This window comes from Macaca thibetana, chromosome 4 (genome assembly GCF_024542745.1).
Source record: "Macaca thibetana thibetana isolate TM-01 chromosome 4, ASM2454274v1, whole genome shotgun sequence".
Taxonomy (NCBI): Eukaryota; Metazoa; Chordata; class Mammalia; order Primates; family Cercopithecidae; genus Macaca; species Macaca thibetana.
In genome coordinates, this window is record NC_065581.1 from 29,141,747 (window position 1) to 29,213,835 (window position 72,089).

Sequence of the window (72,089 nt, forward strand, 5' to 3'; positions counted from 1 at the left end):
TGTTGCAAAATGGTGACTTTATAAGTCTACCATCTCTTCCACATTTATTAGTTGATGTTCTACTTAAATATGTTAAATCCTCTGCTATTAAATAATTTTTTAATTTATTTTTTGTTTCAATAGGTTTTTGGAAACAGATGGTGTTTGGCTACATGAATAAGGTCTTTAGTGGTGATTTCTGAGATTTTGGTGCACTCATTACCCAAGCAGTGTACACTGTATCCAATGTGTAGTCTTTTATCCCTCACCCTGATCCCACCCTTTCCCCTGAGTTCTCAAAATCCATTGTGTCATTCTTAGGCCTTTGCATCTTCATAGCTTAGCTCCCACTTATGAATGAGAACATGAGATGTTTGGTTTTCCATTCCTGAGTTACTGCACTTAGAATAATGGTCTCCAATTCCATCTAGGTTGCTGTGAATGCCATTATTTTGTTCCTTTTAATGGCTGAAAAGTACTTCATGGTGTGTATGTATACATCTCCCACATGTTCTTTATCCACTCATTGATTGATGGGCATTTGGACCGGTTATATATTTTTGCAGTTGCAAATTGTGCTGCTATAAACATGTGTGTGCAAGGAATCTTTTTCACATAATGACTTCTTTTCCTCTGGGAAGATACCTAGTAGTGGGATTGCTGGATCAACTGGTAGATCTACCTTTAGTTCGTTAAGGAATTTCCACATTGTTTTCCATAAGGGTTGTACAAAGTTTACATTCTCACCAACAGTGTAAAAGTGTTCCCTTTTCACCACATCCATGCCAACATCTATTATTTTTTGAATTTTTGATTATGGCCATTCTTGCAGGAGTAGCATCATATCACACTGTGGTTTTGATTTACATTTCCCTGATCATTAGGGATGTTGAGCATTTTTCCATATGCTTGTCGGCCATTTGTATATCTTCTTTTGAGAATTGTCTATTCATATCCTCAGCCCACTTTTTGATAGGATTCTTTGTTTCCTTCTTGCTGATTTGTTTGGGTTCTTTGTAGATTCTGGATATTAGTCCCTTGTCAGATGTACAGATTGTGAATATTTTCTCCCACTCTGTAGGTTGTCTGTTAACTCTGCTGATTATTTCGTTTGCTGTGCAGAAGCTTTTTAGTCCTATTTATCCTTGTTTTTGTTGCATTTGCTTTTGGGTTCTTGGTCATGAAATCTTTGCCTAAGCCAATATCTAGAAAGGTTTTTCTGATGTCATGTTCTAGAGTTGTTATGATTTCAGGTCTTAGATTTAAGTATTTGACTCATTTTCAGTTGATTTTTGTATAAGGTGAGAGATGAGGGTCCAGTTTCATTCTCCTACATGTGGCCTGCCAATTATCCCAGCACCATTTGTTGAACAGGGTGTCCTTTCCCCACTTCATGTTTTTCTTTGCTTTGTCGAAGATCAGTTGGCTGTAAGCATTTGGTTTTATTTTGGAGTTCTCTATTCTGTTCCATTAGTCTATGTGCCTATTTTTATACCAGCACTGTGCTGTTTTGGTGACTATGGCCTTACAGTATGAAGGCCATAGTCACCAAAACAGCTTGAAGTTTGGGTAATGTGATGTTTCCAAATTTGTTCTGTTTGCTTGGTCTTGCTTTTGACTATGCAGGCTCTTTTTTGGTACCATATCAGTTTTAGAATTGTTTTTCTAATTCTGTGAAGAACGGTGGGGGTATTTTGATGGGAATTGCATTGAATTTGTAAATTGCTTTTGGCAGTATTGTCATTTTCAAAATATTGATTCTACCCATCCATGGGCATAGGATGTGTTTCCATTTGTTTGTGTTGTCTATGATTTCTTTGTAATAAAATTTTAAATAAAACATTAATGGACATAATATGTAGCACCATTAAGTGTCTATTTTTGAGTCACTTTGCTAAGCACTTTACAGAATTATTTATTCAATATGCTCATTTTACAGAGGCAGAACAATTAAGCGACTAAAGTTACCTCACAAAGGATAAATGGTAGCACTAGAATTAAACCCGAGGAAATTGACTGTAATTGTTATGTACTTATATATGATACAGTATGCCTTCTATTATTAAGTATAAAAAATAACAAATGATAACAATACTGGAAGCAATATAATATTTTACAATAATTTTAGAAAGGAATTTATCAATATTTAAATGCATACAGTTTTAGAAATAAACTGAATAATCTTATATTCTTTAATTTTATTTTAAGGAAAAAATCAACTGCAGAAAATGCAATGTTGATAAAGATGATTATGCTATCACTTTGTTGTTATTTTATTCATAACCCAGAAAAAATATTAATAGAGCTATTTAACCTGTTTTGGTGAATGTGATAATGATTACAGAAAACATTGACTAATGCTGCTTATAACAATGAAAAACCACCCAAGGTAATTTATAGATTCAATGCCATCCCCATCAAGCTACCAATGACTTTCTTCACAGAATTGGAAAAAACTGCTTTAAAGTTCATATGGAACCAAAAAGAGCCCGCATCTCCAAGACAATCCTAAGTCAAAAGAACAAAGCTGGAGGCATCACGCTACCTGACTTCAAACTATACTACAAGGCTACAGTAACCAAAACACCATGGTACTGGTACCAAAACAGAGATATAGACCAATGGAACAGAACAGAGTCCTCAGAAATAATACCACACATCTACAGCCATCTGATCTTTGACAAACCTGACAAAAACAAGAAATGGTGAAAGGATCTCCTATTCAATAAATGGTGCTGGGAAAATTGGCTAGCCATAAGTAGAAAGCTGAAACTGGATCCTTTCCTTACTCCTTATACGAAAATTAATTCAAGATGGATTAGAGACTTAAATGTTAGACCTAATACCATAAAAACCCTAGAGGAAAACCTAGGTAGTACCATTCAGGACATAGGCATGGGCAAAGACTTCATGTCTAAAACACCAAAAGCAACGGCAGCAAAGCCAAAATTGACAAATGGGATCTAATTAAACTAAAAAGCTTCTGCACAGCAAAAGAAACTACCATCAGAGTGAACAGGCAACCTACAGAATGGGAGAAAATTTTTGCAATCTACTCATCTGACAAAGGGCTAATATCCAGAACCTACAAAGAACTCAAACAAATTTACAAGAAAAAAAACAAACAACCCCATCAAAAAGTGGGCAAAGGATATGAACAGACATTTCTCAAAAGAAGACATTCATACAGCCAACAGACACGTGAAAAAAATGCTCATCATCACTGGCCATCAGAGAAATGCAAATCAAAACCACAATGAGATACCATCTCACACCAGTTAGAATGGTGATCATTAAAAAGTCAGGAAACAACAGGTGCTGGAGAGGATGTGGAGAAATAGGAACACTTTTGCACTGTTGGTGGGATTGTAAACTAGTTCAACCATTATGGAAAACAGTATGGCGATTCCTCAAGGATCTAGAACTAGATGTACCATATGACCCAGCCATCCCATTACTGGGTATATACCCAAAGGATTATAAATCATGCTGCTATAAAGACACATGCACACGTATGTTCATTGTGGCACTATTCACAATAGCAAAGACTTGGAATCAACCCAAATGTCCATCAGTGACAGACTGGATTAAGAAAATGTGGCACATATACACCATGGAATACTATGCAGCCATAAAAAAGGATGAGTTTGTGTCCTTTGTAGGGACATGGATGCAGCTGGAAACCATCATTCTTAGCAAACTATCACAAGAACAGAAAACCAAACACCACATGTTCTCACTCATAGGTGGGAACTGAACAATGAGATCACCTGGACTCGGGAAGGGGAACATCATACACCGGGGCCTATCCTGGGGAGGAGGGAGGGGGGACGGATTGCACTGGGAGTTATACCTGATGTAAATGACGAGTTGTTGGGTGCTGACGAGTTAATGGGTGCAGCACAGCAACATGGCACAAGTATACATATGTAACAAACCTGCACATTATGCACATGTACCCTAGAACTTAAAGTATAATAATAATGAAAAAAAAAAAAAGAAAGAAAAAGCAGAGGACTTGGAGGGAGAGAATAACAGTCACTAATTTGACTGTACCTGTATTAGTCCATTCTCACACTGCTATGAAGAAAAATACCCCAGACTGGATAATTTATAAAGAAAAGAGGTCTAATGAATGCACAGTTCTGCATTGCTGGAGAGGCCTCAGGAAAATTACAATCATGGCAGAAGGTGAAGGAGAAGCAAAGACACATCTTACAGAGTGGCAGGCAAGAGAGCTTGTGCAAGTACAGAAAAAACTACCAGTTATAAAAGCATCAGATCTTGTGAGAATCCACACCCTGTCATGAGAACAGAATGGGTAAACCACCCCCATAATCCAATCACTTCCCACCAGGTCTCTTCCACAACACCTGGGGATTACAATTCAATGTGGATTTGAGTGGGGACACAAAGCCTAACAATATTAGTGCCAAATGCAATCCTAGATGAATTCTAGGAAATTTCTAGAGCAGGAAATTTTAAATATAAGTTTTGAATGGAAAGATTCAGCTATAGAGGAAGAATATGATTTCTCAAAGAACTATTATAAGTATCCTGTTCTTGTCTAAAAAAATTCTTCCCTAGCACAGAATCTCACTTCCTATAGGTTCTTAAGCATGATGATACATGTTTTATGGCTGAAATAACCTAATGAAATATTCCAATACACAATTTTATTACATGTATATATGCTAGTAATTTGTACATAGCTTTATAAGTACATATACAAGTATACATAAGTTTATAATATGCATCTAGCTTTTCAAAGCTACATGAAAAGAATCTATGAATGATATAGTAACAAAGATCAAACATAAGGCTATATATACAACAGTAAATTGAATTCATAGATAATAAACTTATACTATAATTCACAAACAGCAATAAATTGTAGAAAAGCATGATCTTATAAAACTGAACAAAATTAATTTTAAATGCTACAACATAAATATCAAGTGGAAAAAAGCTTCCATTTTACAAGATGAGGCACATTCTTTACAGTTGTATGTTACTTGTATTATTATTTTAATATGTAATTTAAATAGAACTTTCAATATGGTAGACTACTACAATAGTGATCCAGTATATCAAAATAGTGAATTAAATAAAACAAGAGACTAAGTAAATGGGTGGCTATGTGAATATATACTGTACATACATAGTCCCCAGGGTGAATGAGAACTGGAACTTTGCTAATACCAACTCTCTCCCTTGCTCTCTCCCTCTACCCTCTCTCTATGTATATATATTTGTATTAACAAGAACCCAGTTCTCATTAATTCTGGGGTAAGGGGCTTTCAGAGAAAAAGTAAACACCCTTGAGGTTTTCTGAAATGTCTTTCTTTTTTAATAGTAATGACCCTTTCTACTTTACAGTTGAGTGTGGTGCTTTGCTTGCAGTCACCCATTTCTTTCCCTAAGGAGGTCAACTTTGAAGGATAGACTTTGAACAAAGTTTATCTCAATGCTGTTTGTTAAGTGGCTTACCCCAAGAGGCCTTTTGCAGAAGTAATTGTTAAAACCATGATGCACAACTGAGAGAAAGGCGCCAGGGACTACCTAACAAAGCTGGCACCTCTGGAGACACTTTGGAAGTATTTAATACATATGCCCTGATGGATCATGTTGCTCTTCAAAGAAAACAGTTTTGAGGCACCTAAGCAATTATGTACTTACTGACTTTGTGAAAACATTTATAACATCTTAATAATACAATTATCGGTAAGCTTTCTAATGAGCCCCCAAGTGACCTGCTAGTAGAACAAAAACTTTCTTGATAAGAGCCAGTTTTCAAGAGACCATTTTTAATTGTATGAAAACTGAAAAATGATGGTGTTAAGAAGCTGCTGTTAGCTCTCTGTAAACTGTATGGACTCTTTGCTAGTATGGCCCTCAGTGAACACACATCTTTAGTACAAACTAACAATTGCTATAACTTGTAGTCTTAGAAGAAAACAAATACTGTGGAGGCCTCCAAAGTTATTCTAGTTACCAATATTCTATATTGGGAGACAGAATTCAAACTCCAAAATTTCAAATTCTTCTTTGTTTTATGTTTAAGTGGGTTAGAATAATCTAATAAAATACTGCCCATAAACAAATCAATCCTGCATTTTAAAAAAATGTTCTGTGAAAGCAATAAACCTTGTTGCCAACTTTCAATATGGCATATACACCAGTTAACAATACATCTTTTAGAATCAGATGGTATGAGTTTGAACAATGAACCACCAATTATTAGGTATGTGACTTAAGGAAAACTAGTTAATTTGGTGGCTCAATTGTAAAAAAGATGGTAATAGTATGTCTCGCATGTGGCATGTTAAATGGGTTAATATATATTAACTACATTAAATAATATAACATTTAAGCATGGAAGAGATGTTAGCGCTCATCATTCAGTCACCCTAGTAACAATGTATTGTTTTTGATAGTTACTTCAAAAAACACTTTTGTATTTTTGTTTTTAAAAATTATTTTTATTTTATAGAAAAGAAAATTCAGATTAAAGAAACCATAATTATCTTGACTAAGGTTACACTGGTATGCATCAGTAGTGTCCAACTGCAAACGCACGTCTTCTGATTACGAGTATGATGGTTCTTCCATCAACTTGTAGCTATTTCCACATCCATTTACAATTCGACCTCTTCCAATACTGGAAGAGTTAAAAATGGGATGGAAAACTACATTTGGAAGAAATAAACACTGACTGTTTTGTTTCACTTAAGGTTAATCAAATTTCAAAATACACATTCTTGCTCCCATTATGGTGGTGTAAGTACACTCATTCTGTCTTTCCCCCTGAGAAAGTTAAAATTGTCCCTGATTGCATATGATATATTATCATACATAAAAACTATAAAGAATTTATCCAAAAGCTGTTAGAAATAATAAATGAATTCAATAAACTTGCAGGATACAAATCAACATATAAAAATTATTTCCATACACTAACAACAAACTATCCAAAAAAGAAATCAAGAAAGCAACCCCACTTACAATAGCTACAAAAAAAAGAAAAATAACATACTTAGGAATTAACATAGCCAAGGAGGTTAAAGATCTGTATCCAAAAAAAGCTATGCAGCATTGATTAAAGTAATTGAAAAGACACAAATAATTGGAAAAAATCCTATAAATATATCCTATGACTTTGAAGGATTAATATCAACAAAATTTTCATGCTATTCAAAGTAATCTACAGAGTCAGCATAAGCTCATCAAAATATCGATGGCATGTTTCACAGAAATAGGAAAAAATCCTATAATTCTATGGAACTAAAAAATAACCCAAGTAGCCAAAGCAATCTTGCAAAAAATGAACAGAGCTGCAAGTAATATACTACCTGATTTGAAAATATACTCCAAAGCTAGAGTGATTAAGACAGCATGGTACTGGCATAAAAACAGACACAAAGACTGATGGAAAAAAATAAAGAACTAAGAAATAAATATATGCATTTACAGTCCATTGATTTTTGACAAAAGTGCCAATAACACACTATGGAGAAAAGACAGTTCCTTCAACAACTAATGTTGGAACAATTGGGTATTCGCATGCCAGTAGAATGAAATTGGACCCTTATCTCACAGTATATTAAAAAAAACTGAAAATGGATTAAAGAAGTTTGGATTAAATGTGTAACCCGAAATTGTAAAAATACTAGAAGAAAATATTGGGGAAAAAGTTCCACGACACTGATCTGGGAAGGACTTTTTGGATATGACCTTGAAAATACTGGCAATAAAACCAAAAAGAGACAATTTGACTACATCAAACAAAAATGCTTTAACACAGTCAAGTGAACAATTAACAGAGTGAAGAGACAACCTTTGTAATCAGCCAAGCACACATCTGTTAAGAGGTTACTATTCAAAATATACATTACAAATAACCCAATTAAAGAAAACAAATAACCTAGTTAAAAAATGATGAAATGACCTTCAAAAGAAGACATGCAAATGGCCAACAGGTATATGAAAAAATACTAAATTAATAGCAGAGAAATGCAAATGAAAACCACAATGAGATATAATCTTATATCTGTTAGAATAATTAATATTAAAAGACAAAAGATAACACATGCTGGTGAGGATGTCAAGAAAACGGAACTCTTCCACACTGTTGGTGGGAATGTGAATAAGTATAGCCATTATAGAAAAGTAGTATGAAAGTTCTTCAAAAAATTAAAAATAAAACCACCATATGGTCAAGGAATCCCATTACTTAGTATATATCCAAGGAAATGAAATCAACGTATCAAAGAAATATCTGCACTCCAATGTCTATTGCAGCACCATTCATAATAGCCAAGGCATGGAATCAACCTAAGTGTTCATCAATGGATGAATGGATAAATAATATATGGCATATGTGCACAATAGAATACTATTCAATTTTTAAAAAAGCAAATTCTGTCATTTGTGACAACATGGATGAACCTGGAGAACATTATTTTAAGTGAAATAAGCTAGGAACAGAAAGACAAATGCTACATGACCTCACATATATGCAGAATTTTTAAAAGTTGAAGTCGTAGAAATAGAGAGTAGAATTGTGGGTACTAGGGGCTGGGAGGGGATGTGGTGGGGAGATGTTGGTAAATGGATACAATATTTCAGTTATATAGGAGAAATAAGTTCAAGAGATCTATTGTACAACGTGGTGACTGTAGTTAATAACGTTTTGTATTCTTAAAAACTGCTAAAAGAATAGATGAGTCTTCTCACCACAAAAAAGTATGTGAGGTATTGCATATGTTGATTAGCTTGGTTTAGCTATTTCACAAGGTATACGTATTTCAAGGCATCATGTGGTACATGATAAATATAATTTTTATTTGCCATCTATAACAATAAACAAATAATAGTGTACGACAGGTAAAAAAAGATTACAAGCAAATTATTTTCTTATATTACAAAGAAAAACAAGCCTTTGATTTAAAACCTCATCAGTTTTTAGCTTCCAAATCCACAGGAGTACCTACCATTTCTGCCTTCATTCCTCTAACTGTGGTGAACTCCTCCGGCTATGCTCAGTATGGTAACTGTTGCTGCTTTCTCAGGTGTATAATGCCAATGACTATTGGCTCCCTTTTCTGTTTCTTTATCCACACTTCGCACAGTTCTGACTGTCCTTCCTTTTCTGTTATGAGAAAACAGGGCTCAAATTGTCTATGAACCTCTCTAGTGGTATTGAAATGGGAAAAGTTTGCTTGTCCCCCTCGCAGGGCATGCGATGGGGATGTGGCTCGCTTTTTCAGGGCCCCACTGCTCAAACATCCAGGGAAGCTTACAGGCAGGCAGGTTGTAGAACTCCGACCCCATGGCAGTGTCTAGGGGTGAACGTTTGCAGCTTCTGAAGCCCCAGTGGGCGTGTGTTACAGGATGCTCTTAGTTTGCTGTCTATAGGTGGCTTGTGTTAGCTCAATTAGACCTTCTACCTTGTCGCAAGGACAGAGGGCTTTCTGTATCTCAGGGTTTCTTGCCTTGGTGTACCGGAAGAATTAGAACACACGTGGGCTTGGAGAATTCGTGTAAAACTTTATTGAGTAGAAGTAGCTCTCAGCTGATGGGGGAGCCAGAAGGGAGATGGTCTTCCCCTGAAGTTGGGCCACTTGGGCCTTGCTCTCCTCTGCCAGGGCCAAACTCCACCTCCTCCCACCACTTGGGCCTGCCGGCATGCTGGTGCATATCCATGCGCTCTTCTGTCTGCGCTCTTCTGCCTGCGTTCTCCTATCGACATCCTCTCGAGGACCGGCCGCTTGCATCTTCTTCCGCCAACGTGCTCCTCTGGACATCTGGACACCTGTGTGTCTGCCTGCTGGGGCCTCGGGTTTTTATAGGCCAAGGATGGGGGCATGGTGGGTCAGGGTGGTCTTTTCAAATGCAATATTTGGGCGAAAAAGCAGGAGTGCCTGTCCTCACCTAGGTCTATGGGGGTGGAACCCTAGTCAGGCACCACACCTTCCTCTACCCAGCACTTCTCTTCTCCCCTTTTGTATCATTTAAAGGGACCACGTTCTTCCCTTCCCAGCATTCCCTTATCAGTATGCTAGCAGATTGCTTTTGGGATTCACTTCTCTAGGCTTTATTATGTGTGTTTTGCTTTTTTTTGTTTTTAACATTTCTTTATTTTCTCTAGTATATTGAAACTGAACAGCCTTAGATTTAACAAAATGCTATATTTATTCAGAGCTGTGAATTAATCATTGGAAGAGCATCAGAAAGTAAAGAAAATGAATGGGATATAAACAGAATGTGAGAATTGCGGTGGTATTGATAAAACAGATGGCAACTGATTTTGATTAAAGGGTTATGAGTTTGAATTAAAACAAAATATGGCATTATGAGATTTGGTTGAATTTAGAATGGAAGTAAAAGCTGCAGATATACAAAGTGAAAGTCAGTGGTATACGGTTAATATTTAAAGCAAAAAAAAAGTGGAAGAGGTAGACTACATTGAGACAGAAGAGCAAGTTGTCAAAGTATGAGGCTTGGATGTTTCCCACTTTGGAAATATTTGATGAGAAATACGTGTTGACCAAAAATTTTTTTATCATCTAATAAGCAAATGTGTCAGAAAATTTTGACTTAAAATAATATTTACAACCAACTAAATTACATCATTTATTATCTCTGCTTATTCATCTATTCTGTGAACACAATATCCTGGAATAATATTCTATGGCAAATGAAATAAACTATGGGATGTGAGAAATACCAAAATGTGTACTTCCTACAAGATGTGTGTTAACTGGGAGCATAAAAAGTAGCAAGAAAGCAAAAACTTTCATGCACAAACCCTCTAGGATGTTCAGTGTCATGGTAGTTTTATGGTATGTTTATACATATATTTTAAATTTTATTTTATTTTAGGTTCCGGGATACATGTGCAGACGTACAGGTTTGTTACATAGGTAAACGTGTACCATGGTGATTTGCTGCATCTAACCACTCATCACCTAGGTATTAAGCCCTGCATGCATTAGCCATTTGTCCTGATGCTCTCCCACCCTCCACCCCCCTGACAGGCCCTGGTGTGTGTTGTTCCCTCCCTGTGTCCATGTGTTCTCACTGTTCTACTCCCACTTATTAGTGAGAACATGCGGTGTTTGGTTTTCTGTTTCTGTTAGTGTGTTGAGGATGATGGCTTCCAGCTTCGTCCATGTCCCTGCAAAGGACGTGATCCCATTCCTTTTTATGGCTGCATAGTATTCCATGGTATATATGTACTACATTTTATCTGTTCTATCATTGGTGGGTATTTGGATTGATTCCAAGTCTTTGCTCTTGGGAATAGTGCTGCAATAAACATATGTGTGTGTATATCTTTATAATAGAATAATTTATATTCCTTTGGGTATATACCCAGTAATGAGATTGCTGGGTTAAATGGTATTTCTGGTTCCAGATCCTTGAGGAATTGCCACACTGTCTTCCACAATGGTTGAACTAATTTACATTCCCTCCAACAGTGTAAAAGTGTTCCTATTTCTCCACAGCCTCACCAGCATCTATTGTTTCTTGACTTTTTGATAATTGCCCTTCTGACTTGTGTGAGATGGTAGTTCATTGCGGTTTTAATTTGTGTTTCTCTAACGATCAGTGATGTTGAGCTTTTCTTCATAAGTTTGTTGGCTGTGTAAATATCTTCTGAGAAGTGTCTGTTCATATCCTTTGTCCACTTTTTGGTGGGGTTACTTATTTTATTATTGTAAATTTGTTTAAGTTCCTTGTAAATTCTGGATATTAGACCTTTATCAGATGGGTAGATTGCAAAAATTTTCTCCAATTCTTCAGGTTGCCTGTTCACTCTGATGATAGTTTCTTTTGGTGTGCAGAAGCTGTTTAGTTAATTAGATCCCATTTGTCAATTTTAGCTTTTGCTGCAATTACTTTTGACAATTTCATCATAAAATTTTTGCCCTTGCCTATTTCCTGAATGGTATTGCCTAGATTTTCTTCTAGGATTTTTATGGTTTTGGGTTTTACATTTAAGTGTTTAATACATCTTGAGTTAACTTTTGTATAAGGTGTTAGGAACGGGTCCAATTTCAGTTTGCTGCATATGGCTAGCCCATTTTCCCAGCACCATTTATTAAATAGGGAATCATTTCCCCATTGCTTGTTTTTGTCAGGTTTGTTGAAATTCAGATGGTTGTAGATGTGCTGTCTTATTTCTGATCTATTGGTCTATGTGTCTGCTTTGGTACCAGTACCATGCTGTTTTGGTTACTGTAGCCTTGTATTATAGTTTGAAGTCAGGTGTCTTTATGCTTCCAGCTATGTTCTTTTTGCTTAGGATTGTCTTGGCTATACAGGTTCCTTCTTGGTTCCATATGAGTTTTAAAGTAGCTTTTTAAAAAAATTCTGTGAAGAATGTCAATGGTAGTTTGATGGGAATAGCATCAAATCTGTAAATTACTTTGGGAAGCATGGCTATTTTCACAATATTCATTCTTCATATCCAAAGGATGAAATGTTTTTCCATTTGTTTGTGTCCTCTTCTAATTCCTTGAGAAGTGGTTTGTAGTTCTCTTTGAAGAAGTCCTTCACATCCCTTGTTAGCTGTATTCCTAGGTATTTTATTGTCTTTGTAGCAATTATGAATGGAGGTTCATTCATGATTTGGTTCTCTGCTTGTCTGTTGTTGGTGTATAGGAATGCTTGTGATTTTTGCACATTGATTTTGTATCCTGAGACTTTGCTGAATTTATCAGCTTAAGGAAATTTTGGGCTGAGACAATGGGGTTTTCTAAATATACAATGTCATCTGCAAACAAAGACAATTTGATTTCCTCTCTTTTTATTCAAATACGCTTTATTTCTTTCTCTTGCCTGATTGCCCTGGCCAGAACTTCCAATACGATGTTGAATAGGAGTGGTGAAAGAGGGTTTCCTTGTCTTGTGACAGTTTTCAGAGGGAATGCTTCCAGCTTTTGCCCATTCAGTATGATATTGACTGTGGGTTTGTCATAAATAGCTCTTATTATTTTGAGATACGTTCCATCAATATCTAGTTTATTGAAAGTTTTTAGTATAAAGGGATGTTGAAATTTATTGGAGGCCTTTTCTGCATCTATTGAGATAATCATGTGGTTTTTGTTATTGGTTCTGTTTATGTGACGAATTGCATTTATTGATTTGTTTATGTTGAACCAGTCTTCTTCCCAGGGATGAAGCTGACTTGATCATGGCAGATAAGCTTTTTGATGTGCTGCTGGATTTGGTTTGCCAGTATTTTATTGAGGATTTTCACATTGATGTTCATCAGAGATATTGGCCAGAAGTTTTCTTATTTTGTTCTGTCTCTGTCAGGTTTTAGTATCAGGATGATGCTGGGCTCATAAAATTAGTTAGGGAGAAGTCCCTCCTTTTGAATTGTTTGAAATAGTTCCAGAAGGAGTGGTACCAGCTCCTTTTTGTACCTCTGGTGGAATTTGACTGTGAGTCCATCTGGTGCTGGGCTTTTTTTGGTTGTTAGGCTATTTATTACTGCTTCAATTTTAGAACTTGTTATTGGTCTATTCAAGGATTTGACTTCTTCCTGGTTTAGTCTTGGAAGGGTGTATGTGTCCAGGAATTTATTCATTTCTTCTAGATTTTCTAGTTTATTTGCATAGAAATGTTTATAGTATTCTCTAATGGTAGTTTGTATTTCTGTGGGGTCAGTGGTGATATGCCCTTTATCATTTATATTGTGTCTATTTGATTCTTCTCTTTTTTTCTTCTTTATTAGTCTAGCTACCAGTCTATCTATTTTATTAATGTCTTCAAAAAAGAAACAACTTCTGGATTTATTGATTTGGTGAAGCATTTTTTTGTGTCTCTCTCTTCTTCAGTTCTTTTCCCATGTTAGCTATTTCTTGTTTTCTGCTAGCTTTTGGATTTATTTGCCCTTGCTTCTCTAGTTCTTTTAGTTGTGATGTTAGGGTGTCAATTTGAGTTCTGTCTAGTGCTACAAATTTCCCTCTTAACATTGCTTTAGCTGCATCCCAAAGATTCTGGTATGAAGTCTCTTTGTTCTTATTGGTTTCAAGAACGGTTTAGTTTCTGCCTTAATTTCATTATTTACCTAGGAGTCAGTCAGGAGCAGGTTGTTCAACTTCCATGTCGTTGGTTTTGAGTGAGTTTCTTAATCCTGAATTCTAATTTGATTGAACTGTGGTCTGAGAGACTGTTATGATTTTCAGTTCTTTTGCATTTGCTGAGGCGTGCTTTACTTCCAATCATGTGATCGATTTTAGAGTAAATGCCACATGGCACTGAGATGAACGTATATTCTGTTGTTTCAGGCTGGAGGGGCTTGTAGATATCTATTAGATTCACTTGATCCCAAGCCAAGTTCAAGTCCTGAATATACTTGTTAATTTTCTGTCTCAATGATCTGTCTAATGTTGAGAATGGGGTGTTAAAGTCTCTTACTATTATTGTGTGGAAGTCTACATCTCTTTGCAGCTCCCTAAGAACTTGCTCCTTGAATCTGGATGCTCCTGTATTGTATGCATATACATTTAGGATAGTTAGCTCTCCTTGTTGAATTGACCCCTTTACCATTATGTTATCCCCTCCTTTGTGTTTTTTTCATCTTTTTTGGTTTAAAGTCTGTTTTGTCAGAGACTAGGATTACAATCCTTGCTTTTCTCTACTTTTCATTTCCTCGCTAAATTTTTTCCATCCCTTTATTTTGAGCCTATGTATGTCCTGGCACATGTCAAGGATGTCTTGAATATAGCACACTGATGGGTCTTGACTCTATCCAATTTACCAGTCTGTGTCTTTTAATTGGGGCATTTAGCCCATTTACATTTAAGGTTAATATTGTTATATGTGAATTTGATCCTGTCATCATGATGCTAGCTGGTTATTTTGCACATGAGTTGATGCAGTTTCTTTATAGTGTCATTGGTCCTTGTATTTCAGTATGTTTTTGCAGTGGCTGGCACTGGTTCTTCCTTTCTGCCCCCACTCCATGTTCACATATCTATTCAACAGTATTTAACACCGACTATAGGCCAGGAATTATTCTATTCTTGGTCCTAAAGATAAAGAGGTGAATAGGATACGTAATTATGATAATAATAACTTTTGATAACTGCTATGAAATGAAAGACAGAGTGGAGTTATCGAGAGTTATTGAGTGGGGGAGTGGTGAGAAGTTGTAATTTTAAATAGATTCATCAAGTAACTCTCACTACCACCACCACCACCACCATTTCAGGCAGTACTATGTGATTTAAGAAGGAATAGAAAACATTAGGTGGAATGATGAAGGAGAAAGTAGATTTTGAATTGAACTATAAAGAATGAAGAGAACTTTGAACAAATAAGGGAGGAGATATGAATTCCAAATTAAGGGAATCGTCATAATAGTGGTAAGTAGTCAGGAAAGATCAAGCCGTACCTGGGGAAGAATTATTTAGGGTTCCTGCAGGAGATGAGGTTACAAGATAGATAGTACTTAGATTTTACAGACAGTGGTTACAAATATATTTAGTTAAATAAAGAGTATGCCAGTAAGTCAATGGAGTTTATTAAAAGAAAAACAGTGCAGGAGACTGTACATAACACCATGTTAGGAAAGTTAACTCAGAAATGATGTGCGGAGTACATTAAACAGGATAGGAATGGAGACAAGGCACTCCACTAGAACACTATGACAACATTACACAAAAGAGGGGCTGGGAAGTCAAGACTTAATCAAGGGAGGCATCAGTAGGTATGGAAGAAAAAGAAGGTGGTCCTGAGAGAATAGTGAAGAAGGAAGGACACTAGAGAACTTGTTTCTGCCTGATCTATAAGCCTTTTTCTATCTCTCTTTCAATCTCATAGGCTCTTACATTGTATGTTATTTATTTTCCCTTCTTGGTATCTGTAAGTCTCTTTATCTTTTAAATTTTCTCTCTTCCTTCCTTATTCTATTTCTTCCTTCTATTTCTTCTCTTCACTTAGTCTTCCTTCACATTTATCTTGACTTCATAACTGTCCTTTACATGGTAATAACACAGAGAAAATAGTAATTTAGTACTTTTACTTTTAACACTAGTAATTTCTACTTTTTTTCTAACTTTAGTCATTATATAACTAAGACTTTTTATTCCCTGTCAAAAAATCCTTGTTTCTTTCTGCATATTTTATCTGATTCTGTTTTCTAAATTTTTAGGGAAAAAAATTCCTAAATTTAAGATACTCTATAAAATAGTAATATGTTTTGGGGACTTAGTTTTAGAAAAATCCCTCTGGACATTCTGCCTTTTGAATAGAATAAAGAATGTATGTCAACTGGGATTGAAAATTATGACTGTCTTCATTCCAATGTGAAGATAAATTGGCCTTGGCCCATGCAGCAGGTGATGAAATTAAAAATTGCTACTAACAGACCTGGAGGTAAAACATCACTTCACCGTGATTACATTTCTTAATCTATTGGTGATGATGTTTGATTAAGAAGGGCCTACTAAAGAAAGAAAGAAAGGTCAAAAGCATGTCTTAAGTAGTAAGAACAGAAAAATATGACAAACATATGAGGAATGTGAAGAAAAATATTTTACATTATTTAATATACAGAAAGCAATATGAAAAAGGAGGGAAATTTTCAAGTGATGAAGTCCACTAAACAAATATCTCATGAAAGAGGGGCACTATCTTTGAATGCGAGATTCAGGAATGGAAAAATAAATAAAAAGATAATATTTAAAGAGAGCAACATTGATATCTCTCATAGAACTAAGTAAAGCTCAAGAATAAGTACACTTAGACTGAAGTGTGCCAACTCTTCAATATCTGTCCCAACATTGCAATTATCTTGTAAACTTTCACTAAAAACAGGTGACTGGCGAAAAAGTTAATTTTGTAGTACAAGATTATTGAACCTGTGAGGTTCAATAAGTGAGTTTACTATCCAAAGAGGAAATTGGTGGCTGCCACTTGCTCCCTATGGTTTTGACAGCTTCTTTGATGTCCTTATTCTTCAATGTGTAAATTATAGGGTTTAGCATGGGGGTAACAACACTGTACAAAACTGAAATCAATCTATCTTTCTTTAATGAGTAAGTTGAGATGGGCCGTACGTACGTAAAGATGGCACTGCCATAAAAGAGAAAGACAATGGCCAGGTGGGAGGCACACGTAGAAAAGGCTTTTCGTCTTCCCTCTGAGGAGTGGATCCTGAAGATGGTGGAGATTATGCAAATGTAGGAAAGTACGATACAAAGGAAAGGAGTCCAACCAATGAAGACCCCAATGGATAGTAGTGCCAACTCATTGACAGAAGTGTTTCCACAAGACAAGAGCAGCAAAGGTGGGATGTCACAGAAGAAGTAGTTAATCTGATTGTTGCCACAGAAGGGCAGGTGAAATGTCAACACTGTATGCACCAATGAGTTAAGAAAACCAGCAGCCCAGCATGAGGCTGCTAATTGATTGTATACAACTTTGTTCATAATAACTGAATACCTTAAAGGATTGCAGATTGCAATGTAACGATCATATGCCATTGCTGCCAGTAGGAGAGACTCTGATCCCACAGAGAAAACAAATGCAAAAAGTTGAACCACACACCCTACATAAGAAATGCTTTTTTTCTTTGAGAGGAGGTGCACCATCATCTGGGGGACATTGCTGGTGGTGTAGCAGATGTCAATAAAGGCCAAGTTCCCTAGAAAGTAATACATAGGTGTATGCAGGTGTGGATCAGTCACAGTTATCAAGATAATTAATATATTTCCTCCCAAAGTACAGAAATAAGTCAGAAAGAAGATGGTGAATAGTAAAAACTGCAATTCATTTGGGTTGGAGAATCCCAAGATGATGAATTCAGTTAGAGCTGTTTGATTCTTTCTTTCCATGATGTTGCCTGGTTTCCTTTCGGGAATTGGGCGAAGACCAGATTATAAAAATGAATCATATGTTGCAATAGCAGTGACCTGAAAAATAAGGGGAAAAAACTGTTACAAATAAAAGCAATCACCATTTATATCAAACCAGAGAAACAGCATTCTTTTGCAAACCATAGCTCCTACCTACCATGCAACACAGATATAAATACATCCAATGTTTCACCTGCAGATCAAACCTTTGTAAAATATACAACACTGGAAGTTTTAAATTAGAGTACAAAAGGACACCATTTGTCCTAGAGTTCTGTTAATAACGGCTGGGTCATGCTTACCAGCATTTTCTTGGGGATGTGTGAACTTGTGCTGTAGAATGCAGTTTATAGAAGAATCTCTGATATTCATTTGCTTCTTTGAAGCCATCCCTGCTCCCCTTTTTCATACTTCACGTTCACATAAATTTTGTTTTGTATTCTTTTCTGATTAAAATTAATGTATTTGTTTTAGAATATTTGAGAAAAATATAGAAAAGAAAATTTAAAACATTAAAAATCTTTCGTAGTCACCAGAGAAAACCTCTATTAATGATTTGGTGTATGTTCTTCGGATCCATTTTTCATGCAGAAATGTTGAATAGAGGATCAAAAGTACCTATTTTAACCTGATTTTTCCTTCTTTTTTTTTTTTTTTTTTTTTTTTTTTTGAGACAGAGTCTCGCTCTGTCGCCCAGGCTGGAGTGCAGTGGCGGGATCTCAGCTCACTGCAAGCTCCGCCTCCTGGGTTCACGCCATTCTCCCGCCTCAGCCTCCCGAGTAGCTGGGACCACAGGCGCCCGCCACCTCGCCCGGCTAATTTTTTGTATTTTTTAGTAGAGACGGGGTTTCACCGTGTTAGCCAGCATGGTCTCGATCTCCTGACCTCGTGATCCGCCCATCTCGGCCTCCCAAAGTGCTGGGATTACAGGCTTGAGCCACCGCGCCCGGCCTTTTTCCTTCATTTCCCATGGCAATAAGTATTATGCTAAAACATGATCTTTAAGTTGTATTCAAGCACTTGTGTGAATATAGCAAAGTTTTTCTATATCCCACCCTTATTAATGAATATTTATATTATTTTATTTGTTAATTTTTGATATGATAAATTTCAATAAGAAGCATATTGAATTAGATTCCCTGAATTTGGAGTAAGGTTATCTGTATTTTAATAAAATTTCCAAGAGACTCATCCTAATGAATTAGAAACTTATTGCTATAGATCATCAATCTAGAAAATTCAAGAACTATTTGGCAGGTGCAGGAATTAGTGTCTGTTTCAACAAATCATTGTTAAGTGCTTCATATAGAAGGACGCTGATAATCTCTGAGCACTTCCCACACAGCATCTCATTTAGTCTTTACATAAATCCTTTAAGATAAGTAATATTTATCATTCCTATTCTCTGAATGAGAACATCAGGTCTCAGCAAGATAAATGTCTGGCAGATGTTATGCAGCTAGCAGGTAAAAAAAGGTAGCTTTATCACTCCCAAAGCTAATATACTTTCAATTGAGTGGCTAAAAATTTAATTTCCATTAACTTATGACAACATAATGCTCTTAAAAAATGCTTCTTTTGTTTTGAATATAACCTAGGTTTATACAACTGAATTATTTTAACTGGTTACAAATTGTTATGACTTCTGTTTCTGACTGTTAATGGCAATGTGCTATGCCTACAGTGTTTTGATGGTTAAATCCAATTGTTTCTAAATATCTGGTTTTTATTTGAATGTGTTTATTTGAACAATCAATTTCTAGTGTAGTTGTTTATTTCCTGGACCAGCTATAGATCAATTTAAATATTCATGTTTGTGTTATTAAAAGATACTGTCTAGAGTTTAGTTTTAATTGGTTAATAAAAATGTTTAATAAAATTAAAACAGTTGTAGGGAGAATCCCCTAATTTAAAATGCTCAAGGTCTAATTCAAGTGAAAAAAATTAATCTGCAGTTTGATGTTTGAAGCAAATTATAAAAACTTAGATAAATAAAATATAAAAATTTTTAAATGAAGATAATTGTTGTATATTCATTCAAACTATATACTTTATTGATTGCCCTCACCTATATACAAATATGCATTTCAATGTCAAGTTTGAAAGATGGGTTAATTGTGCTTTTGTTGTAATTGCTGTCTTCTTTCCTTGTGAACTACGGTGGGTGTTTTTAATGAAGGGCGAGGATAAGTTGAAAAAATTCACACAATATAGTATTTCACATTACCACAACCAAATAAATTCACTAGTACAATTTTCATTCCATCTACAGAAGAACTCTCAAATTGTATTCTCAAATCCATCTTTTTCCCTATTCCAAATCTCTATCTTCCCTTTTATCTATTTTAACCTTTCCTTCCACTTCTGAGGAGGAATTAACCCTTCTACTCATTTTATTCACCAAATATATTTTAAGGCAAGACTGTGGAAGAAAGGGAACTGGCACAGTGTTAATGGAAATGTAAACTAATAGAGCCATTTTGGAAAACAGTGCAGCTTCTTCAAAAAACTAAAAATGCAACTACTATGTGATCCAGCAATTCCACTTCTGGATATATATACAAAGGAATTGAAATCAGTATCTTAAAAAGGTATCTGCACTCCCATGGTCTTTGCAGCATTATTCGCAGTAGCCATGGAAACAACCTAAATCTTCATCAGTAGATGAATGAATAAAGAAAATATGTTATATATACCTGGTGGAATACTATGCAGCCTTTAAAAAAAGAAAATCCTGTCATTTCTGACATGGATGAACGTGGAGGACATTATGCTGAGTGAAATAAGCCAGGCACAGAAAGACAAATACTGCATGATCTCCCTTATATGCGGAATCTAAAAAGGTCAAATCTGTAGAGGTAGAGAGTAGAATGGTGGTTACCAGAGGCTGAGGTAGGGGTGGACAGGGGCGGACTGGTCAAAGGGTACAAAGTTTCAGTTACACAGGAGGAATAAGTTCTAGTGATTTATTGCACAGCATGGTGACTACAGTTAAAATGTACTGTATATTCCAAAATTGCTAATGGAGTGGATTTTAAATATTTTCCCCACAAAGTAATGATAAGTATGTGAGGTGGTGGCAGACATGCTATTTAGCCTGCTGTAATCATTCCACAATATATACATGCATTATAACATCACATTACATATATACTGCAGACAAGAGTGGTGACAATTTGGTTGGATAAAAATGGAGGCATTTGAGAGATATTAGAATATATAGTGTTACAATTTTGGTATACAGTGATGAAGAAGGATAAATTAGGGATTGTAGTCATAACCAACATATATTAAATTCTTATTATAAAATAACCATTCAACAATCATTATATCACCCAGTTCACACACCCACACACACCAAACACACACAAACCCACACACAATGAAAGAGACATATCATGCTCATATTACAAGTAAAAAATTTTAAAGTAAGTTTCAGAGAGATTAAATAATTTGTCTAAAGTTACTCAGACTTGCAATGGTGATATTGGGTTTTACATTTAACTTTGTGGCCTAAACGAGTTCACTGTGCTGATCTAGATTCCTGGATTGAACAAGCAGATGGCTGGGGGTGTCATCCTCTGAAATGAAAGTGGGAAATTGGCACTTGGTGGCGAATCTGGCAAGATGGCCCAATAGGAAGAATTCTGCTCTGCAGCTCCCAGTGAGACCAATGCAGAAGGCCGGTGATTTCTGTATTTCCAACCGAGGTACCAGTTTGGCACATGGTTAGGAAGCAGGTAGGTGCAGCCCATGGAGGGCAGGCAGAAGCATGGTGGGGCATCGCCTCACTCGGGAAGTGCAAGGAGCTTCACCAGCCAAGGGAAGCTGTGAGGGACTGTGCTATTCAGCCTAGATACTACACTTTTCCCACAGTTTTTGCAATCTGCAGACCAGGAGATTCCCCATGTGCCTACAACACCAGGGACCTGGGTTTCAAGCACAAAACTGGGTGGCTGTTTGGGCAGACACCGAGCCAGCTGCAGGAGTTTTTTTTCATACCCCAGTGACACCTGGAACATCAACAGACAGAACTGTTCACTCCTGTGGAAAGGGGGCTGAAGCCAAGTGGTCTCACTCAGCCAGTCCCACTCCCATGGAGCCCAGCAAGCTAAGAATCACTGACTTAAAATTCTCACTGCCAGCACGGCAGTCTGAAGTTGACCTTGGCTGATTGAGCTTGTTTGGGCAGGGGCATCCACCATTACTGAGGCTTGAGTAGGCAGCTTTCCCCTGACAGTGCTAAGGAGGCCTGGAAGTTTGGACTGGGTGGAACTCAACACCGCATGGCAAAGTGGCTGTGGCTAGACTGCTTCTTTAGATTCCTCCTCTCACTGGGAAGGGCATCTCTGAAAGAAAGGCAGCAGTCCCAGTCAAGGGCTTATAGATAAAATTCCCGTCTTCCTGGGACAGAGTACCTGGGGAAAGGGGCAGCTGTGGGCACAGCTTCATTGGACTTAAACATTCCTGCCTGCCGGCTCTGGAGAGAGCAGTGGATCCTGACAAGGAGGTTTCTCCCAGCATGCACTCAAGCTCTGCTGAGGGACAGACTGCCTCCGCAAGTGAATCCCTGACCCCAGTGCCTACTGACTGAGAGAGACTTCCCAACAGGGGTTGACAGACATCTCATAGAGGAGAGCTCCAGCTGGCACTGGGCTGGTGCCCCTTTGGGATGAAGCTTCCAGAGGAAGAAGCAGGCAGTAATAGTTGCTGTTCTGCAGCCTCCACTGGTGATACTCAGGCAAATAGGGTCTGGAGTGGACCTCCAGCAAACTGCAGCAGACCTGTACAAGAGGGGCCCGACTGGTAGAAGAAAAACTATTAAATAGAAAGCAATAACATCAATATCAACAAAAAGGACCCCCACACAAAATCCCATCCAAAGGTCATCAACCTCAAAGATCAAAGGTAGATAAATCCATGAAGATGAGGAAAAACCAGCACAAAAATGCTGAAAATTCCAAAAACATCCTTCTGGAGAAGAATGCCTTTTCTCCAAATGATCACAACTCCTCTCCAGCAAGGGCACAAAACTGGGCAGAGAATGAGTTTGATGAATTAACAGAAGTAGGCTTCCGAAGTTGGGTAACAACAAGCTCCACTGAGCTAAAGGAGCATGTTCTAACCTAATGCAATGAAGCTAAGAACACTGACAAAAGATTACAGGAACTGCTAACTAGAAGTTTAGAGAAAAACATAAGTGACCTGATGGAGCTGAAAAACACAGCATGAGAACTTCATGAAGCATACACAAGTATCAATAGCCAAATTGATCAAGCAGAAGAAAGGATATCAGAGATTGAAGATCAACTTACTAAAATAAGGTGTGAAGACAATATTTGAGAAAAAAGAGGGAAAAGGAAGGAAAAAAATCTCCAAGAAATATGGGACTATGTGAAAAGACCAAACCTATGATTGAGTGGTGTACCTGAAAGTAACACGGAGAATGGAACCAAGTTGGAAAACACACTTCAAAATATTATCCAGGAGAACTTCCCCAACCCAGCAAGATAGGTCAACATCCAAATTCATGAAATGCAGAGAATACCACTAAGATAATGCTCGAGAAGGGCAACCCCAAGACATATAATCATCAGATTATCCAAGGTTGAAATGAAAGAAAAAATGTTAAGGGGAGCCAGAAAGAAAGGTTGGGTTACTTACAAAGAGAAGCCCATCAGACTAACAGTGGATCTCTCTGCAGAAAACCCACAAACCAGAAGAGAGTGGGGGCCAATATTCAACCTTTTTTTAAAAAGAAATTTTCAACTCAGAATTTCGCATACAGCCAAAGTAAGCTTCATAAGTGAAGGAGAAATAAAATCTTTACAGAAAAGCAAATGCTGAGGGATTATGTCACCACCAGGCCTGCCGTATGAGAGCTCCTGAAGGAAGCACTAAACATGGAAAGGAAAATCTAGTACCAGCTACTGCAAAAACACAACATAATATAAAGACCAAAGACACTATGAAGAAACTGCATCAACTAGTGTGCAAAGTAACCAACTAGCATCATGATGAATGGATCAAATTCACACATAAAAAATATTAACCTTAAACGTAAATGGGCTAAATGTCCCAATTAAAAGACAGAGACTGGCAAATTGAATAAAGTGTCGAGACCCATCTGTGTGCTGTATTCAGGAGACCCATCTCATGTGCAAGGACACACATAGGCTCAAAACAAAGGGATAGAGAAATATTTACCAAGCAAATGGAAAAAAAAAAAGCAAGGGTTGCAATTCTAGTCTCTGATAAAACAGAATTTAAACCAACAGAGATGAAAAAAGACAAAGAAAGGCATTATACACAATGGTAAAGGGATCAATGCAACAAGAAGAGCTAACTATTCTAAATACATATGCAGCCAATACAGGAGCACCCAGATTCATAAAACAAGTTCTTTTTTTTTTTTTTTTTTTTTGAGACAGAGTCTCGCTCTGTCGTCCGGGCTGGAGTGCAGTGGCCGGATCTCAGCTCACTTCAAGCTCCGCCTCCCAGGTTCATGCCATTCTCCTGCCTCAGCCTCCCGAGTAGCTGGGACTACAGGCACCCGCCACCTCGCCCGGCTAGGTTTTTGTATTTTTTAGTAGAGATGGGGTTTCACCGTGTTAGCCAGGATGGTCTCGATCTCCTGACCTCGTGATCCACCCGTCTCGGCCTCCCAAAGTGCTGGGATTACAGGCTTGAGCCACCGCGCCCGGCCATAAAACAAGTTCTTATAGACCTACAAAGAGACTTAGATTTCACACAATAATAATGGAAGATTTTAATACTTCACTGTCAATATTAGACAGATCAATGAGACAGAAAATTATCAAGGATATTCAGGACTTGAATTCAGCTCTGGACCAAGCAGACCTAATAGACATTTACAGAACTCTTCACCCCAAATCAACAGGATATACATTCTTCTCAGCAGCACATAGCAATTATTCTAAAATTGACCACAAAATTGGAAGTAAAACACTCCTCAGCAAATGCAAAACAATGGAAATCAGAACAGTCTCTCAGACCACAGTGCAATCAAATTAGAACTCAGGATTAAGAAACTCACTCAAAACCTCACAACTACATGAAACCTCACAATTACATGAACAACCTGCTCCTGAATGACTACTGGTTAAATAATGAAATTAAGGGAGGAATAATGAAGTTCTTTGAAACCAATGAGAACAAAGAGACAATGTACCACAATCTCAGGAACACAGCTAAAGCAGTGTTAAGAGAAAAATTTATAGCACTTAATGCCCACATCGGAAAGCAGGAAAGATCTAAAATCGATCCCCTAACATCACAATTAAAGAACTAAAGAAGCAAGAGCAAACAAATTCAAAACCTAGCAGAAGACAAGAAATAACTAAGATCAGAGCAGAACTGAAGGAGATAGAGACACGAAAAGCCCTTCAAAACATCAATGAATGCAGGAGCTGGTTATTTGAAAAGATGAACAAAACAGATAGACTGCTAGCAAGACTAGTAAAGAAGAAAAGAGAAGAATCAAATAGACACAATAAAAAATGATAAAGGAGTTATCACCACTGACCTACAGTAATAGAAACTACCATCAGAGAATACTTTAAACACCTCTATGCACGTAAACTAGAAAATCTAGAAGAAATGGATAAATTCCTGGACACATACACCCTTCCAAGGGTAAACCAGGAAGAATTTGAATCCCTGAATAGACCAATAACAAGTACTGAAATTGAGGCAGTGATTAATATCCTAAAAACAAAAAATCTCTAGGACCTAATGGATTCACGGCTGAATTCTACCAGAGGTACAAAGAGGAGCTGGTACCATTCCTTTTGAAACTATTCCAAACAATAATAAAGAGGGACTCCTCCCTACCTCATTTTATGAGGCCAGCATCATCCTGATTCCATAACCTGGCAAAGACACAACAAAAAAAGAAAATTTCAGGCCAATATCCCTAATGAACATCAATGCAAAAATGCTCAATAATCCACTGGCAAACCAAATCCAGCAGCACATCAAAAATCTTATCCACTACAATCAAGTCAGCTTCATCCCTGGGATGAAAGGCTGGTTCAACACACGCAAATCAATAAACGTAATCCATCACATAAACAGAACCAATGAGAAAAACCACATGATTATCTCAATAGATGCAGAAAAGGCCTTTGATAAAATTCAATACCCCTTCATGCTAAAAACTCTCAATAAACTAAGTATTGATGGACCACACACGTATATATAAGACCTATTCACAACAAATCCATAGCCAACATCATAGTAAATGGAATTACTTTCTCCCAGGGATCTCCTAATGCTTTTGTTTTGTTACCCAAGTACTTTATGTTCTATGATCATTGCTCTTTACTTCAAAATATGCCTTTCCCATGTCCCTATTTGTGGGGAAGCTGTTGTGGTAAAAAGACTAAACAAAATAACTTAAACAATGATGTACTACTCCTCTAAGGTTATTTGCCTTGAAATAAGAATTTTCTTTTTCAGAATAGCCTCTTAATTTTAGTCATTTTTATCCACTCAGCCTGTATGTTTTTCTTCCTGCTTTCATTTCTATCTGCTAATCTACATATTTTTAAAGCTCAGCTTAAATGCCTCTTTTCTCTTCAACTGAAATGTTTCTGTCCCTTCCTGGAAAATCTATAGGCCTTTGTTTCAATCTTAACTATGACACATAACACACAACATACTTGTGTGACTTATATCACCTATTTGTCCATCATCTCTTATGGTGCATATTCTGTCTTACTCATCTATTTCTTAATGAATTAATAAGTAGCTGGGGACACAGTGGTCTAACATTCAGTAATGGATTACTACTGTTGGAATATAAAGCATTATAGCAAAATTTTCCAAGAAAACAATGGTATTTCCTCCGTTTTTTACATACTTATTATGATGTAGGACTTGGGAAAAAATGTTCAGACTTTACATATTATTTTGATTCTTATACCATTCATATTAGTTAGAGATGAGGAGTCTGTAATTTATGGAGGATTACTTATAAGATCACATAGTTAACAAGTAGTGAACTAAGAGTAGAAAAAAATTCTTCTATTTCCAAATCTAGAACAACATCCTGCAGCTGGTACTCAAATTGTGCTGCATGGGTCATGGTTGCCTCTCATAGGCATAGATTGGCCCTGGCACAGAATAGAGTGTACCACACGAAGCACAAGTATTTCACACAGTTATAGGAAAATTACTCCTTTTCCGAGCAGCCATGGTCTTGACTCCTTACGAAAGAACCAAAACTTGATATAATACAAAGACAACTGAGAAAATGTTTTCAGAATTTCATATCATAGTAAAGAGCTTAAGAATGGCCTGTAAGAACTCACAAGGAAAGGCCCCCAGAAAATTCATGAGAATGTGTGCCCTCCAAGCTCTCAGTCTTGACTTTTTCACTTCCTTCTAGGGGACCCACTAGCTCTTCATTAAAGAGTGTTCTCGAAAAAGAGGCCTTAGAAATTCAGAATCTTAAAATTTCAAATTTCCTCAAAATATACTATCCAATTCCTTATAAAAACTGAAATCATATAGCAAACATGTGAAATCAATGTGGCAAAAGCTCAATCAATAATAGCTAGCATGCTAGGATATTAGATCCACATGAAAGATTGTTTCTTGTGAGAAAGTCACACAAAGTGTGTTCCTGATACTATTCTCTGCAATCCAGTGACATTTTAGTCTCTTTTTGTAGAATAAATGCACTGTCCTTTATTTAATAAAGAATCAGCAAAACAGCAGAAGGCTATTCTGAATGATATAAAAATTACCCAAAATGAAAGAAGCTTCCTGATTCACATACTCAATAGGTTGAGTGTCACCCAAAGCATGGGACAGACAATTTTATTATTCCCTCCTTTGGAACTCCTCAGGTCATTACACTTCCATCTCCTACACACTTAGTCTCACATCCAAAAAGTAAGACACAGAAAAGTGTATCTCTAAGAGCAATGAGGCTATAGTTAAGCAATTAAAAATACTTACTTACTCACCTGTGATTGGAGATATTGAGCAGAGATTACCATTTAGACTTTAAGAGACTGATATGGGGCTGCTTTTGTGAACACAAAGAAGTAACACAAAATAATGTTGCCTATAGAGTCTGTGCTGGTAAACTTCTGAGCGATAGGTTTTCTAGCTGAAGTGCCAACAGTCTACTCAGCTCCTAAAGGCCAATGCATGGGACTGGAGTGAGTAAGGAAAATGCCCTTTGGATTAAGAAGATCCTCACATCTTATGGGAATATTTCAAGACCCTCGGAGACACACCTTGGGGATCTTTAAGAACAGGTCCTGAGACTCACTACTTCTGATTCCTGCCTCAACTCCTGAGCATCTAGTTGTCTTCTAGTGGTTCTGTTACCATAATAATTATGCTTCAGGAAGTCTCCTGTGGAATCTGACCTGCTCCAAGTGGACCACTACCTCTTGGCTCACATCTGTCCAGTGAGAAACAACCCACATCCTTTCCCTATTATCAGAGGAAATGCAGTTCTCTAGATTTTGCTTCTTGGCCACATAAGAAATATCAGTCTTTGACTCCAAAATGCTGGAGTCAAACTCTCTAACTGGTTATCTTCTTCTCTCTCAGTTTAAATTAGGGAAAACACCCTGAACAGTATTGCCAGCTACATATGTTGTACCTTGATCATGAGTGATGACATTAGTGCCTGTGATTTATATTATATCACACTAATGTTATTGATACCAGAAAGTGGTCGTGCGTACCCACAACAGATAAGAAGATCTACATTCCACAACCTCAAAAATAATGATTTTTTTGTCTCATTACTTGCCATAATAAAGTAATGAGATTTTCTCTCCTAATTAAACATCTAAAAAATGGAACAAAATATATAAAGCAATGATTTTAAGACACTATACAAGACAGGGTTGGTTATGCCCCATGACCTATCCGCCTGATTGGAACAACTTGTAATAGACAAGGACTTAGGTGGAGTCCTGAGAAGGACATTACCTTAGTAGTAGGGGCTAAATTAACCTCAGAATAAATGATGTTCTGGATCTACATTAACAAATAAAAAATATACGCCTCAAAATAAGCCTAATAGTTTAGGGGAAATACAGACATAGAGAGAGAGAGAAGATTTTTTTAAAGACTCACATAGAACTTGTTTAAATAAAAAATCCAAAATATAAGTGAAAAATAAATTGCATGGAATAAACAGTAGATTAATTACTGCAGAAGAAAAAAAATCAAGGAACTTGGAGACATAGACATAAAAACAATCCAAAATGAAGCATAGATAAATTGTTTTAATAAAATGGACAAAGCATCAATGACCTGTGCCATAATTTCAAGTAGTCTAACATATGTGCAACTGGAGTCCTAAAGAAGTGTATGATTTTAAAAATTAAAGAAATAATGACTGAATTTTTCCAAATTTGATAAAATATGTAATCTAGATCCAAGAAGCCAATAAAAATTAAGTAGAATAAATATTAGAAAACATTACAATGAACATCATAAACTAATTGCTAAAAAAGTTATAAAGAAAAATCTTAAAATCAGCAAGAGAAAAATCAACACTGTTATTACAGAGGAATAAAGATAAGAATGGTAGCATACATCCCACCAGAAATTGTGTGAGACAGGTAATGGAGCAACAGCTTTAAAGCACATAAACAAAAGTCTGGCAATTTAAAATTTTCTATACAGAGTAAACACCTTTTAAAAATAAGGGCAAAGTACTTTTTCATGCCAACAAAAGCTGAAGCAAATTATTACCAGCAGAACGTTACTACAAGAAATAGTTAAGGAAGGTCTTTTAAAAAACAGAAAAAAAGATACCAGATGAAAATCAGTGTCTCCATGAAGGGACAAAATGTGCCAGAAATTATAAATACGTGTTTAAGTGTAAAAGACATTGTTATTATTTTTAATTACCTTAAAAATAATAGAATTTTTCAAAAAAAAAAAAAACAGAATTGCAGTGTCTTGGATACTAATAACATAAGTAAAAGTAAAATGTGTGACATTAAAATCACAAAGCATGAGCAGGGAGATGGAAGTACCGTATGGCATGGCTATAGCAATATATCTTAAATGGTGTAATATTATGTGAAGAAATATTTTGTGAATTTAAAATGCACATTGTAAACCCTAGAGTAACCACAAAAATATAAAATAAAAAGGAATAAATAAAAGTGCAATAGTGAAAATTTAATGAAAGTAAAATATTCCCATAGAAAACAGTAAATGAAAGAAGAAGCAATAACAGACAAATAGGACAAATGAAAGGAAAACTGTTGGAGGACAAATTTAAATTCAATTCTATAAAAAAATGTATCAGATTTAAATTGTGCAAACACTCCAACTAAAACAAAGGAGCTTATCACATTGGCTTAATGGGTATGCAAATGCAGTTACATAGAAGGAATAACTTTTAGTATTTGATAGCAAACTAATGCAGGGACAGTAATGTATGTTCAGCTTGATTGTGGTATACACAAAGTATACATATACTAAAACATCATGCTGTGAAGCCTAAATATATCAATTTTAATCTGTTAATTATATTTCAATAAAGCTGGGGAAAAACAAGGTATTTTCAATGGCTAAAAAAAAACTCTCCCTAAAATTGAATACCCATTAAAAATTATCTTCAAGAATTAAGATTAACAAAAATGATATTCTAGACAAAAACTAATGTAAGAAAAATTATCATCAGTATATTTCTGTTGAAGGAAACACAAAAGGAAAAAAATAGGCAAAAATAAAGATTCTCTCTTGCGGAATTTCAGTAAGATAGAATCAAGATCAATGGAACATGAAAGTTATGAAAAAATATTCTATTTCTTTTCAATTGAGCCCAATATTTCTGAAGAAGAAGCAGAAAGTTTTGGAGTTGACTGACCACTTGGAAGAAACCACTTAGGAAGGACTGTTTGAACTTGTTTAGATTGTGCATAATTAGGGCATGAAAAAAGGCAAAATTTGCCTCAAATAGAAATTTTGCAGGCAAAGTCAATGTTTTTGGAGTTATTTAAATTAAGCTAAATTCAGGACAACTGAAGAGATTGCAGGAAAACTGAATGAAGGTTTCAGATAAATGAGAACTAATTGTAGAGGAAATTACTAAATATTAGAGGAGATCCTGAGTAATTAACAAAGGCAAAAGGACGAAAGGTTCCCTGTGAACCAATAACTTAAAAACAGTAATGTTGAACACAAAGTGACAATGCAGAAAAAACACACAAAATAGAAAATTAGAAAGCTCTAGTGAAGGTATAAAATTTAGTGATAAAAATATTTCTAAACTTTGAATTGATAACTTACTCAGGAAATATAGTGTGCAGAATAATAGAAGAGTCTTTATTTGAATTTTGGAAAATGGATTTTGTTATATTCAAATGGTTCTGTTTATTTGAAAGACCTCCATTTCTTACAATTTACTTACTTGAATTTAATATACTATAGGTATATCAGAACATGTGCTGGAATAACAGTTATTTACATCAGCACTTGAAATCCATACAAGGCAGGAATTTCCAACTAATCTGTGATTATATTGTGTAAAATGTTAATATAGAATTATAGTACTTAATATATTTTAATACTATATTACACTCATCATTAGTTTTGTGTGTGTGTCTGGCTAATGTCTCATACAGCTTTGGTTATAACTTTCTATATTGCATCAACTGTGTCTTTATACATCAATTAAGTGCTTAGAAGGAAATGTTATTTATTTATGATTGAATTAAGCTTGTGATGTGAAAAAAAATTCACTTGAAAGGAGGCATGTAGTAAAGTTGGATTTCTACCAGACATTAAGCACCATGAAGGCAAGATGTTTGTTTTGCTCACTACTGTGTTCCTAGTACCTAACACAGTGACAGTGAGATAGTAGGCACTGTGTAAGTATTCTTGGATGAATTATTATGTGGTTGGTCAAGCCTCCAACCTCAATCTATCTTGAAATTCACCTTGAGTCATCTCATAAGCATAAATTCATGTGTGATCCAAGTGGCTCATTAGTTACAAAGATACTTCTGTTACTTGGAAAATTTCAAAGGTTTTCGTCCTAGGAGAGATGCCACAATCTTTTTTACACAGCAGATACCTACTCTAATCCCTCCCTATACTTCCTACCTCCTTAGTTCTCCTGGCCACATAATTATCCTGACATATGTACTTATGCGTTTGGTTATTTTGGGCCTCCATCACATTAAACTTTAAGTTTGGTGACATTATGGAATTTGTTTTGCTTGCTCCTCTGTTTCTTGAACCTACTACACTGCCTAATATAATATGTGCTCAAAATTTTTGAAAGAAAAATAAAAACCAAGTAAACTAATCATTTCTTACAGTGAAGTGATGGAAATCACTCAATAGAAATCAGATATCCCTCATTAGTCCTAGTGGTGTTGCTGCCAGTCTTTAAACAACTTCCTCCCAAAGATTTTCTTCAGAGCCATCATCACTTCTTTGTTCCTAAGGGTGTAGATCAATGGGTTCAGGACAGGGGTGACGGTGCTATATATGATGGCCATTATCCGGTCCTGAATCATGAAGGTGGCTGAAGCAGGACGAATATATGTGAGGCCCACAGGTCCATAGAAAAGACATACCACCATAAAATGGGAGGCACAAGTGGACAGAGCCTTATGGAGTATTCTGCAGGACCTGTTCTTAAACAGAAGGAAGCCAATTATATAGAAGTAGGAGAGAAGAGTCAGAAAGAACCCTCCCATGGATATGCTGCCTGTGACAATGGAAAGAAGCCATTGATTGAGTAGTGTGTTACTACAGGCTAGTTCTAAGAGCGGCTTGACATCGCAGAAGAAGTGATTGAGTTTCTGAGAGCCACAAAAACTCAGGTGTGCAGTCATGACAGAATGCATCAGAGCATAAAAGAAGCTGATGAGCCACGCTCCAGCCGCCAACAGAATACACACCTGGGGGTTCATGATGACAGTGTAGCGGAGAGGATTGCAGATAGCAACAAAACGGTCACAGGCCATGATAGCCAGTAAAATGGCCTCTGTACTTCCCAGAAAGTGGAAGAAGTGTAGCTGGGTGATACAGCCAAGAAAAGATATAGCCCTGCGAGTGGAGACAAGGTTTACGAGCAGCTTGGGCAGTGTCACTGAAGAATAGCAAATATCCAGACAAGAAAGGTTTCCCAGAAAAAAATACATAGGGGAATGGAGTTGTGGTTCCAAAACAACCATCACCAATATAGATCCATTTCCTATCAAGTTTATCAGGTAAATGATTAAGAAAATCCCAAAGAAGAGAGGCTGCAGCTCCTGAACACCAGTCAGGCCAAGTAGAAGAAACTCATTCATTGTAGTGACATTCTCCATTGCTCTGGGAAGCAAATTTAACAATAACTGAATTAATTTTTCTGAAGTTTTAATTTTATACGATGAGGATTAAATAAAGTAAGTTTACTAAAATTTATGTACAACAAAATTGAGGAAGACTAATATACCTGATAAATTCTGAGCTGTTGAAATGGCACTAGAGTAATAAGAGCATTATATTATGAACAAATCAGATATAGATAAAGAGCATTTGTTTTCAAAACTAAGAAGTGTAAGATTTGATGGACATAATCATAGCATTAGAATTATGTACTACAAAAATTTTAAACATACAAACGGAATAGTTTTTCAACTTATGATTCCAGGTTCTGGCAAAAACTCAGATGTAGCTTAGTGGCGATTTCATCACTTCTTCTAAGATACATAAAAGCCACAAGAGAGTAACATATCTCTTCTAACAACCCAAACTTTCAGTGAAAGTAAGAGACACAAACACCCACAAACCAAATGTTGTATAAGTAGAGGAGAAAAAAGCAGCATGATTGGTATCGTTAGTCATAAGACTGCAGCATAGCAATGAGGTTGTGGATATACTTGGGAAAAAACTGAAATAGTTAGAGGTCCCATTAGTAGAAGAACTTCAAAAACACCCCCAATTTTTCATATCTGACAGAACTCTCAAAACTTAATAGTATTCTTAAAAGTCCAAGAACATGGGAAAAAACTAGGAACAGACATACAAATATAAACAGAAAATGATATATAAATGACAAATTAACACAGGAAAAGGTGATCAAAATCATTTTCATCAGCACAATGCAAATTAAAACCAGTAAAATGCTACAACACATCTATCAAAATAGGTAAAATAAAAATAGTGACACCACCAAATGCTAGGGAGGATACAGAAAGACTGGATCACAAATATAATACTGGTCAGGATATAAAATGGTACAACTGCTCTGGAGGGAGTATAGTCGCTTCTTACAAAATTAAACATACGCTTACTATATGACTCAACAATTGCACTCTTTGGAATTTATGTCAGTACAATAAAAACATGTTCACACAAAAACTTGTATGTGAATTTTCATAGACTCTTTATTTATAACAGCCAAAAACTGGAAATACCACAAATGTCCTGCAATGGAGAAATGGTTGCACAAACTGTGGTATATCCATACCATGGAATACTACTTAGCAATAAAAAGAAAACAACAATTTGTTAAACTCTCCAGGAATTTATGCTTAATTTTTTAAAAAGTGAATTCCAAAAAAATTATATACTGTATGATTCCATTTATGTAACATTTTTGAAATAATATTTTAGAAATGGGGAAAAGATTGGTAGTTACAGTTGGAGAATGAAGTTGGAGAAGGAGCAGAGAAGAGGTGAGTGTGGTCATGAAAGGGTACCAAGAAAGATCCTTGTGGTGATGGAACTCTTCTGTATTTTGACTATGATGGCAGATACAGGAACATGAGATAAAACTGTGTAGAATTAAACTCAGATACACAGAACAATTGAATACAAATAAAACTGGGGCTATCATTCAGATTCATGGGTTGTATCAGCATCAATATTCTGATTGTGATACTGTGCTGCAATTTGTTACCTTGGGGAGGAACCACGTAAAAGGAAAACAGCATCTTTGTGTATTTTTTCTTACAACTGCATATGGTAATTATACATAAGATTTTAATTAAAATGGAAAATCATATCTGTACAAAGATCAAAATACTTAATAAATTATATATGTTTGAGAATGGCTAAATAGGAATTTCTGATAATGGCAATTTGTACTAGTTATATGCTGGGTAATTTTTTCAATAGCTCTCAAAGTAGAAAATTATGAATCACATACTTTGTATTATAATTTACCTGTAGATATTATTGAATATGTGGAAATCATTATTATATACCATAATATTTATTTGAGTATTTTAAAAGCAAACATTAGACAGAAGCCTAACAGCCAAAATAGGGGACTAGGTAAATTATTACACCTATAAGAGAGAATAATATGCAGCTTTAAAATACATATATGTACATATATATACACACACACACACGAAGAAAATAGCTAGGCAGATAGGTACAGAAAGGTGCACAATTCATATATATGCAGATTTTTACATATGTACATACACATAGAAATTATATATGTTATTAATGCCAAGGTGACTTGTTAAATGCTATAACCAAGATGCAGTACCATGTGAGTAGTATGCTAAAATATCTGTTTAAAATTTTTTCTATAGGCACATGTACTTCTAAATGGACATAAAAGAAACTGGTAACAGTTGTAGTCTCTAGGAAGAGAAACTGGCTGGCAAGGAGACAAAGGCAGATTTCTTCTTTTTAATATATTTTGAATATATTTTGAATTTTGTACCATATTCATATATTATGTACTCAAAAAACAAAATTATTTTCTCTAAAAATAAGCATGGCAATACTATGCACAAATATATAGTTGTGAAAAAGAGCAGTGAACTGAGCATCTAAAATATTTAGGCCCAGTGATATTATGTATAAATGGTAGTGTGTATGACAAGTACAGTCTGTTTTGTAGATGGCAAAGTGGAGACTGTAACTTACTTTGGACTCGAAAGTCTCTACTTTGGCATCTGTAAAACAGATTATACTTGTCATATGCTTTTCTCTGTTTTATCAAATCTAAGACAATATTCCATTTGTTCTTTTTTTTTTCCAAGACAGTCTTGCTCTGTCACCCAGGCTGGAGCACAGAGGTGCAATTTCGGCTCACTGCAACCTCCACCTCCTGAGTTCAAGCAATTCTCATGCTTCAACCTCCCAGATAGCTGAGATTACAGGCATGCACCACCACACTGTGCTAATTGTTGCATTTTTAGCAGAGACAAGGTTTTACCAGGTTGGCCAGCCTGGTTTCCAGTGCCTGATCTCAAGTGATCTCCCCACCTCGGCCTCCCAAAGTGTTAGGATTACAGGTGTAAGCCACCATGCCTGACCACCATTTATTCTTAAAGGTAGAATTTTACATGTCTGTCTACTCACTGGAATATCAGATTGTTAGAGGTGAAAAAAAAACTAAGAGTATCTTATTCTTCATATTCTTACAGTTCCTATATCATGTAGAAAATCAGAACAATGGTGTGGAAAATGATCTATAGAATAAAATTGGTCACTTATTCTGGCTATCCATGTACTCTTACAAATAACTGTTAAAATAAACAATTATTCTAATATAATAATTGTAAATATGAAATAAATTTCAAGAAAAAATAAGCATTAAAAGAAAGACAAATAGTAATATCTTTAAGTAACTTTCAACTAATGACTTTGATATCATAACTACATCTTCCAAGTATAAAATTAGTTCTGGCTGTATAGCTTCTAAGAGGGAGATTTCTACTCTAACCCCCACTCTGAGTTCTAGACTTACCTAATTTCAAATTTGACTCTCCACTTGAATTCACACAAAACCGTGTATGTATATATTCATAGAATCTTTATTCATAACAGCCCAAAACTGGAAATAGCCCAAATGTCCTTCAATGGAGGGATGGTTGAATTCTTCACTGAATTACAAAAATCAACTTGTCAAACAGAATGCATCCTCTTTCCAAGCATGCTCCTCTCACAGTGTCTCAACGTAGTGAACAGAGTAAGATCCATCTAGTTGTTCAAACCAGAAATGTGAGAACCACATTGATTTCTCCTTCACTTCAATCACTCTCTTTAAGTCAGTCATCAAGTCTCTGAAACATCCCTCAAATTCATGTCTCTTTATCTACACTGCCACAACCCTGGCCCAAGTCATGACTGCCTTTCAACTTAACTACTGCAAAGCAACCTTACAGTTCTTTTCTTCCCCTACTTCAAGCCATCTTCATAGTGTAACCATTCATAGTGTAACCAGAATGATTGTTTAAAGATCTGTGTTATAGTATAAATTTCTATGTGAAACATTTCAGTACCTTCCAACTAGACAAGCTTACAAACCCTCCATGAATGTCTGTGGCTTATCTCTTCAGTCTCAGCTTTTATATTACTTCTATGTGGTCATACTGGGTATCTTCCAATTCCTCAAATATATCAAGGTGTCTGTCGACAGGGACTTCATTCACACTTGTTCTGCCTGGATCACTCTTTACTTCCCCTGTCCTTTAATGTAAGAAAATATCTATCTATCCTTTGGGTTTCAGCTTGTCTCAAATTAAGTTAGACCCTATTATGATACCCTTCTATAGGTTTCTGTACTTCCATTTGTCTGATAATCATTATTATCCTTCTTCAGCTACTTTCTCCTATCATTAAACCCTAGATTTATTACTCATTACTCAATAGTCATTAATAACTTCAACCCTTCATAATATCAGTAATAAGCATCCTAGACTCCAACTACCACCAGCTAAATTCATAATTTACTCTCTCCAATACCACAAATCCTATAATCTTCATCCTCTAAATTGCGGTTATTCTATTTCATGTTCTTTAATACTCTCATGTACTCACACTCCTCCTTACCCATCTTAAGTTCCATATGCATATTTACAGTCACTTTATAGTAGCATATATCCTTACGTCCCTTGACCAATTTGTACTTCATGTCTTTACCTGGAAAAAGTCAAACCACTCTTTACTTACTCTGCATCTAAATATTTGCAGCTAACATGATTGGAGGAAAATGCACCTATGCTCACTTGTCTGGATCTAAATTCCTTAATACTCAACTGCATTGAAATCTTGGGAATGCCACTGACTCAGCCACCAGGCCCACCCACCTAATGACCCAAGTACTAAACCATCCTGCCCAGGACTCCAGGAACAAACGTACCTCCAGACCACGCCATATGACCTGCCCAGAATCTCTGGATAGGCTGATGCGTGAAGGGTATTCCCTGCCGAAATAGTCTGTAAAGACTGGAATATATGCCTATTTCTTCAAATGCACAGACACCAACACATGACCACAAGGATCATAAGCAATTAAAAAAAACACCCTGAAATCTTACAGATACCAATCAATTACATATTTCCCCTTCTCTTTACAGCCCATACCTCTAACTCTTCTCTCTCATCCTCTCTCGGAGAATGACATTGTTTCTTTTATTTTGGAATAGTAAAAGCAGTCAGAAGAGAATGTCTCCAAGTTTCATCCTAGTATCTACCCACAGTTTTGTAACTATGCTCATATACTGTGCATTCACTGTGTTTCTAATGGCTTCATAATTGAGACTCCTGATGAACACCACCTCTTTCACTTGTGTCAAGAGTCCATTTTCTCTCATCTTCTAAGAATATTGCTCCAGTTATTTTCTCATCTCTGTCTTAAATCATGAACATTTTCCTCTCCTCTACTAGCTGTCTATCTCTGCTCCATTTCTGTGCTCCCCTTTACAATTAAATTCTGTAAACATTTGCGTATACATGCTGTTCGCAATTCTCTTTCCATTCTCTCCTACACCTACACCAATTAAAATTTTACCCTCACTGTCCTATCAAAATTTATTTTATAAACAACACCAATAACAATTGCATTAACAAATCAAAAAATGAAGTCTCATTTTACTTGATCTTTGAACACCATGTGGCAGGGTTAATCACTCCTTCTACCTTGAAATGGACACCACATGCTTGTGTTTTTCTTCCTGTCTCACTAGCTTCTGTCTTACCTTTCTATATTTTTTTGCTCATTTTCACTCATCCCCCAACCCCATGTCTTAAAGCTGAAGTACCTAGGACTCAGTCTTACATCTCTTCTCTTTTTTTCCTCTTCTCTAACTGCTTTCTTTGGTAATCTCACCAGGTTAATGGCTTTCTATAAAATCTATTCTCTGATGACTCTCAAATTTGTATCAATCGTTAGAACCTCTTCCTTGAATTCATGAATTTCCAACTATCTAATCAATATTTTACTGGGAGGTACACAAAACATACAAAACTTAGTTATGGATGTTTTGCACAAATCTTATGCATTCTTCTCTACCTGGTAAATAATAACTCCATCCTATCAGGTGTTCAAGCCCAAAACCATGATTCAAGCCTAACTCTACTCATTCTCTCACATTCCATTCCATTGACGAATTCTATTGGCTGTAATTTCAAAATAAATGCAGAATCTAGCCTTTTTTTTTTTTTTTTTTTTTTTTTTTTTTTTTTTTTTTGCTATCCCCTATGCTACTCTGTTAGTGTAAACCACAGCAATATTAGTGCATCACCCATTTGGAATATTGGAATGATCTTATTTCTACTCCTGTACAACTAACACCACTCTTAGAACAGCATCCAAGATTATTCTCTTTACTGTAATTCTAATGCTCTAAGCTCCCTAGTGGTTCCCATAGTAATCAGATTAAAATTCAGTCAATATAGTGATCTACAAGATCCTGCATGATCTAACCCCTTTTTATTTTTTGTATTTACTTCTACTCTACCCCTTGATGACTCAGCCCCATTGATCTCTATGCTGTTCCTAGCACTCAGTAATCATACTCTCATTTCAAGCTTTGTGCAGTAGGTCTCCATTTGATTAAAACACTGTTACATGTGGTAAATGGACATGGTTAATTTCCATATGCCTTTCAGGTATTTCCCTAAAGTGTGGCTTTATCTGATTGCGCTACATTAAATTCCTCCCCCAACACATACATATGTGAGCACACTTCCATCCTTTCCTGCTTTGTTGTTATCAATAGCACCTCTTTTAATCTGGTGGAATAGATCTTATTACACACTTAAATTTAAACATAAGCTCTAGAAAGGAACAAATATTATATATTTTATTCAATATTGTACTCTCAGCAACTAAAACAGTGCCCAGTACATTTTAGCTATTCTCTTTCTATTTACTGGATTAACTAATGGATAGTTATTAACTGTTCAATGCTTGTCAACTATGAAAGCTATCCTCATGAGGTCAGATTTGTCTTTTTGTAAGCACTCTAATATAGAATCTATCCACAATATTTCCCTGAATGTGATACTAAGCTCAGAACAGATTCCCCCACTTTTGTCAGAGGACATGGCAACACAGAAAGTAAACAATGTATATTTGTAGAAAAAATAATAGTTTTTAGCCAATAGGTACAGGTTTTTCCACAATTCATTTTTGGTATGACCTGCTCTCAATGGCATTAATAATTCTTATTGATTAATTAGCATCAGTATATAGTATTAAAAATTTAATCATAAGATTGGCGAATTGACACAAAAAGTGAGGAGCTGCATTCCATGGGTATAGATACAGAATAAATGTTCAAAGTGAAATTATTGATAGTGGAGAGAAGAGGATTAATTTCAGGAATCATAAACATACCTGAAGGACATTGTAACAGATGCATATAATTAAGGGTTTGGGATGTACACTTGTGAAACTACGTAAGTAAATACCTTATACAACAGTTTCGAAATTATTTATTTCCTGAATAATTAACATCATCCCTCTTCTACTAAAAATAATACTACTGCAAAGTTGTGTAATTATCTAACACTAAATACAATCTCATATATTATCTAACACTGAAATTGGAATCTGCTACTTTTATCAATACTGATTGTGATAGATGCTAAAAGATTATTCACCTATTTTTTTTACTTCTCTCTCACTTCCTTTTCCCTTTATTTCCTTGCTTTGTAACACAAATATAGACACACTACCACTATCTCCATTAAACAGTCATTCACACTCAGACACTTAACTACAACATACACCTATATTTGATCATAGAGTCTGCTGCCCTGAAACCAAAAAAAGTGCAAAAAAGCATAAATAAATAGATCAGGGAATTTGAAGCTTCCCTCGTAAATGTTTTATGTAATGAGCCCACGTGTTGCATCCTGTAATCTTCATAGCCTACATTCAAAGAGTTTCCTCTGTTACTCTAACCCACTCATTCCAGTGATCTCAACCTCTTTTCATCAGAGAATTTTTCTTCACTGTTGTAATTTTTCTATTTGGTCCAAGCCAATTTGCCCTGCACATCCCTTTGCACATACCTTACTATGAATATAATTTTGGCTCAAAAGAGTTATCCAAATAGCGTAGATCAGATGTATTTGTTGTGTCCTTGAATAAAGTTATCAGAGAAAGTTCTGACTGCTCAAAACTTATTATAAACACCTTTATTGAAAACAACTTATATGGAATCTAAGCAAATCTCATCTCTTATTATGGACAGAAAACTAACAGGCTAAATCCTCTCAGTAAACCTTCCCAGTAGCATCTTGAGCATTAACACTTTGGGATTTTCTCTCCAAGGACTTATTCTCTTTATATTTCTCTTCCCCTATGTCAGTTTATTCCTTCTTTGATGTGCTTATGAGATCACTACATTGATTTAAATAATAATAATAAATGTTTGGCAGAGCCCTTCATTGGTCATAAGAAAAAAAGAGTGATGATAATGTAAAAGAAAGAGAAGACACAGCTCCTATCCTTGAGAAATCTAACATCTAATGAATCTGAAAACTAATATCACTTAGAACAATATAATGAAAACGAAAAATGATTAATTATGAACTGAGGTCTACAGATATAGAAATGGAAAGATTTAAGCAAATTCTGATCAAACAGGGAAGACTAAACAGTGGAGATAAATTTGGTTAACATGCTTTTAGGGATTAGTGTTTATATAGATTCTTGGCAGAGACAATTTTATGTATGGAGTCTATTGAAATAATTAAAAACATCTAACTAAAGTAATTATTTGTACTATTATGATCAATGTTCTTTCTTACTATGAATAAAGAAATGATAAATTTCCTGGGCCCTATGTTTATTCATGAACAACCAACAAAATCAGTTTTATGATTTACTAGAAATAACGCCAAAGTTTTAATTTCAACACTATCCCTGTTACTTTAGGGTAAGTGTCAAAGACAAGTCAGATTAACACACAGATTAGTTGTAGGATGAGACTCAGTGAAATAGCTCTTAGGAAACTGGGTCTTAGACAATTTAGTTTTCAACGATTGGCCTATTCCCCTTCAAAGTCCCATACAATGGAGAGTTATGCTGCCAATATGGCCATGAAAGCTCCTGTAGAGGAATAAAATGCAAAATAAATCAAACAAAAACTTAACATCCTAGAGAATGATTAAAGGCAAGTGTATTTGTGAGTGGAATCAAAGGTAGAAAAAAGGGATAGAGAACTAGGTGGGGTTTTTTTCCTGATATCTGTATCTTTGGTACAGTTCTCATTCATAACCTGAATTGTTTTCCTGATTTCTTTGTATAATTTTTAAATACTGTCTTGTGTCTCACTGAGCTGTTTTAGTATCAAAATTTTAAATACTTTTTCTCAGATTGTTTACATTTCATTTTTATTGGGATCTGTTGCTGGAGAATGATTGTGTCCTTAAGTCGATATTTGCATATCTAGTGTAACAGTTACTTCTTTTAATTTTTTGAATTTGCTTTCATGGGGAGGACTTTTTCCAGAAGTATCTAGGTGTAGGTTGGGGTAGGGTTCTCTGATTTTGATTCTGGGCGTGTACAATAGTGCCGTCTCTGTATGATTTCTTCATCTGTAAACAGCGCCAGTGGTGTCTGATTTCTTTGGTGGCTTAGGATATGGTTGTTAGTGGAGACTGTGCTGCAGTCTTGCTAAAAACTGAGATACCAGGTGGGCCAGTCTTCGATTTCCATTGGTAGAATCAGTGGGATGAGCATGTGTGTCCTTGGGCTCCAGGGCAGCATACACTGGCACCAATGTTAGCGGGTTTAGGCAAGCCAATTCTTGTGCTTCCAAGTGGCTTGCCTGGGTTCTGGGAATGGCATCAGTGGTTCAGGTATGGATGAATTCTTGAGCCCTTTGGCAGTGGATGTGGTGTGGGTGATGGCAGTAGCAGTGGTGGGACAGCCCTCTGGGACCCATGTTGTCCATGCTGATATTGGCAATGGCTGTGATGGGTTAGGCAGGTCCGTTCCCAGATCCACAGGAAGCACACGAGTGTGGATGTCAGCTATGGTGCCAGGGGAAGGTTGAGTGGACCTGACCTTAGATCCCAGGAGGGGTGCTGAGGTGCTACCAGTGATGGACTGGGCTAGGTGACCCTCAGGCCCCTGTACAGTGTGCTCAGGTTCTATGGGTGGGCGAAGCCAGGCTGAGCAGACCTTCCCATGGGCTCCTTGGCGGTGTACGAGGCACTGGCTATGGTAGGCAGGGGCAGGGGGATCCCCAGACCACAGATGAAATGCTCAGATAGGAGTGGTAGTGGCTGTTTTGTGGTCCTGGACTGGGGGGTATTGGGTTGCTTTTCCTGGGAGCCCCAATAGGCAAGAAACTGGGGAGGCATGGGCTTTGCTCATGCCTCTGCCCCACAGTAGCTCATCATGGCAGCAGTTGCAGACAGTGAAATTTGTCCTCAGGGTGAGTAAAATTGTGTAGTTGTCTCTCTGGTCGGGGTAACGGGAGGTAGGATTACTGCCTAGGGCTCTTGCCTCGGTCCCAGAAGCAGAGTAGGATTCAGTGTGCTGGGATCTTTTCTGTCAAAATGGTGCTATGCTGCAGTTAGTTAGGACTTAGGGTTCGTGGGACCCAGTGTGAGGTTCTTTCTGGGGCAACGCCTTCACATGGTCTCCAGGCAGCTCCCTATGTTAGTCTCAGGGGCTACGATGGTTGAGGGGATCTCCTGTGACTAGAATTGTAGGTGTCTGTGGTGAAAATGTGGGCTGCTGGGAATCTCTCCCTTTCCTTTTCCCACATTGGAGAGCTGCTCGAGACTCACATCCGATCTTGGTTGAACAGGCTGTCTTATTTCCTTTTCCTTTGCTTTTGGTGCTTCCTGGTCACTTCTCTGCTGACTTCCAGTGTTCTCTCTTACATGATCTATTCAAGGTGTGATTATTGACTGGTTATTTTGGATACTTTACGAGAAAGAGTCAAATACCAGATGTATCAAGTCAGCCATGTTGGAGCCTCTCCAGTTCCATTCAAGGGGCCTGTTCTGAGTTGGCAGTAGGCCTTTCCTCGTAAGCAAAATTTCTATAACATTGAAATTACTTAGGGAAAAAAGCTGTCAATACTTGATGGTTTTTCGTTTTGTTTTTTTCATGGCGTCTTACTCCCTCAGCCAGGCTGGAATACAGTGGCGGAATCTCTGCCTCCCAGGTTCAAGCGATTCTCCTGCCTCAGCCTCCTGAGTAGCTGGGATTACAGGCGTACACCACCAAGCCCAGCTAATTTATGTGTTTTTAATAGAGATGGAGTTTCACCACGTTGGCCAGGCTGGTCTGGAACTCATGACCTCAAGTCTGCCTCGGCCTCCCAAAGTGCTGGGATTAGAGGTGTGAGTCACTGCACCCAACCAGCTTGGAGGTATTTTGGGGAAAAAAAAAAGGAGTAACGATTTTTCCTAACTTATGAGATATTAGGCCCTACAATAACATCATATTAATTAAAATACGGCTTATTCAATGGAAAACATAGTTAGTGGAGAAGCAGACCATGTATTGAGGGGGACTTGGAATAGTATAAAGGTTGCCTCACAAAACTATGAAGAAGGAAGGATTAGTCTATCTACATAGAGACAAGCAGAACCAAGACTAGTTGATTATCTCATAGGATATGTAAATATAACCTCTAGAAGACTAGAGTCCTAAATGACAAATATAAAACTCTAAATCTAATTAACAGGACCAGTTACATAACCTTTACGGCTCAATGCAAGATAAAAAATGATAAAATTGAGGTGGGGGACATTTTGAGAAAATGGAAATTACATTGCAGTGATCCCTGAAACTAAAGAGCCTTAATTTGAATCCTAGTTTCACAATCCATTGCAAGGAAAAAGAAAATTTACTTAAATCCTTTGAGCCTCGGTTTTCTTGTAGTAAAGGAATAATTTTAATACTTTTACATTGGATTATTGTGAGAATTAAATGAACTAATATATGTGAAGAATGCAGAACAATAACTTATACATAATGAGCATGCAATAAATGTTATTTATAATGTATTTGCAGTATATAAAATAAGGAATTATTTGTATATGGAATGGCTCATACCTATAATCCCAACATTTAGGGAGGATGATATGGGAGGATTGCTCGAGGCCAGGAATTAGAGGCTGCAGTGAGTTATGATTGCATCACTGCACTCCAGCCTGGATGACGGAGCAAGACTCTGACTCAAAACAAGAAAAAAAATTAAAGATTAAAAAAAAACAAAATTTAAAAATTAAAATAAGATTATTGTGATCAATATATGTAATACATTTTTGCCAAGCAACAAAAAAGGGAAACTCAATAGAAAGCTGGAAAAGATACATCACAGTTATAATTGTTAGTAGAATCCTTGGATTGATGGAAAGTCACACACAGATACCCTGGTGTAAATCAGACAGAATTTTCTTACCTAAAAGATAGCAAAAAGTAAGGCTATACATTGGTAAGACCAAAATCCCTATCCCAAACAGATAAAAATGTGAGCTTTTGGACCCCAAAATTAATTATTTAAAATAATTTAGTGGTATTAGCAACAGTGAAGAGTCAGACGTAGAAGGTACAAAGGCAATACTATTTCTCTTTATTTCTCTTTCTTTGGTTTTCATAGAATCATAGTAGAATACTAAAGATAATCATCTTTCTGTACTGATCAATGGAATGTGGGTGACCACATTTATTAATTTTTGTTGCCAATTTTCTTTCATTTTATATACCAAAATGTCTTCCAAGGGAGCCCTCAAGAAGAGAAAGTGAATCTGAACCTCTACCTTAGGAAATGAAAGGAAATTTGACTAGGAAAAAATATTTTAAATAAACAAATAAATATTTAAATATTAAATATTTTTTTAAAAACAGTATTATGGAAGGTCAAATAAAATATTGGGTTGCTGTTTTAAAGAAAAAAATCCAGCAAATATATTAAGCTATTGAAAACTGAATTACACAGAGAAATTCCATATGGCGATCCCCTCATGCTGCAGGTGCAGAGAGTCCTCCTGTTTATTCTCACAACAATCCTTCTCAGCACCCAGGGGACAGTTTCTCTCAGGTTTTTATGTCTAGAGAGCTGCAGCTCATTGGAAGGCAGGCAGATTTTCAGAGAGGAAAGAATTTTTGAAGATAATTTATGCTGCAATCCCAACATCAACCATCACTTCAAATATTTTTCTATTTATAATTACTGGGAGTGTAAATCTGAAAAGCTCTTTTACCTGTGATTCTGAACACACAATCAGGTGAGAGAATAGAATAGGAGACAGGCTGGGAAGCTGCTCGTATTTTTATCTGTTTATGAGTGACCTGACTGCTTGCGAGTATTAAAGTTAGATGCCCAGGGCTTCGAGTTGGTTTCCTACTTTTATGATGGAGTCTTCATTGTGGTTGTAGATTATGAAAGCATTTTGTTTTCCGCACTTGTATTGCCATGTCTCCTTCTCCATTCAACGTGCCTGGTTCTCTACATACTCGATAAAGCAAATCTGAAATCCCTAAATATTGAAATTGCAGTAAAAGAAATATTTTCATACAGAGAAGTTGGCTAAACAACATTCTTTAAATGTAAGGAAAATGTTGTTTTATTATTTATTATTTTTTTAATTTTCTTTTTACCAAATAGATTTTTGATACAATTTTATTTTATGGGTCAGAGAACCAAAAATAATATTTTAGCTATCATTTGTACTTTTAAAAGACATGGTAAAAGTTTTGAAAAATATGCAACATACATGGCTATCAAAGAAAGCTACTTTAAGTTGTTTGAAGGCAGTCCTTCATGGAGGTGTGGTAAAGGTTAGATAATTTCTCAAAATTTCCTCCAGCTGTAAAGCCAAATACCCTATGGGCTCTCTAGAAGTGTTTCCTAGTTCATTATTTTTTTTTAACTTTAGTCACACCAAATCATTTTGTTCTCTCATCAGTAATTTTTCAACCTTGAATTATTCCCCGTTTATAGGAAACACTCTAATATCTGCATCTTTCTTCTGACTTCCTAATAGTTCTTATTCTTTTCTAAGTGGCTTCCATTTCTAAGGATTTCCCACACATTCTTGCTTCTTTCCTCCTAATATGCAAAAGTTAATCCACTACGTTTGTACAAGAAAGGAACAAACAGGAAGCTATTTCACAAAATTATGTCTGCTTTAGTCAGTGCACCTATAGAAGATAATCCCAAGTACTTTGCAAATAATGTAAGAAAAAACCTTCAAAAGATATGTCTGCCTTTCAATAAACAGTATAAATTTAGTCAAATATTAAACCTCATTATAATTATCTTACTTATAATCCCTTGTGTGTTTTAACAGTTACTAAAAAAATTCTATTATTTCAATTCTGCAAAAGAAAGAAAAATGAATACATTTCGTTCATAGAAAATGGAAATTTTATTAGATGGAAAGAAGGGGCAAATAGAGCAAACACATTTTACAAATGAAAAGGGCTAGAAATGTGTGGCAGCTTTGGAGAGAACTGATAGGAAGCCAACAGACCTCTGGGTTGATCGAGGAGAACCTGACTGTCAGTGCCACATTAATGAAACTAGAAGAAAAGAGAGAAAATTCACTTGAGATACAATGTTTCTTCACATCTAAAAAGTGAGTTTATTTCAGACAAAATAAAAATAAGCCTTAAGAAAATGCATCACAAGACAGGCTTTTCAGTGGTCTAAATTCATAAATACTTTAGAAGAAGACACTATTGGATAAAATGAAGGAAGAATTGTTGAGTCTATTGGAAGAGCTTTTCTTATTCAGAGATTCAGAGGTGTGAAAAAGGAAAATGTCCCAGTGCAACTGGCAACTAGAGGAACAATAACGTTTGTCATGAAGTAAGTAATTTGGGATTTACTTTGAAAAAAATTAAAGGCTCAGATAAGAAGAAACTAAGCACATTATCTGATATAGCACTGATAAAACTTCAAATATACCTCAGGTTAATATTTGATTGATATATTTTTTTTTTCCTATCCCAGTAGAGCTCCATGACATTGCCAGAGATGTGGGTTAGGAAGAGATCAGTAAGAGAACATCTCTGGCCTCATCTACGTTCTAAGATGAGAACAAAACAATTACTACTATTTTAAAGAAGTTTTTATATCTCTTTAAAGACTTTGTGATGATAATGAGTTCATCTTTATCTTTCTCTCTTAAGTCAAAAAATTTCAGGTTCCATTTTCCTGGGTCAAGAGATATCCCAGTGGTGGTGCACTTAAAAATTGCCCCCTATTAACGCTGCCTTGGGATAGGAAAGGAAAGTTGTATCGGAATACGGATGTTCACAACCAGAGAAGATTGTAAGTTAGCAACATATTCTAAATCCCCAGAAGAAAGAAATATGTTAATGATAAACTTAATTTTAACAACTGGTTATGTCATAGTCCATAATATGCATGAATCCTTAATATTGAAGAGACCAACAGCTAAGCTAAGTTCTGTACAACTTCTGAGGTTTGGAACAAGTACAACAACAGTACTCTCCTTCCAAGTAGCTTTGGCTTGGTGAGAAAATTCTGAGCTGGAAGGATTCTGATTGTGATTGGTGTTCCATACATTATTTTGTGTTTTTTTTGAAGTGATGCTGAATACAACCTCAGTCACCGAATTTCTCCTCTTGGGAGTGACAGACATTCAAGAACTGCAACCTTTTCTCTTCGTGGTTTTCCTCACCATCTACTTCATCAGTGTGGCTGGGAATGGAGTCATTCTGATGATTGTCATCTCTGATCCTAGACTCCATTCCCCTATGTATTTCTTCCTGGGAAACCTGTCCTGCCTGGATATCTGCTACTCTACGGTGACACTGCCAAAGATGCTGCAGAACTTCCTCTCTACACACAAAGCAATTTCTTTCTTGGGATGCATAAGCCAGCTCCATTTCTTCCACTTCCTGGGCAGCACAGAGGCCATGCTGTTGGCCGTGATGGCATTTGACCGCTTTGTGGCTATCTGCAAGCCACTTCGCTACACTGTCATCATGAGCCCTCAGCTCTGTACCCAGATGGCCATCACAGTCTGGACCATTGGTTTCTTCCACGCCCTGCTGCACTCTGTAATGACTTCTCGCTTGAACTTCTGTGGTTCCAACTGTATCCATCACTTCTTCTGTGATGTGAAGCCATTGCTAAAGCTGGCCTGTGGGAACACGGAGCTCAATCAGTGGCTGCTCAGTACTGTCACAGGGACAATTGCCATGGGCCCCTTCTTTCTGACACTTCTCTCCTATTTCTACATTATCACCTATCTCTCCTTCAAGACCCATTCTTGTAGCATGCTCCACAAAGCACTGTCCACGTGTGCCTCCCACTTCATGGTAGTTATTCTTTTGTATGCACCTGTTCTCTTCACCTATATTCATCCTGCCTCAGGGACCTCCATGGACCAGGACCGGATCATTGCCATCATGTACACTGTGGTCACTCCAGTACTAAACCCACTGATCTACACTTTGAGGAACAAGGAAGTGAAGGGGGCCTTGGTTAGAGTGATCAGAAGGCTTTGATTTGAATAAACCAGAGAACTCTTCAGAGGCATAAATAACCAGCAATGAAAACGTAGAGATGTGTAATTTTACTGCTTCTCAGATGATTTATAAGTGTAAAATAGAGGCAATCGGATAAAAGAAAAAAAAGTCCTATCTAGTTGTAGTAAACAATACATTTCTAAGTAATATGAGGGATACTTGAATATGCAAGACACTAGCCATGGAACCCTAATGCCAAAAATTTTTTGGAATTATCAGTTGATAAAATTGACTTGTTATGTATTCTAACATGTACTTGTATGCAGTTGCATATAGAATTATGCCTGTATTGTCCATGTATTGTATACATAGATCATATTTAGGACTGTTTGTCTGTAAGATCCTTTTAGTTTAACACATTTTAGTCTGATCAATAGAATGGTTATGCTTTTTTATTTTAAAGATTGCCATGTAGGGCTATGTTTATTCAATTGGAAAAATAAATGCTAACTTGCATATTATTTAAATAAATTTTAAAGAGGTATGTCATAATTTCTTTTTAGTTTGGCTGGTTTTTGTTCTTTTAATAGTGATTCAAAATACAAAAGACATAGAAAGGTGTCAAATGTTTCTCTCCCATCTCTGCCCTCCTGCCACTCACTTACTCTTCATATACAATCAATGTAACCAGTTGTTTATCTGTCCTCACAGAGATCCTTTATGCTATAGGGTCAAATACAAATATTTTCTTTAAAAAAGAATGGCAATGGACAATACATGTTATATGAACAAACCAATGTTGAGGACAATGTGTATCTTGGAGACCTTTCCCTAATAGTACATAGAGCTTCTTTATTTTTTTTAACATGCATGGTATATGCCACTTTGTTCATGTATTATACTTGATAGATCATTCTGTCATTGGACATCTATGTTATTTCCAATCACATGTTGCAGTGTATAATCTTGTATACACGTCATTCCACATATGTGCAAGTCTATTTGTAGGACGAATTTCCAGACATGGAAATGTTAGGTCAAGGGATATAGTTATTGTAATTCAGATAGATACTGCCAAATACACTGAATATGAACGATGCCAATGACTTATTTTATAGATGCTTCCCTGAAAATATTCTACTTTTACAGCCTGGTTATGTAATAAATGACATCCTAAAGACACCTTCCATAACATGGAAGTCTGTATAATTTTCCCATTGTTATAGAAAGTTTTCAGACTATTTGAAGCCCAAGCAAGACGGCAACCGGGAGAAAGGAAAAACTAAGAATCCAGCAACTCTTGTCATTCTTAGCTGGTACGCATGCAACATGAAGTATTTTCCCTACTTCAGCATAAAATACTTTAAACTTTCCTGTTATTCCACTAACACTTACTCACGGTGAAAAATGAATCAAGTGTGTTGTTTATTATTTTAATCAAAAATAGCTCTACAGGTGTTAGATTTATGAAAGTCCTGCACAAAAGAACTTTACTAAATCAAGGCTGCCCTAAGAGACCCACCCTATAGCTAAAGAAAAAGAATCTCACACAGAGGACATGCTGCAGAGAGAATGAACTACTGAAACACACTGGACTGTTTCATTTCCTTTCTAACACACAAAGAATAGGAAAGAGTGGAAAAAGGGAAGAAACTTTTACTAAAAGTTAACAGTTTTATTTTTACATTTTATAATACAAATGAAAAATGCTTTTTAAGTAATAAAATAAGTAATTAAAATAAGCAAATAAATAATTAAACTGAATGACATTGCAATCACTAATTAAGAGATAAAACAACTGATTGTTCAGCTAAGAGTTCTGGTACCCATATCTTCAGAGATATTTCAGAAGTGAACTGGCCAGACTTCAAGGATTACTATGAAATACCATTAAAAGTGGAGCTGGGTTAAAACAAAACAAAACAAAACAAAAAAAACCCTCAACAATCACTTTGTATCTCATTAGAGTGTTATAACCATATCAATCCACCCTTGGTCATGAAAGATGATGACTTTAAACATGCTATTATTTTGGTTTCGTTTTCCTGTATCTGTCCTTACTTTGACAGATTGTAATGCATGTAATATGATGTAATACAGGTGAAATACAAAAAAATTCGTGATATTTTTTTTCTTTTCCTTTGGTACCAAACTCATACTAAGTGAAAACAATGAAATCATAATTGCGGAGGTATTTCTGGAGCTAATAGAAAAGAATAGGTATGATGTTTCTTAGATTCTAAGTACCTAGAAGTGGATTCTGGCCCTGAAAAGATGTGATATGCCAACATTTGTAACTGTTTAGAGATACAAATAGACAACACTATGGAAGCTATGTTGAGCGGGTGGGCTGACTGTTCAAAACCCCTGCCTTCACTTTCGCAAATGCAAATGATCTGACTTCTTTCTGGTACTTCTTTTTTTTTTTTTTTTTATTCTTTAAGTTCTAGGGTACATGTGCACAACGTGTAGGTTTGTTACATATGTATACATGTGCCATGTTGGTGTGCTGTACCCATCAACTAGTAATTTACATTAGGTATATCTCCTAATGCTATCCCTCCCCACAATAGGCCCCGGTGTGTGATGTTCCCCTTCCTGTGTCCCCATGATCTCACTGTTCATTTCCCACCTATGAGTGAGAACATGCGGTGTTTGGTTTTCTGTTCTTGTGATAGTTTGCTGAGAATGATGGTTTCCAGCTGCATCCATGTCCCTACAAAGGACACAAACTCATCCTTTTTTATGGCTGCATAGTATTCCATGGAGTATATGTGCCACATTTTCTTAATCCAGTCTGTCACTGATGGACATTTGGGTTGATTCCAAGTCTTTGCTGTTGTGAATAGTGCCGCATTAAACATACATGTGCATGTGTCTTTATAGCAGCGTGACTTATAATCCTTTGCATATATACCCAGTAATGGGATGGCTGGGTCAAATGGTATTTCTAGTTCTAGATCCTTGAAGAATCGCCACACTGTTTTCCACAATGGTTGAACTAGTTTACAGTCCCACCAACAGTGTAAAAGTGTTCCTATTTCTCCACATCCTCTCTATCACCTGTTGTTTCCTGACTTTTTAATGATTGCCATTCTAACTGTTGTGAGATGGTATCTCATTGTGGATTTGATTTGCATTTCTCTGATGGTGAGTGATGATGAGCATTTTTTCATGTGTCTGTTGGTTGTATGAATGTCTTCTTTTGAGAAGTGTCTGTTCATATCCTTTGCCCACTTTTTGATGGGGCTGTTTGTTTTTTTCTTGTAAATTTGATTGAGTTCTTTGTAGGTTCTGGTTATTAGCCCTTTGTCAGATGAGTACATTGCAAAAATTTTCTCCCATTCTGTAGGTTGTCTGTTCACACTGATGGTAGTTTCTTTTGCTGTGCAGAAGCTCTTTAGTTTAATTAGATCCCATTTGTCAGTTTTGGCTTTTGTTGTCGTTGCTTTTGGTGTTTTAGACATGAAGTCCTTGCCCATGCCTATGTCCTGAATGGTATTACCTAGGTTTTCTTCTCGGGTTTTTATGGTATTAGGTCTAACATTTAAGTCTCTAATCCATCTTGAATTAATTTTCGTATAAGGAGTAAGGAAAGAATCCAGTTTTAGCTTTCTACTTACGGCTAGCCAATTTTCCCAGCACCATTTATTGAATAGGAGATCCTTTCACCATTTCTTGTTTTTGTCAGGTTTGTCAAAGATCAGATGGCTGTAGATGTGTGGTATTATTTCTGAGGGCTCTGTTCTGTTCCATTGGTATATATCTCTGTTTTGGTACCAGTACTATGCTGCTTTGGTTACTGTAGCCTTGTAGTATGGTTTGAAGTCAGGTAGCGTGATGCCTCCAGCTTTGTTCTTTTGGCTTAAGATTGTCTTGGCAATGCGGGCTCTTTTTTGGTTCCATATGAACTTTAAAGCAGTTTTTTCCAATTCTGTGAAGAAACTCATTGGTAGCTTGATGGGGATGACATTGAATCTATAAATTACCTTGGGCAGTATGGCCATTTTCACAATATTGATTCTTCCTATCCATGAGCATGGTATGTTCTTCCATTTGTTTGTGTCCTCTTTTATTTCACTAAGCAGTGGTTTGTAGTTCTCCTTGAAGAGGTCCTTTACATCCCTCGTAAGTTGGATTCCTGGGTATTTTATTCTCTTTGTAGCTATTGTGAATGGGAGTTCATTCATGAGTTGGCTCTCTGTTTGTCTGTTACTGGTGTATAAGAATGCTTGTGATTTTTGCACATTGATTTTGTATCCTGAGACTTTGCTGAAGTTGCTTATCAGCTTAAAGAGATTTTGGGCTGAGACAATGGGGTTTTCTAAGTATACAATCATGTCATCTGCAAACAGGGACAATTTGACTTCTCCTTTTCCTAACTGAATACTCTTTATTTCTCTCTCTTGTGTGATTGCCCTAGCCAGAACTTCCAACACTATGTTGAATAGGAGTGGTGAGAGAGGGCATCCCTGTCTTGTGCCAGTTTTCAAAGGGAACACTTCCAGTTTTTGCCCATTCAGTATGATATTGGCTGTGGGTTTGTCATAAATAGCTCTTATTATTTTGAGATACGTTCCATCAATAGTGAATTTATTGAGAGTTTATAGCATGAAGGGCTGTTGAATTTTGTCAAAGGCCTTTTCTTTATCTATTGAGATAATCATGTGGTTCTTGTCTTTGGTTCTGTTTATATGCTGGATTACATTTATTGATTTGCGTATGTTGAACCAGCCTTGCATCCCATGGATGAAGCCCACTTGATCATGGTGGATAAGCTTTTTGATGTGTTGCTGAATCCGGTTTGCCAGTATTTTATTGAGGAATTTTGCATCGATGTTCATCAGGGATATTGGTCTAAAATTCTCTTTTCTTGTTGTGTCTCTGCCAGGCTTTGGTATCAGGATGATGTTGGCCTCATAAAATGAGTTAGGGAGGATTTCCTCTTTCTCTATTGATTGGAATAGTTTCAGAAGGAATGCTACCAACTCCTCCTTGTACCTCTGGTAGAAGTCGGCTGTGAATCCATCTGGTCCTGGACTTTTTTTGGTTGGTAGGCTATTAATTATTGCCTAAATTTCAGAGTCTGTTACTGGTCTATTGAGGGATTCAACTTCTTCCTGGTTTAATCTTGGGAGAGTGTAAGTGTCCAGGAAATTACCCATTTCTTCTAGGTTTTCTAGCTTTTTTGCGTAGAGGTGTTTATAGTACTCTCTGATGGCAGTTTATATTTCTGTGGGGTCAGTGGTGATATCCCCTTTATCATTTTTTATTGCATCTATTTGATTCTTCTCTCTTTTCTTCTTTATTAGTCTTGCTAGTGGTCTATCAATTTTGTTGGTCTTTTCAAAAAACTAGCTCCTGGATTCATTGATTTTTTGGAGGGTTTTTTTATGTCTCTATCTCCTTCAGTTCTGCTCTGATCTTAGTTATTTCTGGCCTTCTCCTAACTTTTGAATGTGTTTGCTCTTGCTTCTCTAGTTCTTTTAATTGTGATGTTAGGATGTCAATTTTAGATCTTTCCTGCTTTCTCTTGAGGGCATTTAGTGCTATAAATTTCCCTCTACACATTGCTTTAAATGTGTACCAGAGATTCTGGTACTTTGTATCTTTGTTCTCATTGGTTTCAAAGAACATCTTTATTTCTGCCTTCATTTCGTTATGTACCCAGTAGTCATTCAGGAGCAGGTTGTTCAGTTTCCATGTAGTTGAGCAGTTTTGATTGAGTTTCTTAGTCCTGAGTTCTAGTTTGATTGCACTGTGGTCTGAGAGACAGTTTGTTATAATTACTGTTCTTTTACATTTGCTGAAGAGTGCTTTACTTCCAATTACGTGGTCAATTTTGGAATAAGTGCGATGTGGTGCTGAGAAGAATGTATATTCTGTTGATTTGGGGTGGAGAGTTTTGTAGATGTCTATTAGGTCCACTTAGTGCAGAGCTGAGTTCAATTCCTGGATATCCTTGTTAACTTTCTGTCTCGTTGATCTGTCTAATGTTGACAGTGGGGTGTTTAAGTCTCCCATTATTATTGTGTGGGAGTCTGAGTCTCTTTGTAAGTCTTTAAGGACTTGCTTTATGAATCTGGGTGCTCCGGTATTGGGTGCATATATAGTTAGGATAGTTAGCTCTTCCTGATGAATTGATCCCTTTACCATTATGTAATGGCCTTTTTTGTCTCTTTTGATCTGTGATTGTTTAAAGTTTGTTTCATCCGACACTAGGATTGCAACCCCTGTTATTTTTGTTTTCCCTTTGCTTGGTAGATCTTCCTCCATCCCTTTGTTTTGAGCCTATGTGTGTCTCTGACCGTGAGATGGGTCTCCTGAATACAGCAAACTGATGGGTCTTGACTCTTTATCCAGTTTGCTAGTCTGTGTCTTTTGATTGGACCATTTAGCCCATTTACATTTAAGGTTAATATTGTTATATGTGAACTTGATCCTGTCATTATGATATTAACTGGTTATTTTGCTCCTTAGTTGATGCAGTTTCTTCCTAGCATCGATGGACTTTACATTTTGGCACGTTTTTGCAATGGCTGGTACTGGTTGTTCCTTTCCATGTTTAGTGCTTCCTTCAGGATCTCTTGTAGGGCAGACCTGGTGGTGACAAAGTCTCTAAGCATTTGCTTGTCTGTAAAGGATTTTATTTCTCCTTCACTTATGAAACTTAGTTTGGCTGGATATGAAATTTGGGTTGAAAATTCTTTTCTTTAAGAATGTTGAATATTGGCCCCCACTCTCTTCTGACTTGTAGAGTTTCTGCTGAGAGATCTGCTATTAATCTGAAGGGCCTCCCTTTGTGGTTAACCTGTCCTTTCTCTCTGGCTGCCCTTAACATTTTTTTCTTCATTTCAATTTTGGTGAATCTCACAATTACGTGTCTTGGAGTTGCTCTTCTCAAAGAGTATCTTTGTGGTGTTCTCTGTATTTCCTGAGTTTGAATGTTGGCCTGCCTTACTAGGTTGGGGAATTTCTCCTGGATGATATCCTGCAGAGTGTTTTCTAACTTGGTTCCATTTTCCCCCTCACTTTCAGGCACACCAATCAGACGTAGATTTGGTCTTTTCACATAATCCCATATTTCTTGGAGGCTTTGTTCATTTCTTTTTACTCTTTTTTCTCTACACTTCTCTTCTCATTTCATTTCATTCATTTTATCTTCAATCACTGATAATCTTTCTTCCAGTTGATCGAGTCAGTTACCGAAGCTTGTGCGTTTGTCACATAGTTCTCATGTCATGGTTTTCATCTCTATCAGTTCTTTTAAGGTCTTGTCTGCATTGATTATTCTAGTTATCCATTCATCCATTCTTTTTTCAAGGTTTTTAGTTTCTTTGCACTGGGTACATAGTTCCTCCTTTAGCTCTGAGAAGTTTGATCGAGTGAAGCCTTCTTCTCTCATCTCATCAAAGTCATTCTCCATCCAGCTTTGCTCCGTTGCTGGCGATGAGCTGCGTTCCTTTGGAGGGGGAGATGCACTCAGATTGTTTGAATTTCCAGCTTTTCTGCACTGCTTTTTCCCCATCTTTGTGGTTTTCTCTGCCTTTGGTCTTTGATGATGGTGATGTACTGATGGGGTTTTGGTGTGGGTGTACTTTCTGTTTGTTAGTTTTCCTTCTAACAGCCAGGACCCTCAGCTGCAGCTGTTGGAGTTTACTTGAGGTCCGCTCCAGACCCTGTTTGCCTGGGTATCAGCAGCGGAGGCTGCAGAAGATAGAATATTGCTGAACAGCGAGTGTTGCTGTCTGATTCTTGTTCTGGAAGCTTTGTCTCAGGGGTGTACCCAGCCTTGTGAAGTGTGATGTGTTGGTCTGCGCCTAGCAGGGGATGTCTCCCAGTTAGGCTACTCAGGGGGTCAGGGACCCACTTGAGCAGGCAGTCTGTCCGTTCTCAGATGTCAACCTCCATGCTGTGAGATCCACTGCTTTCTTCAAAGCTGTCAGACAGGGACTTTTACATCTGCAGAGGTTTCTGCTGCTTTTTGTTTAGCTATGCCCTTTTCCCAGAGGTGGAGTCTACTGAGGCAGGCAGGCCTCCTTGAGCTGTTGTGGGTTCCACCCAATTCGAGCTTCCTGGCGGCTTTGTTTATCTACATAAGCCTCAGCAATGGTGGGTGCCCCTCCCCCAGCCTTGCTGCCCCCTTGCAGTTAGATCTCCGACTGCTGTGCTAGCAATGAGGGAGGCTCCGTGGGCATGGGACCATCTGGGCCAGGTGTGGGATATAATCTCCTGGTGTGCTGTTTGCTAAGACCCTTGGTAAAGCGCAGTATTAGGGTGGGAGTTACCCAATTTTCCAGGTGTTGTGTGTTTCAATTTCCCTTAGCTAGGAAAAGGAATTCCCTTCCCCCTTGCACCGCCCAGGTGAACTCTCGCTGGTTGGGCTGCACCTGCGAACCAGCATCAACTGTCCGACACTCCCCAGTGAGATGGACCCAGTACCTCAGTTGAAAATACAAAAATCACCTGTCTTCTGTGTCGCTCACACTGGGAGCTGGAGGCTGGAGCTGTTCCTATTTGGCCATCTTGGGTGCCACCGGTATTCTTTCCTCTCTGGTACTTCTTTTATCTTCCAACTCAACCTTCTTTGGTCCTTCAGTTCCAGTTTTGTTGGTGAGAGAATGCCTATATGGAGAAGACAGTGTTCACCTGAACTGTCTCAGACAGACTGTCACTTCTGATGGTCAGAGTTTATTGCATAATCCCATCTACATGGAGGCTGTGAACTCTAGGAAAACACATGGGTTCTAGTTATCTACTGCTGCAAAACAAATAGTATCCTAAATCTAAATGGCTTAAATTCATTTATTTAACCAAATCCCAGGATTCTGTGGGACAGAAATTGGGAAGGGCATAGCAGGAAGGGGTTGACAATGCTCAATAATATCTGGATATTCTCTCTCTCTCTCTCTCTCTCTCTCTCTCTCTCTCCAGTTTCTCAATTGACTGTCATGGGCCTCTTTAACAGGGAAGCCTCAGGACAGACTTTTTCATGGGGGCCAGCAAACCAAGGCAAAAACTGTTAGTTGTCTCAAAGACAAAAACCAAGAACCAGCATTAACATAACTTCTATCATACTCTGTTGGTCAAAGAAATCACGTGCCAACTGAGTTTCTCTAACTTTCAGTGGAAAGAGTATGAAAAATTGTGTGGACATCCTTAATCTACCACAGTCCCATGTCTAACCACTAATAATTCATGTTGTTCCCTTCTGCAAAGTACACTTACTCCTCCTCTTCTTAATAATCCTAAAATCTCATGCCTTTGTAGCATTGGTTCAAAGTCTAGGTTTTTAAAATCTGAATCAGGACAAAGTGCAAATGGGGCATATTTAGTATGATTCCTCAAGAATGGTTCCTTTTGACCTGAAGACCTTTAAACTTCAAGAAGTCATGTTATCTGCCTGTCACACACTCAACACATAATGATAAGGTAGATATAAGATGACAGTAATAGAAAATCTTATTCCAAAAGAGAAAAAATGGGAGGCACATAGTAGTTACATAGCACTTGGGGACATTTTTTCCACTCCATCCTCTAGAGTCTAAGATGATGCAATTGAAACTGGTGATACCAATAAATTTCTCTCTCTCTTTTTTTTTTTTTTTTTTGACATAGGTCTCACTCTGTCACCCAGGCTGGAATACAGTGGGACGGTGTGGTCTCAGCTCACTGCAACTTCCACCTTCCAGGTTCAAGTGCTTCTCTCACCTGAGCCTACCAAGTAGTTGGATTACAGGCATGTGCCACCCTGCCCGACTGGTTTTTGTACTTTTAATAGAGACAGGGTTTCACCATGTTGTGCGGGCTGGTCTCAAACTCCTGATTTCAAGTGATCCACCCGCATCAGCCTCCCAAAGTGCTGGAATTACAGGTGTGAATCACTGCACCTGGCCCACCAATAAAATTCTTTTTTAAATATTTTAGGTTCTTAGGATTCTTACTTGGGTTTAGTCAGTTAGATAAGTACCACACTCATAAATCTCCTTAGGACAGGCCCTTCTCTGACTTGGGCTGACAATTAGTGTACTGTGAGACAACATCCTTGAGATTTCTGTCTGTCTATCTTCATGCCAGTAGCATACTGTTTTATTTACTGTACCTTTGCAACATCTTGGGAAATCAGGAAGAACGATACCATCTTCTTTGCTATTCTTTCTCAAGATCACTTTGGCTATTTGAGGTCTTTCTTGAATAGTTCTTTCCATTTCTGTAAAAAATGTCATTGGGATTTTGATAGTGATTACATTGAATTCATAGACAAGTTATGGTAGTGTGGACATTTCAACAATTTTAATTATTCTAAGCCCTGAACATAGGTTATGTTTCTATTTATTTGAGTCTTCAATTCCTTTCATCAATGTTATTATAGTTTCCAGTGTACAAGTCATTCACTTCCTTGGTTAAGTTTATTGCTAAGTATTTTATTCTTTTTTATGCTATTTTAAATGAAATTGTTTTGTTTCTTTCATTTTCTGATAGTTCAGAAAAGCTAGATTGTTAATGTACAGGAATGCAATTGATTTGTGTGTTAATTTTATATTCAATTTGAAAACCTTCCATTTAATTAAAATAGTACTGACATAAAGACAGACATACAAGCCAATAGAACAGAATGGAGAGTCTAGAAATAAATGCATATATATATATATATATAGAGAGAGAGAGAGAGAGAGAGTAAACTGATCTTGGACAAGATTGCTGAGAACACGCAATGGAGAAAGAATAGTCTCCTCAATAGATGGTGTAGAATAGACTACATAGAGAAGGATGAAATTGGACCATATCTCATACTGTATACAAAATCAACTCAAAATGGATTAAAGACTTAAATGCAAAATTGCTAGAAGAAAAAAATAGGGAGATAACTTCTTGATGTTGGTCTTGACAATGATTTTTTAGATTTGACACAGCAAAATAAAAAATAGACAAGCGGGACTATATAAAGCTAAACTTCTTCACAACGAAGGAAATGATCAACAGAGTGAAAAGGCATCCTAGGAAGTGGGAGAAAATACTTCAAACCATCTATCTGCTGGGGGTTAATATCTAAAATACATTATTATCTTCTCAACTCAATAATGCACACACACACAACTTAAAATCGACAAAATAATTGAACAGGTATTTCTTCAAAGAAGACATATAAATGGCCAACAGGTATATAAAAAGGTACTCAATATCACTAACCATCAGAAAAAGGCAACTATAGTCAGATATCACCTAACATATTTTAGGATGGTTATTACAACAAAAATAACAATTGTTGGTGTGAATGTGGAGAAACTGGAACCCTTACCCACTGAATATAGAAATTGCAGCCACTATGCAAAATGGTATTAAGATTCCTTTAAAATTCAAAAATAAATCTACTGTTTGATTCAGCAATTTCTGAGTATATAGCCAAAAGAATTGAAACCAGGGCCTTGAAGAAATATGTGCAACAGTGTGTTTATTTTGAAATTATTTACAGTAGCCAAAATATGAAAACAACCCAGGTATTCATTGGCAGATGAATGGATAAAGAAAATGTGTATATACATGAATATTATTTAACCTTAAAAAGGAGACTCTGCCATTTATCACAATATGGACTAACCTAGAGGATATCATGATAAGTAAAATAAGACAGTCTCAAAAGGACAAATGTTGCATGGCCACACTTAAACAGTATCTAAAATAGTCAATCTCATAAAAATACAAAATAGAATGGTGATTGTCAGGGAATGTGTAGAGCGGGAGATGGGGAGTTGTTTATCAGTGGGTGTGGTATAAAGTTTCTGTTATACAAGATAAATAAGATCTAGAGATCTGCAGTACAACATATTACCTATAATTAGCAAAATAGTATTTTGCACTTTAAAATATGTTAACAAGACTATAGATCTCACGATAAGTGTTTTTACAAAAAACAAAAGCCAAAAACAACACAAAAGAACACAAGGAAATTTTTGGAGGTGATGGATATGCTTACACCTTGATTGTGGTGATGATAGTATGTGTACATACGTCCAAACTCATCAAAGTGTATAAATTAAACACATACAATTTTTGTAAGTCAGTTGTACCTCAATAAAGCTAAAATAAGATTTCTGGAAACATTTTTTGCCTCTAGTTGGAAGTGTTGACAAGGTATGTCCATAAGACTCATAAGGCCTCTTTGTCTAACATAGAGTGCTTAAGAGGCCTGTCTTAAGATTTTTAGAAACTATTCTAGCCTTCCCCATTGTCTTTCTGAGGTTTCAACAAAGAGTATTATAGTCTCATCCTTGGGATCTTTACCTCAAAACCATACTTTATTGACAGCACCTTAGATTATGATCTTTGCCCTGAAGCCATTTCTTACTTTGAGAAACTTCTGCCATCTAGACTATTTAGCACTAATACACAGTTTAATTTTTTGATCCTGGGCAGCCCTGGAATCTTTAATTTTCCTCTAAATACTGACTGAAAATTGAATGCCTTGTTTCATCTTATTTCTATCCTATTTTGTAATAGTCAGCTAAAACAATCTGTTGAAACTTTCACTATTTTGATGGTTAATTTTATGTCATCTTGACTCAGGATGTCCACACATTATTTAATCAAGCAGTTTTCTGGGTGTGTCTGTGAAGATGTTTTTAGATGAGACTATCATTTAAATTGATAGACTGAGTAAAGCAGATTGTCCTCCCTAATGTAGGTGACTGTCATCCAATCAATATTCTGTTGACTCTGTTTCTCAGAAGAACCCTGACTAATACAATTATTCTTCCTAGTAATCTCCTTAGCAAGATCAATGGGTTCAATAGATATCCTTTCTATCTTCTATGTTACTGTAGATAGTACATATATACTGTACTACATATTACTGTAAACAGTGGATGTCTGTCTTGACTGCCAGGCCAATAATTAGAGTTAAATCATCATAAATGAACTAGGGTTGTGCTAGAGATGTTAAAATAGAAAGATTAAACCAAAAGGAGTGGAAATAGGAGTGCAAATGTACCAGCAGGAGTACCATGGGATTGTATTTTGAGTGTGCATGATCAAGGGACTAGAACACTAAACTGGATAAACAAGAATATATTAACCAGGGGACGTTGAATTCTTAGACACAGAATCTGGGGCTTAAGCAAATTTGCTGCTGGTGTGGCTCTAAAAACACAGGGAAGTCATTGACCCATGATGATCAAAATTAAAATGAGTGAGTTGCCCTGACAGATGGTATGGAAAGGAATAGACTCCGGAAAGAGGGGATATTGGATGAATATACTATGTGTAGATCAGAAAAGCCAGAATATTGTGGTCCACAAGAGTATTCAGAGGAGGCACACCATTCACTATTCAGAATGCTCTGGCAAAGGAGTTCTGGAATTACTAAGAAATTCAGTGGTGACTCTTTGTAGACCATGGTTACAGAAGTAATCACAGAGTTTGAATTGTTAATAGTGATGGAGAAAAGGGGCCTACAGCAATAAAAAATATATAGTAACACTGAACCACCGGAAGCTAGTAGTTTGCAATTGCTGTAATCATCAGTGAGTCAAAAAGGCAGTCAAAGCGTCTTGACCTGCAGGAAGCTGTGGTGATGGTTAATGGAACACGTGACCCTAAAGACAAAATTACAGGACTGTTGATGAGACTGCTGCTTAAAAACTACAATCAAAAGAAGGCAAGAGCAGAGAAACAGGACACTGAGGGTGGTCACTCTAATAAAATGGCCTAATTTCCTGCTCAGTTCACTGATGCAAGCTAATATTTAGGTGCATAACTTGTTACCTGAACATTTAGTCATGTCCTCCAGAAAGAAGTGAACTTCAACATCGTGGCAAGTATTTACTGGAAAGACACCTATAGTTTTTTCCCAGAGGGAACTAACATCATTTATGCAAATTACTGCACACTGGGAAAGGGGGAGTACCCAAATATTTCAAGTACAGTTGTCTGAGTTGACACTGATATTCCAAGAGCCAAAGCATCACCATGGCCCAACTGTTACAATGAGCACACAGAAGCCAGATTATAAATGGAGTCATGTTAAAGTCTAACTTACAGTAGGTCACCCAGTACTGTAGGCACATCCAATAGTCATTCCCACAGTCACTGGCTATACAATTAGGACTGATATACTTGGCAGTAAGAGAAGACCCTGCGCCAGTCCTTGGCCTGTGGGAAATGGGCTATTGTACTGGAGAAGGCCAACTGGAAGCTTTGAAACTGCCCCATCTGGCAAGGATATTAAACTAAAAACAATATCATATCCTAGGAAGGATAGCCAAGATTAGTGCCCCCTTAAATATCTAAAGACTGAAAGGCCATTTGCAAAAATCAGATAAATCTTGAATAATAGCTGCAGACTATCCCAAGCTCAACCAACTAGTAGTCTTGGTCACAGCTGTCATGTCAGACATGGTATCATTGTTAGAACAAGTTAACAGGGCTCCAGGTAAGTGGTTTTTGTCCATTGATATGGCAAATGCATTCTTGTTTCTTGGGAGCATCCCAAGAGTGACTGTTTCAGGAGATCTATTAAGAAGTTGTAAGGTTTCTTTTAACCAACTTTGAAGTTCCAGAATATCACTTTTGTTGCATTCTGTTGGTGAAGTCACTGTGCCAGCCCAGGTTCAAGGAAAACCAACCACACAAGGCATCAATGCTGAGAGGCATGGCTCACTGGGCATCCATGTGTCTAGACTAGCTACCACATTGACTTGAGACTCATTTTGATAGTCCTGTCTGAAGATTTATGTGTTTGTTTTTACCTAGCAAAAACGTATATGGTGCATTGTATGTGTCAGACACTATTGTAAGTACTTTATACATATTAGTTCATTTAATTGTCGTAACAACATTTATTCTTATTTTACAGATGAAGAAATAGAGGAACAGAAATGTTAAGTCATTTGCCCAAAGTTTTTCGGAGAGTGACTAGCAATGATGGATGTAAGCCCAGGCAGAATGGCTACAGTCTTTTTCTTGAAAATTACACTATGCTTTCTCAGCTGTTGTATCTTTGAATACAGACCATTCTCCTTGTGCTCTTTTTCTGGACCTCCTTTCTAACAGATGTGCTGGGAAGTTCACAATGTATTTCCTGCAATCAGGCAAGAGAAAGAAATAAAGAGTATTCAATTAGGAAAAGAGGAAGTCAAATTGTCTCTGTTTGCAGATGACATGAAAGTATATTTAGAAAACCCCGTCATCTCAGCCCAAAATCTCCTTAAGCTGATAAGCAACTTCAGCAAAGTCTCAGGATACAAAATCAATTTGCAAAAATCGCAAGCATTCCTATACACCAACAACAGACAGACAGAGAGCCAAATCAGGAGTGAACGCCCATTCACAATTGCTACAAAGAGAATAAAATACCTAGGAATCCAACTTACAGGAGATGTGAAGGACTTCTTCAAGGAGAACTGCAAACCAATGCTCAAGGAAATAAGAAAGGAAAAACATTCCATGCTCATGCATAGGAATAATCAATATCGTGAAAATGGCCATACTGTCCAAAGTAATTTATAGATTCAATGCTATCCCCATCAAGCTACCATTGACTTTCTTCACAGAATCAGAAAAACTACTTTAAATTTCAAATGGAACCAAAAAAGAGCCCGCATAACCAAGACAATCCTAAGCAAAAATAACAAAGCTGAATGCATCATGCTACCTGACTTCAAACTATACTAGAAGGCTACAGTAACCAAAATAACATGGTACTGGTACCAAAACAGATATATAGACCAATGGAACAGAACAGAGGCCTCAGAAATAACACCACACATCTACAACCGTCTGATCTTTGACAAATCTGACAAAAACAAGCAACAGGGAAAGGATTCCCTATTTAATCAATGGTGTTGGGAAAACTGGCTAGCCATATGTAGAAAGCTGAAACATGACCCCTTCCTTATACCTTATACAAAAATTAATTCAAGATGGATTAAAGACTTAAACATAAGACCTAAAACATAAGACCTAAAACCATAAAAACCCTAGAAGAAAACCTATGCAATACCATTCAGGTCATAGGTGTGGGCAAAGACTTCATGACTAAAACACCAAAAGCAATTGCCACAAAAGCCAAAATAGACAAATGGGATCTAATTAAACTAAAGAACTTCTGCACAACAAAATAAACTGTCAGCAGAGTGAACAGGCAACCTATAGAATGGGAGAAATTTTTTGCAATCTACCCATCTGACAAAGGGCTAATATCTAGAATCTACAAAGAACTTAAACAAATTTACAAGAAAAAAACAAACAACACCATCAAAAAGTGGGCATAGGATATGAACAGATACTTCTCAAAAGATATTTATGCAGCCAACAAATATATGAAAAAAAGCTCATCATCACTGGTCTTTAGAGAAATGAAAATCAAAACCACAGTGAGATACCATCTCACGCCAGTTAGAATGGCAATCATTAAAAAGTCAGGAAACAACAGATGCTGGAGAGGATATAGAGAAATAGGAATGCTTTTACACTATTGGTGGGAGTGTAAATTATTTTAACCATTGTGGAAGACAGTGTGGCGATTCCTCAAAGATCTAGAACTAGAAATACCATTTGACCCAGCAATCCCATTACTGGGTATATACCCAAAGGATTATAAATCATTCTACTATAAAGACACACACACACATATGTCTATTGCAGCACTGTTCACAATAGCATTGACTTGGAACCTACCTAAATGCCCATTAATGATAAACTGGATAAAGAAAATGTGGCACACGTACACTGTGGAATACTATGCAGCCATGAAAAGGGATGAGTTCATGTCCTTTGCAGGGATATGGATGATGCTGAAAACCATAATTCTCAGCAAACTATCGTAAGAACAGAAAACCAAACACCGCATGTTTTCACTCACAGGTGGGAGTTGAACAATGAGAACACATGGACACAGGGAGGGGAACATCACACCCCAGGGCCTGTCAGGGGATGGGAGGCTAGGGGAGGGGTAGCTTTAGGATAAATACCTAATGTAGATGATGGGTTGATGGGTGCAGCAAACCACCATGGCATGTGTATACCTATGTAAGAAACCTGCACATTCTGCACATGAACTTAAAGTATAATTTAAAAAAAAAAGGAAGTTAAAAAAATACTAAGAGTTTCAAGACAGTTACTACAAAGCATTAAATCAAACATAGGGCCTTTCTGAGTGCAGGGTCCTTTGTGACTGCATGGGTCACATGCCCATGAAGCTTCCTTTGTAATAAAAGAAAATTTAAAGTAAATAATACAGACAATCACAAAGAGCAATACATAAAGAAGAAAATTGCTGGTCATGAGTTCATTAAAATAGTGAATTTCTAGTCAACTAAGAAAATTGTGGATAAAATTAGATGAATAATATTTGAAAGAAAGAGCACAAAACGGTGATCACTAGAACTAAAGAGCCTCAGTTTGAGTCCTCGTTTCACAATACATCACAAGAAGAAAAATTTACATAAATCCTTTGAGCCTGTTTTCTTGTGATATAAGAGAAATGATTGTATTACTTCACTGGGTTTTTGTGAGAATTCAGAGAGCTAATAGATGTAAAGAACTTAGAACAATACCTTATACATAATAAGCATGCAATAAATAGTATTCATTTGTATTATATTCACAGCATATAAAATGACAAGACGGTGAGGGCTGGCCAAGATGGCCAACTAGAAGCACCTATTGTGCACTGCTGTCACAGAGAAAAATAGAAAAGGCAAGTAAATACAGTATCTTCAACTGAATTACCTAGGTACATGCATTGGGATTCATCAAGAGAACAACCTGACCCACAGAGAACAGAGAAAAGCAAGGCAGGATGACCACCCACTTGGGAATGACATGTAGCCAGGACAGCCTCCCCTGCCCAGAGAAGTTGTGAGTAAGTGAGCAGCCTTGGGAACTCATACTTTCCCCACAGAACTTTAAAACTCTCTGGTCAGGAGATCCCTCATGAACTCACTCCACCAAGGTCTTCAGTCTGACATGCAAAGCTATGTGGAGTCTTGGCAGAGCATCCACTCAGGCACACTGGAAGTCACAGGAGCTTTAGATACCCAGGTTTCCCGGCAAAAGTAACTGCAACTCTGGCAAACCAGGAGGTTAGACCCTCATAGACACCCCTAGAAAAGAATCTAAATCCACGGGGATGGCAGGCCCCATTTCCATGGAACATCATAGGATAAGACCCATTAGCTCAGAACTCTAGACAGCCATGGGTAGCAACATTCTACCTCCCTGAGATGGAGATCTCAGAGGGAGGCTTGGGCTGCCTTCTTTGCTGTTTTGTAGCCTTAACCATTGGTGCCTTCAGGCTCTGGGGAATCTGAGGTGACTAGGGACTGGAGTGGTAACCCAGCACAGCACAGCAGCTCTACAAAGAGAGGGCCAGACCACTTTTTCACATGGGTCTCATATGCCATTTCTCTTTACTGGGAGAAATCCCCTGACTGAGGTTTACAACCACTTCTGCTGTTGTTTTCCAGCCAGTAGCAATCCCAAATCTCCCTGGTGGAGCTCCCAGGGGAGAGGGAGGCCTCCATCTTTGCTGTTTTGCAGACTTAGCCATTGTCACTTTTGGGCTTTGGAGAGTTGGAAATAACTGGAGGCTGGAGTAGACCCCAAAGACAGCATAACTGCTCTATGAAAAAGTGACCAAACTGCTTTTTTACGCACCTCCTGATCCTGTTTTTCCTCACTTAATGGGACTTTCTGGGATCCCCAGATAACCCTGCCAGTGTGTTTTCGCTGGCAACAGGTCCATTCCTTCCTGGAGCAGAGCTCCCAGAGGGAGGGGCAGGCCACCATCTTTGCTGTTTGGCAAAATTCACCGTGGATACCATCAGGTACTAGAAAATCTGAAGTGACTAGGGACTGGAGCAGATCCCAGAATATGGTAGCAGCTCCATGGAGAAGTGGTCAGACTGTAGGGTATGTGGGTCCCCCATCTTGTATCTCCTCCTGGGGCAGATTCTCCCAGCCTGGGTCTCCAGTCACCCCCACACTGGGACTATTGAGCCAGTAGCAGTTCTGCAACGCCCTGGGACAAAGCTGCCAATAGGAGGGGTGGGTTGCCATCTTTGCTTTCTCACAGTCTTCATCCTTGTGTCCCCAGGCCCTGGAGAGTCTGTGGGACCAAGGGCTGGTTGGAACCCGTAGCGCAGAGCATCCACCTCATAGAAAAGTGGCTGAACTGTTCTCCATACAGATCCTGATCCTCACTTCTCCTCACTAGGCAAGGCCACCTGGCCTGGGACTCAAGCACACCTGACCACTTCAATCAAAGCACAGCTGCCAGCTGACCACTTCAATCAAAGGCCGTCCTGCAGTTAAAGGAATACTCACACACACAGATGAGAAAAAAAAAAAAACAACGAAAGAACTCTGGAAACTCAAATGGTCATAGTGTCTTATGTCCTCCAAATGATCACTCTAGTTCTTCAACAAGAATTCTTAAGCAGGCTGACATGGCTGAAATAACAAATAGAATTCAGAATACGGATAGGAATGAAGATAATTGAGATTCAGGAGAATGGCAAAACCCAATCCAAGGAAGCTAAGGATCACAATAAAATGATACAGGAGGTGACAGACAAAACAGCCAGCATAAAAACAACCTAATTGACTTGATAGAGCTGGAAAACTCACTAAAAGAATTTTTCAATGCAATCAAAAATATTAATAGCAGAGTAGACAAAGCTGAGGAAAGAGTCTCAGAATCTGAAGACAGGCTCTCTGAAATAAAAGAGTCAGACAAAAACAAAGAATAAAAGGAAAAGGAATGAACAAAACCTCTGTGCAATATGAGATTATATAAAGAGGCCAAATCATTGGTATCCCTGAAAGAGAGGGGGAGAAAGCAAACAACTTGGAAAACATATTTCAGGATATCAACCAAGAAAACTTCCCCAATCTTGCTAAAGAGGCCAATAGTCAAATGCAGGAAATACAGAAAACCTCTGCAAGACTCTACACAAGAAGATCATCCCCAAGACACAAAATCATCATATTTTCTAAGGACAAAATGAAAGAAAGAATGTTAAAGGCAGCTTGAGATAAAGGGTAGGTCACCTACAAAGGGAACCATATGAGGCTAACAGTGGACCTCTCAGCAGAAATGTTGTAAGCCAGAAGAGATTGCAGGTCTATATTCAACATTCTTAAAGAAAAATTTCTTTTAACCATGAATTTTATATCCAGCCAACTGAGCTTCCTCTGTGAAAGAGAAATAAGATCTTTTCAGGCAAGTAAATATTGAAGGATTGTATTACTAGATGCACCTTACAAGAGATCTTGAAAGGAGAACTAAATGTGGAAAGAAAACACCATTGCCAGCCAATACAAAAACACATTTAAGTACACAGACCAGTGACGCTATAAAGCAACCAATCAAACAAGCAGGCATAATAACCAGCTAACAACAAATAGACAAGATTTAAATCTACACATATCAATACTAACGTTGAAAGTAAACAGGCTAAATGTCCCAATTAAAAGGCACAGAGTGGCAAGCTGGGTAAAGAAACAAAATCCAATTGTATGCTGTCTTCAGGAAACCCATCTCAAATGCAATGACACCCATAGGCTCAAAATAAAGGGATGGAAAAAATCTGCCAAGTAAATGAAAATAAGAAAAAAGAAGGGGCTACAATACTAATTTCAGAAAAAAGCAGACTTTAAACTAACAAAGGTGAAAAAAGACAAGGAAGGGCATTATATAATGATAAAGGATTCAAACAAGAAGAGCTAAATATCCTAAATATATGTGCATCCACAGCAGGAGAATCCAGATTCATAAAGCAAGTTCTTAGAGACCTACAAAGAGACTTACATGCCCACACAATGGGAGTCTCCAGTGGGTGATTTCAACACTCCCCCGACAGTACTAGACAGATCATCAAGGCAGAAAATTAACAAAGATTTAAACAAAGATTGAACTCAACATTGGATCAAATAGATCTGATAGACCTCAGAACTCTCCAGCCCAAAACAACAGAATATACATTCTTCTCATCAACACATGGAACATACTCTAAAATAGACCACACAATTGGACATAAAACAATCCTCGGCAAATGCAAAAGGACTGAAATCATACCAAACACACTCGTGGACAACAGCTCAATAAAAATAGAAATCAAGACAGAAAAAAATCACTCAATTCATGCAATTACATGGAAATTAAACAACTGCTTTTTAATGAATTTGAGGTAAGTACTGAAATTAACACAGAAATCAAAATGTTCTTGGAAACTATTGAGAATGAAGATACAACATACCAGAATCTCTGGGACACAGCTAAGGCAGTGTTAAGGGGGAAATTTGTAGCACTAACTGCCCACATAAAAAAGATACAAAGATCTCAAATTAATAACCTAACATCACAAATAAAAGAACTAGAGACAGAAGACAAAACCAACCCCAAAACTAGCAGAAGATAAGAAATAACCAAAATCAGAGCTGATCTGAAAGAAATTGAGATGAGAAAAACTGCACAAAAGATAAACGAATCCAGGAGTTTGTTCTTTGGGAGAATTAATAAGATGAATAGACTCCTAGTTAGATCAATAGAGAAGGAAAGACAGATGATCCAAATAAACATAGTCAGAAATGACAAATGAGATGGTACCATTGACCCCACAACAATACAAATAATCATCAGAGACATGATGAATCATGAAGACATATGCACAAGAACTAGACAACCTAGACGAGATGAATAAATTTCTGTACACATATATCCTCCCAAGTCTGAACCAAGAAGAAACTGATTATGTGAACAGACCAATAATGAGCTCTGAAATTGAATTAGTAATAAATAGCCCACCAAACAAAGGAGGAGTGACTCCTCCCCACCTCATTCTATGAGGCCAGCATCATCCTAATAAAAAAAACCTGGAAGAAACACATACACAAAAGGAAAACTTCAGGCCAATATTCTTCGTGAACATAGATGCAAAAATTCTCAACAAAATAATAGCAAACTGAATTCAATAGCACATCAAAAAGCTAATACAAAATGATTAAGTAAGCTTTATCCCTGGGATACAAAGTTGGTTCAACACATGCAAATTAATAAAGTGATTCATCACATAAACAGAAGGAAAAACAAAACTCACATAATTATCTCAACAGATACAGAAAAGGCTTCTGATTAAGTTCAACATTGCTTCATATTAAAAACTCTCAATAAACTAGGTATTAAGGAAAATATCTCAAAATAATAGGCACCATTTATGACAAATCCACAGCCAACATCATACTGAATGGACAAAAGCTGGAAGCATCCCCTTGAAAACCAGCATAAGACAAGGATATCCTCTCTCAGCACTCCTATTCAACATAGTATTGGAAGTCCTGGCCAGAGCAATTAGGCAAGAGAAAGAAATAATGGGCATTATAGGAAGAGAGTAAGTAAAACTATTCCTGTTTGCAGATGACATGATTCTATATCTAGAAAACCCCATAGTCTTGGCCAAAAAGCGCCTTCAGCTGATACACTATTTCAGCAAAGTTTCCAGATAAAAAATCAATGTGGGAAAGTCACTAGCATTCCGATACAGCAACAACAG

General features: G+C 37.0%; 3 protein-coding genes across 3 annotated transcripts; 1 reads left to right on the forward strand and 2 right to left on the reverse strand.

The window, feature by feature from the left end:
• Positions 1-16,868: 16,868 nt before the first annotated feature.
• Positions 16,869-17,906, reverse strand: LOC126953107 (olfactory receptor 5V1). Its single transcript, XM_050788476.1, has one exon. It carries the CDS (start codon positions 17,832-17,834, stop codon positions 16,869-16,871), a length of 966 nt encoding a protein of 321 aa, XP_050644433.1. The 5' UTR covers positions 17,835-17,906.
• A 14,112-nt stretch (positions 17,907-32,018) lies between these two features.
• Positions 32,019-33,194, reverse strand: LOC126953110 (olfactory receptor 12D3). Its single transcript, XM_050788480.1, has one exon. It carries the CDS (start codon positions 33,188-33,190, stop codon positions 32,240-32,242), a length of 951 nt encoding a protein of 316 aa, XP_050644437.1. The 5' UTR covers positions 33,191-33,194; the 3' UTR covers positions 32,019-32,239.
• A 14,531-nt stretch (positions 33,195-47,725) lies between these two features.
• Positions 47,726-49,964, forward strand: LOC126953123 (olfactory receptor 12D1). Its single transcript, XM_050788492.1, has 2 exons — positions 47,726-47,908; positions 48,653-49,964. Coding segments are annotated over exons 1-2 (927 nt in total). The 5' UTR covers positions 47,726-47,907; the 3' UTR covers positions 49,579-49,964.
• The last annotated feature ends 22,125 nt before the right edge of the window (positions 49,965-72,089 follow it).

Excerpts from the sequence above, each read along its gene's own strand:
- LOC126953110 (XM_050788480.1), bottom strand. The coding sequence starts at position 33,190 with ATGGAGAATGTCACTACAATGAATGAGTTTCTTCTACTTGGCCTGACT.
- LOC126953107 (XM_050788476.1), bottom strand. The coding sequence starts at position 17,834 with ATGGAAAGAAAGAATCAAACAGCTCTAACTGAATTCATCATCTTGGGA.